This window comes from Rhinoraja longicauda, chromosome 36, assembly GCF_053455715.1.
Source record: "Rhinoraja longicauda isolate Sanriku21f chromosome 36, sRhiLon1.1, whole genome shotgun sequence".
NCBI classification, from domain to species: Eukaryota; Metazoa; Chordata; class Chondrichthyes; order Rajiformes; family Arhynchobatidae; genus Rhinoraja; species Rhinoraja longicauda.
The window spans coordinates 14,909,697-14,981,785 of NC_135988.1; the positions used below are offsets into that span (position 1 = coordinate 14,909,697).

General features: G+C 42.6%; 3 protein-coding genes across 6 annotated transcripts in view; 1 reads left to right on the top strand and 2 right to left on the bottom strand.

The window, feature by feature from the left end:
- Positions 1-2,449: 2,449 nt before the first annotated feature.
- On the bottom strand, positions 2,450-22,537 carry LOC144610291 (heterogeneous nuclear ribonucleoprotein H-like). 3 transcript variants are annotated; one of them, XM_078428883.1, is made up of 12 exons: positions 22,494-22,537; positions 19,364-19,476; positions 18,060-18,215; positions 15,477-15,620; positions 12,462-12,600; positions 9,578-9,765; positions 9,225-9,323; positions 8,334-8,455; positions 7,788-7,923; positions 6,148-6,249; positions 4,136-4,243; positions 2,450-3,664 (listed from the first exon to the last, which is right to left on the bottom strand). In XM_078428883.1, exons 2-12 carry the CDS (start codon positions 19,440-19,442, stop codon positions 3,573-3,575), a joined length of 1,365 nt encoding a protein of 454 aa, XP_078285009.1. In that variant the 5' UTR covers positions 19,443-19,476; positions 22,494-22,537; the 3' UTR covers positions 2,450-3,572. The 3 variants fall into 3 exon arrangements, with proteins under 3 accessions (XP_078285009.1, XP_078285010.1, XP_078285011.1); XM_078428884.1 differs by lacking the exon at positions 22,494-22,537 and adding an exon at positions 21,883-21,903; XM_078428885.1 differs by lacking the exon at positions 4,136-4,243 and having other exon boundaries at positions 22,494-22,530.
- A 1,126-nt stretch (positions 22,538-23,663) lies between these two features.
- Positions 23,664-49,690, top strand: LOC144610292 (MOB kinase activator 1A). The gene is made up of 6 exons (XM_078428887.1): positions 23,664-23,852; positions 37,571-37,737; positions 38,664-38,757; positions 40,589-40,722; positions 43,248-43,411; positions 44,985-49,690. Exons 1-6 carry the CDS (start codon positions 23,839-23,841, stop codon positions 45,060-45,062), a joined length of 651 nt encoding a protein of 216 aa, XP_078285013.1. The 5' UTR covers positions 23,664-23,838; the 3' UTR covers positions 45,063-49,690.
- A 4,413-nt stretch (positions 49,691-54,103) lies between these two features.
- LOC144610462 (methylcytosine dioxygenase tet3-B-like) overlaps positions 54,104-72,089 on the bottom strand; it is a 182,543-nt gene continuing 164,557 nt past the window's right edge. For both annotated transcript variants that reach the window (XM_078429189.1, XM_078429190.1), the window contains exons 10-11: positions 70,175-70,508; positions 54,104-63,542 (exon numbers count right to left, since the gene is read on the bottom strand). In XM_078429189.1, the coding sequence (XP_078285315.1) occupies positions 61,699-63,542; positions 70,175-70,508 (2,178 nt within the window). In that variant the 3' untranslated portion in view covers positions 54,104-61,698. The remainder of the gene's footprint in view (positions 63,543-70,174; positions 70,509-72,089) is intronic.

Sequence of the window (72,089 nt, forward strand, 5' to 3'; positions counted from 1 at the left end):
GGGGTAATGATTGAGAATGATCAGCCATGATCACATTGAATGGCGGTGCTGGCTGGAAGGGCCGAATGGCCTACTCCTGCACCTATTGTCTATAACCTTCAGTTGACCTTGGTTGGTAGGTCCTTCCCCTTTGGAACCTTCCTTTGTTGATAGATTCTGTAAGATCCCCTTAAATATCTGCCACTGCGATTATAATGCGGGAAATGGGTCGATACACCAATCCCTTGCCTTAATTTACCTAGCTCTGCTTTCATGTCATCAGAGATGCCTTTGCCATGGACCATTCTTCACTCCCTCAAACCAAATGAAATTTAATCACATCACTATCACAACCGGTTTCTAAATTAATCTTATCTTGTTCCTTTTTATCAGGCTCAGTGGAACCTACTTCCTCCTTGGCTCCAGAATGTGCTATTGTTAGTAACTGTCCCGCAACTTCGGATCAAGGCTACTTTGCCATAAATGGATTAAAATCCCCATTGTTTATCACACCTTTTTGACAATTACCCATTATGTCTACCTCTGAGATTAGTTTGCAGTTCTAAATTGGATCAGAACTGGAAGGGGGGGAAAGGCAGGAATGTGTAACATGATAGGGAAGTAAAGTATGAGGGTGGGGAGGAAGAGGTGAAGAGGATAAAAGTACTTTATTTTTAACATAGTGAAAACGACTGGTGGACGCTACATCGCACTTCGGATGTGATTAGCAATAAGACGAATGTAAAAATACAAGATGCTTAAAATTCTCCATAGGTCATGCAACATCTGTGGAGAAAAACATTCTTATAATTGGATTGCATAATCCTGTTTTTTCCCCAGTGCTATGCAATCTGAAATTGAATTAGCTTTGAGTATATTATATTTCAAATATTTCCAGGTTGAATCAGCAATCAAGATAATTGCCTGAGCATTTTCTTCTGATTGTCAACGAGCATCATATCACATCAAGTTAGCATGCACAGAACACTATGTGTTTAGGAAGGCAAATGAAATGCTGGCCTCAATTGCAAAGGCAAATTGTTTATTTAATTAATTTTCACATATACTGAGTGAGGTACAGTGAAAAGCTTTTGTTGCGTGATTGCTAACCAGAAAGGCAATAGATGATTGCAATCGGGCCATCCACAATGTGCAGACACATGATAAAGGGAATAAAGTGATAAATGCTGCTGTTGGAGTCGAGGTTTCAAAGAGTGGAGTAATTGTGATGCGTGATTGCCGATCCACTTCTGTGACGAGCACACAAACAGGTGCATGGCTTGGGCGCCATCTTGGATCTAGAAAATAGAGAGAAGTCTTGCTACAACTGGACCTGTTTCGGGGAGAACACAAAATGCATATAGTGGGGTGATAATGTAAATACCCAATACTGATTATCGGCAAGTGTAACGTGCAAGGGGGAAATTCCCGAAATGTGTATAACTGAGCGTCACACTCAGCCAAAAAAATGCAATGCTGGATCAAATTGTGGGGAATAAATTGAGGAGCACAGTGCTGTGGATGAGATTGCAGAGCAAGGTCACAGTTTTAGAAGAGTTACAGTAAATAGAAATTAATGCAAAACCAGTGAACTTAAATTAATGCAAAACCAGTTAACCAGTGAACTTAATCTGTGTCATTTGGATTGAAATCAACACAAGGTGGTAAAGCATTTATTGAATGATGGCAGTCTTCAAATACATTATGGCCCACAGGTGTAGATGCATCCTGACTAAGTGGAACTGGAGAGCTATCTAACACCAAGGTTCAAGGTTTGTGGATAGAGCCCTCCCCATCTTCTCTCACAACATGCATTTCTCTCTTTCCCAGTTCTAACAAAGAGCTGAAATGTTGATCCTTTTCACAGGTGCTGCCTGACTTGTTGAGTTTTCACAGCATTTTATTACAGATTTTCAGCAGTTTTTTAAATTTACACATTTGGCAAGAGGTGCCCTGGTCAAATTACCCTCCTTATCACTTAGAATACCTCAGTATAGGGGATGTAAAAATACACTTTAAAGGGGAAATCAGGAGGGCTAAAGAGGGACATGAGATAGCTTTGGCAGAAAAGGTAAAGGTATGCAGCCAGTCCCCCCCCCCCCCCCCCCCCAAGGTAGAGTCTAAAACTAGAGAGCATAGATTTAAAATGAGGGGCAAGATTTAAGAGGGACCCCAAGGGTGACTTTTTGCAGAGGATAGTGCATTATATGGAATGAGTTGACAGAGGTGGGTACAATTACACCACTTAAAAGACAATTGGACAGGTACAAACAAGGTCACCGCACCAAGCAATGCAGACAGCATTCCCAGGAGTATGCCAGTTCCTTAAAACTTCAGGTTTCACCATGCAAAGGGCAGAAGATTCACTGCGCAAGCTTAAGTTTTCTTTGCAAAGAAACTTAACTGGTTCATTTGAGCAGCTTTCCCCATTCACACCATGAACAAATCTCAGCAGCACATTGGTTCTGAAATTACACTTTATTATATTTACCATTAGAAATGTACAGTAAATCATCTTTCACAAATGTTTGACAAAACGTGCATGTTTCAGAAGCTGCACATTGAAGTATCAAAGTCAATCGATCCTACTGGTCAAAGAATGGTAACTCAAGAAGCACCTGTAAAAAGATACAAAGATACTTCTCATTTTTAAAACTACATGCTAACAATCAAAAAAATTAAGAATCAAGGTTAAAATACCATGTGAACCAGATAGAAAAAAATTAACATAGCAACTGCTGGGAAAAACATGTTTTGTTGAACTCCAATGCCGAAGAATCCGCTGAAGTAAGTGGACAGGTGACAGCCACCCACTATAACACTTATTTGAAAGTGCATTCCAGGAAGTCGAAACTGGGCGAAATGCTTTAATGGAAGCCAAAATGAAAATGCTGGGAGCTGCTTTATCTGAACCTGACTGAATGTCAGAACCGAATGGGGAGAGGGTAATGAGGAAAATATGTGAACAGGATGACAAAAAAAAAAAAACATGCAACAAACTAGAACGTGGAACAATACTGGGCTGAAGAGAAAACACGGTAAAAAAATTGCTTTCAAAAGAGAACACAGAAGATGTTTTACCTAATGCCCATTACTGCAAGTGTGCTAACAACACGGAGCAAATTTACAGACATTTCAGTTCTGGTAATAGTATTGACAAAAATACCACCAATGGTATCAAGACAACTTACAAATCACACAACTTGCTCATTTGAGCTTTAAATGATCCAATTTAGATTTAAAACAATAAAACACGAGTTCAAAAGAAAACTTTGCACTAGATGTTTACTTTGATTTGCCACATTCACTCGAGTCAAAATTTATCAAAAAACAAATTCTCCCCCCAAGGCATCAGGCGAAATCCCTGAAGCTTCAAACAAATTAAGTCACCCAATAATGGGCAACATTTCCAGACTTTTACACCAAAACATGTAAAAAAATAAAAAGAATTGCAAAGTAGCTCTATTAGTAAAAATATTACTGCTTTTGATCTTGGAAGAAAATAGCAGTGTTGCTGCATTGGTCATCCGTTATGAAACTGTGGCAGATTAGGTTCTTGAAGCTTTAGACTCAAGGACCGATTGCGAAACAGGTTACATTCTCCATCCAGTCATGTTAGCGTCCAAGTTACCCATTCCCATGTTCTGATTTGGATTACTGGAATATCCTGATATACCACCATAGCCTGTAATTTAAAAATAAAACTTATCCCAAAATATCCATTTGCCGAGTTACAATTTTTCAACGTGCAACGTTTGAAGCTCAAGATGCAGAAATCCTCCACGACAATACAAGGTATGCAACCGTTGAAATGTGCATGGAAATACAACTGCAGCTGCTGGTGTACATTGAAGATAAACAAAATACCGGCGCTACTCAGCAGGACAGGCAGCATCCCTGGAGAAAAGGCAGAGGCGACTATTCAGTCAGAACCCACCCAAAACCCCCCGAATTGTCACTCATTCCTTCTCTCCAGAAACGCGACCTATCACAGAATTACTCCAGCACTCTGTCTATCTTTACTGTTCATGAAATGATCTGCAATCAACTGGTTCACCCATCCACCCACCCCCGCCCATTTCAACAAGAACGTTACGATAACCACTAGTAACCAACAACTCCCCAAAGCTGTCCTCAAGAGAAGATCTTCACTTACCGTATCCACGGGTGGTTCCAGTATTTCCATAGCCTGCATAACTATTTCCCATGTTGCCATAGCTATTTCCCATACCCTGACCATTATGCCCATAGCCTGCTTGATTACCTGTCAAAAATAATTGAAACAGATGTTTCATTAATTTCACCCTATCTTTAATAAAGAGCCATTCAACTGCTCTGAAACACATGCCACATACTTGACAACTTGCATGCCACTTAAGAGCCGCAATGTGTTTAGTAAAGTTATCTTCCCCTTGTGGGTAAAAAAAATGTATAATGATAGGAATTTGCTTTCTGCACTAAAGCTATCTGCAATTCAATCACTTGTCCTTTCAGTGCAACATAGTTCACCCCTACAATTTAACACGAATTAAGAATGTCTCTTAATGCCACTGCAGCCATGAAATGTCAACATCGACAGGACAATAACACAGACACAAAGTAAAATGGATAACCTGCTATCCAACTAGCTCACGAGAGTAGTTTCCTACAGTCCCTTTAAACTCACTGGATTACTTTACTCGGGTAAAATCTGCAAGGTGTAGGGTATTAGGAGTAACATCCAACAGACTGGTAAATCTGCCAGCCAGACCAGCACCAAGGATGCTGAATTATTGGAGTTTTACTAGATGCATGTATTCTTAAAGCAAACATAACTCTAGAATAACATCAATTGCTCAGATAAAATAGGGTTTCCTTCTAAATTGTGGAACAATAGCACACAGGAGCAATCCCTTCAGCCCACAATGGTCTTGCGGAACGTTATTCAAAGTTAAACCAATCTCCTCTGCCTGCATGTGATCCATGTCCTTCCATTCCCTGCATATACATGCGCCCATCAAAAAGTATCTTAAATGCCACTTCCGTATTTTCCTCCATCACCAGCGCATTCCAGACACCTGTCATTTAATAAAACTTGCCCTGCACAACTCCTTTAAACAGTGCCCCTTCACTGTAAAAGTACACCCGTTTATCTTCTTGGAAAAGGGTTCTGATCGAGTACCCTACCCAAGCCTATCAATTTTATACAATCAATGAGGCCTCCCCTGAACTCCAACATCTCAGATGTCCAACCTCCCCTTATATCCAATAATCCTCCAATACAGGGAGCATTCTGGTAAACCTTTTCCGCATCCTCTCCAAAGCCTCCACACCCTTCCCTCAATGGGGCAACCAGAACTGTACACAAAATGCCAAATGGGAGCTAGCCAAAATCCAACAAAGCTGCAACATTTCTTCCTGGCTTCTCTTCTATGTCCCAACCAATGAAGGCAAGCATATGCCTTCTTTACCACTTGGTGTTGCCATTTTAATGGAGCTACAGACTTGGAACCCAAGAATAGTCTTGCCATTAACTGAATACGTCTCCCTTAAAATCAACCTCCTAAAATGTCACAACACACATTTGCTCAGATTCTGTCACTTTTCCACCCATTTCTGTAGCTGATCTATGACCTGCTGCATACTTTCACAGCCTGCATCTCCAATTTGTCTACTAACCAACCTATCTACATTTACATCCAAGTAATATCTCTACATTACTAACCAAGGTACAGCACAAATTCCTGCAGGCCATCACTGGTCACAGATCTCCAGCCAGAATTACACCTACCCACATTAATTAGAAAAAGGGAATTAATTTGAACACAGAAACCAAGGAAGCTTGAGGGCATAACTATTTCAATTAAAAGTCATTTCAATTATCTCCACTTTAGCTCTGTCATGTAAAATGGATTTAGAACCAGGACATCTTCAGTTTGTGCCTAATTCCAATGCTTATTAGTTTTTAATGTTTTATATTCCCATGCTTTACAAGCTTGAAGGTGCAATAAGCATTACCAGTTTACTATCAGTAAACAGAAATGTCGGCTACCTGTTTTGCAGGAAGCCGAGATGTGGGGGGAAAACGGCTAAACAAACAGAACATTCTTTCATCCCTACACCCATTACATTCACAAGCATCATTTACCAATTGTCAATTGACAAGTTCAAACAAGAATTGACAATTACCTGTAGCGTAATGATCCAAGCCCATAGCACTCATTCGATGAGCTCCATAAGCACTTGCCATATTGACTGTAGAATCCAGGAAGAGCTCAATATACCGATGTTCTAAAAAGACAAAAAATTATGAATACTTTGTAATTGCAAAACAGCAGTCTTAGAATAAGCAATGTGGTCAAAATTAATTAGTCCACTCTTGAATAATGACAACTGAAGATGCACCAGAGAATTAGGAAAGTTGGTGGTACACAAAATGCTGGAGTAACTCAGCGGGACAGGCAGCATCTCTGGAGAAAAGGAATGGGTGATGTTTCGGGTCGAGACCCTTCTTCAGACTGATGTCAGGGGAGTGAGCGGGACTGAGATAGAATGTAGTCAGAGACAGTAAGACTAGTGGGAGGAGAATTGGGAAGGGGGAGGGGATGGAGAGAGAGGGAAAGCACGGGCTAATTGAAGTTAGAGAAGTCAATGTTCACACCGCTGGGGTGTAAGCTACCCAAGCAAAATATGAAGTGCTGTTCCTCCAATTTGCACTGGGTCTCACTCTGACAATGGAGGTGGTCCAGGACAGAAAGGTTAGATTGGGAATGGGAGGGGGAGTTAAAGTGCTGAGCAACCTGAAGATCAGGTAGGCTATGGTGGACTGAGTGGAGGTGTTCAGCGAAACGATCGCTGAACCTGTGCTTGGTCTCGCCAAGGAGTTGGCACCTGGAACAGCGAATACAGTAGATAAGGTTGGAGGAGGTGCAAGTGAACCTCTGCCTCACCTGAAACGACTGTCCGGGTCCTTGGATGGAGTCGAGGGGGGAGGTAAAGGGACAGGAGCTGCATCTCCTGAGGTTGCTGGGGAAAGTTCCTAGGGAGGGGTAGTTTGGGCGGGAAGAGACGAGTTGACCAGGGAGTTGTGGAGGGAACGGTCTCTGCGGAAAGCAGAAAGGGGTGGAGATGGGAAGATGTGGCCAGTAGTGGGGTCCCGTTGGAGGTGGCAAAAATGTTGGAGGATTATATGCTGCATGCGACGGCTGATGGGGTTCAAGGTGAGGACAAGGGGGACTCTGTCCTTTTTACAAATGGTGGGAGGGGGAAGCAAGAGCGGAGCTGCGGGATATCGAGGAGACCCTAGTGAGAGCCGCATCTATAATGGAAGGAGGGGAACCCCGTTCCCCAAAGAATGAGGACGTCGCCGATGATGCGGTATGGAAAACCTCATCCTGGGCGCAGATGCGGCATAGACGGAGGAATTGGTATTGGAATTAGAAAAGTTGGAGCAGGGCAAAATAAAGGCCAAAGTTAAATTCATAACTACACATGACAACATGAGAACCCAACTGAGGAATGCAACCGTCAGCCAGCTTTCATTAATAAACCTTGAGCTATAACGGTTAGAGACTAACTAATGACCTCTGCTTCGCAAGGTTGTATGCGCAAATTGACACCCATCAGCTTTAAGCAGTACACTTATAATATAATAGTGTTAACATTTGCAAAACTGCACAAATCTTGATTGGCAAGGGTATTATGGGGAGAAGGTAGGAGAATGGGGTTGCGAGGGAAACATAGATCAGCCATGATTGAACGGTGGAGCATACTTGATGGGCCGAATGGTCTAATCCTGCTCCAACAACTTATGAATTTAAATCACTCACGCATATGTGCTCTGTCTTTAGACATGGCAGCAACAGCATCTTCATGAGTGGCAAACTCAACATCAGCTTCTCCAGTCAAACGCCCATCAGAGCCATATTCAAAGTTGATCTTAACGGGAATGAGTGGTGAAAAAAACTGCAGAGAAAAAAGTTGAGCAGTAATAAATAGCAAGAACAAATTATTTTTCCACCCATTTTTACCACCTGTGCCAACTCAATATGACCAGGAAAATATTCTTAAGCCAGAGTGAAATGCAGCAACACACAGGCTCAACTGCAGAGCTGAGCAGAGTTAATAAATTAGTGTCAATGCCAGTGCAGTTTTTTACTGCGAACCCTTGATACTGCAGTAGATTCATCCAATATTTAGCTTGAGGTGTTTTATGGTGAAATCCCAGTCCAGCAAGTGTTTTAATGCTCTCCTCTATCTTAAGTTACTAATATGAAATAAACAATCATATCATTAAATGTAATGGAAAATGCCACCAAGATTTTCCCAAACAGTTCACATTTTAGGTTGAATACGATTTCCCATATTGCACTTACATCAGCAACGTCACCTTCCGAAGCTCTAAAGGGCAGTCCTCTCATGTGTACATAATGACCTGTACCATTCTGGAAAACTGGACTGGCATCTCCCGCTCCACCATAACCACGGTTACTCATCCCTGTAAACAAACAGCATTCAAAGCATCAGAAACCAAATTCAGGCTGGAAAGCCACTAGGTCTAGAACAAAAAGATTAAACACTTAAAAATACAAACCAAACTATTTATCTAGTTATATCTGAGCAGGTCTCCTTCAGAGAGAAGTACTTCCCCAAAGCTGCACAGCCAATCCTTCAACTGCATTGAACATGCAACTCCAAGATCAAATTCTTAAAGCCACTTGGTGTAGTCGAGTAACTTATTCAATGGCACAGCTTTTCTTTACCCCCCCCCCCCTCCTCCAAGTTAAAAAACAAAAGAAGCTTCACTGTGCGGCAGATCAGAAATGCTGTATGCGCAGCTCAGAGATGTGGCTTCACACTATCAGCAATCCATTTTCAATCTTAACCTCCAGTGCTATGCAGAGTTATTATGTTGTCGCAGTGACCACATCCCAAGGATGTGCCAGCAGGTAGTTTAATTGGAGTGATCAATTACAGAGAATGCTATAGAATTTGTATAAATCGATTCCTTGTCATTGTGGATTGAAATGTAGAAACAAAGAATGGCAGATGCTGGTTAGTACACAAAAGGACAAAGTGCTGGAATAACTCAGGATCTCGACCCAAAACGTCACCTATTCATATTCTCCAGAGATGCTGCCTGACCTGCTGAGTTACTCCAGCACTTTGCATCCTCAAGTGGGTTGAAAGATCTGCTCCCGCTCTATATAACAATATCTTATCCACAACACGCAGAACAAAAACTTAAGCCAACACGAGATTCATACCTCTTTCCATCATTCCAACTGCTCTCATATTGTGTCCATATCCATCACGTCCATATCCATAAGCATCATTGTAACCGTAATCCTCATAGTTGCCGTAGCCTAGAGGAGAAATAAACTTTACAGTCTGTACGAAACACAAGCTGTGCCCTCCCTTGTTTAAAGTATCAATGGACAGTTATGCCTGGATAAGACCAAGTAGACAGTATCATGCCATTACCTAACCATTTGGTACAAATCCAAGATGGATAAGCACAGGGGAAAATAGGCAGAGTAAAAAAAATCATGCCGATCAACACAATTTCACTTAAACAGTCGTTTGAAGTTACGGACATGACAAAAGTGTTCAATCTTACCACCGCCATAAGCAGAGCTTCGGCGTGAACGGTCATACATGTCCCCTCGCATAGGGCCTGGACCACCATAGCCACTTCTTCCACCCATCGGTCTGTCATAGGGTCCTGGACGTTGTGCCATTAACCTTCGCGGAGGATCGTGATAAGTTCGAATCTCCCCTCGACTGCTTCTGAAGATTTCAATATACCTGAACAGCCACAATTAACACATTTACTTTATGGTCATGACTATATTAAAAATCAGTTAAAAATGTTAATCACACAATTGTAGATTCCTCTGGTGAAAAGAATCAGAAAACTCCTTTTTTGTTTATACCAACAACAGCCAAGTAGACTTTCAAGGGGTATTAATCCCTACAAAACAAGGGCACATTAGTACTAAATAGTTAACACCTTATCCATGCTCAAGGATAAGTGGACAGCCTCTGTCACTATTACAGAATCTGGCTGGAATATCAAAGCTAACAACATGGCTATTAACGATGGAGCACACGACCCCGTCAATGACACCTCGGTGGCATTTAGTTAAGTGGCAGAAAATTAGCGGAGGTTTGTATTAGTTGAGTGAAACATGAAACAGCTTTTTCAAATGTTCTCATATTTTACACACCAAAATAAGTACAAGCGTCAACCATAAAATCAGATCTTCTCTGACAAGGCCACTGGGAATCGTAGTAACAAGTGTGTTAATTAACAGCTAAATTCAAAACTCAGTTAACTTTTCACCAGAGCAATCAATCTACTTGGACTTGGCATAATTAATATTTAAATAAACTATATCCATGAAGATAGCCACAATATCTGTTAACAATATATCTATAAATTAGAATAAATGTCTGACTTGTTAGAACACATTGGAATGGAGGGATTGAACTAAACGGGAAAAATTATAGGCTCATTTGAAGACATGTGTGCTCGTTCAAGGCCAAATTGGAAAAGCACTCAAGATGAAGTAAGAATATGCAAGAGGAGGTCATACCACACTCACTCACAAAGGGTCTCGACTCGAAAGGTCACCAATTCCTTCTTTCCAAAGACGCTGCCTGTTTCGCTGAGATACTCCAGCACATTATGTCTAACTTCAGGATTATGATTGTTCTAATGATTGGCCTCAACTCTACTTTCCTGCCCAACCTCAACAATACTGTGGTCCAGTAGCACTCAGCATCCACGAGTCACTGGGGCAGCACTTTCCAAGATTCAGAATCCCTGAAAATAAATCTGTCATTTTTAATGACCGTTCCTTTCCAAGACACTTCCACCAAACCGTATAAATTCTTCCACCCACGGAATTAACCTGATGGACAAACTTTCTGTGAGGGGACCAAACATAAAAACGACTGTCCCTTATTCTTCTGAAACATAGCAGAGGCCCAGTATACTAAATCTCTCGCTTCATCCTAGGAAGGAAATGAACATTCTTCCCACTGCCTGCAAGGCAATTATATCCTTAAGAACACAAAAGCCCTGCAGCAGCACATCCCATAATTTGTACTATATCCCCATGAAATATTGTCCTTCCACTGCTGAAGGGGCCTCATTGAAACGTACAAAATAATGAAAAGCTTGGATAGAGTGGATGTGAAAAGGATGCTTCCACTATTGGGAGAGTCTAGGACTAGAAGCCTCAGAATTAAAGGATGTTCTTTAAGGAAGGAGATGAGGAGAAATGTCTTTAGTCAGACGGTGGTGAATCTGTTTTACGGCAGAGACAGATAAGATTCTTATGAGTTGGGAAGAAATGCAGATGCTGGTTTAAATTGAAGGTAGACACAAAATGCCGGAGTAACTCAGCGGGACAGGCAGCATCTCTGGAGAAGGAATGGGTCTGTCCGAAGAAGGGCCTCGACTCAAAACGTCACCCATTCCTTCTCTCCAGAGATGCTGCCTGTCCCACTGAGTTACTCCAGCATTTTGTGTCCACCTTAGATAAGATTCTTGATTAGTACGGGTGTCAGAGGTTGTGGGGCAAAGGCAGGAGAAAGGGGTTAGGAGGGAGAGATAGATCAACCATGAATGAATGGCGGAGTAGACTTGATGGGCCGAATGGCCTAATTCTGCTCCTATCACTAATGATCTTATGATCTAAACATATGGGACATAATACTTGTTGACGCCAACACAAACCTGGACTTTTCAACACAAATGTTACAAGATTCCAAATTGTGCAATTCCAAGTCAGACATTTTGCTTTTAAAAAAGCATAGAGCAAGGTTGTGAAACACAACATAAGTAAATGCTACAGATTTCATCAATTTGGCACTATACCGACGCTTCCAAGTGCAAATCCAAATACTGAGTTCAATCAAGTATGAAATGTTTTATTCTCCAGTTGAATTAAATACAAATCAGCAAGCTGACTAGTCATCACCTTTCCATTAGGTTAGATGACGACTGAAGCCTGCAGTGCTGTGCGCTGCACGCACTAAGCCGAGAAAATTGTTTACAACAAAGGCTTGGTGGTTTGTTACAAATATGTAACTTAATTTTGCATATAAAATTTAGTTTCTCCAAATGTAGCAAAGTATTAAAAAATTGAATCAAATTTAAACAATTGCAATTTTAGCATTCTCATCTGATAATCCTAAACTGTGGAGCCCTCTGGAAGATCAAAATTCTGCAAATTTATTATTGAAATTTAAATTGTGCAAGTGCAGTTTTCCAAATGTCCAACAGATTACATTTGTCATTAACCTTCAACTCTATACCGAGGGGTCTACAGTAGAGGACATCTTTTACACAATTTAGAAAAATCAGTTGAGTCCCCACTGTTTTCCAAAGGCATGTGGGTGGTTCGACTATTTTCTCTTCAAGAATGAATTAATTCTGCAACCTGAACAAGTGGGCTTAAAGACATATGAGCCACCCTTCCGTCCAGCCCCACCTGTGCCCTATTCTTTCCTTGTGTTTCCCCAGTGCTTTTTCAGCTATCTCCTTTGATGCAAACTGCACGAAGGCTTCCCCCGTGCTTCTCCCCTGGTAGTCCACCGGCAATGTTATCCCATTTGGCACGATTTCCAACCCTTCAACCCAAGGACAAATACCCCACAAGGGGAACAATATTAAAAGTTGAAACATTCCTACTCTTATACACATACTACAGCATATCAAATGTTGAGTACTGATATCAGAATTGACTAATGAGGCAATAGGCAGTACAATGCTAATTAAATAAAGCAAAGATTCAAAACAGAAATAAACACAATTTAAAAATTTTAAAGTCTGAACAGAACGTGGATGTTTAACCTGCTCGAATAGTTATTGAACAAAGGAAAGCCATATTGGCAGCATTCCAACTGATTCCTAGCATTACACCTAGAATAAAAACAACTGACTAATCAAAAAGTAAAATTTATGAAAGGATGATTAATTTGTCCTTGAAAAAATATTTCACCGGACGTGGCAATCTCTGCCATGCCAGTATTTGTGTCTAGATGCTATCAAAATGGTAGTATCTGGCCACAGAGTCTACTCTGTGCTATTCGATAGATTTAGATCAACAATGAATACAAAAGAGTTGCATTTCCAAGTCAAGTAGGTGCGTGACTTGGAGTGAAGCCTCTTACTTGCTCCTGCTCCATTGTTGCTCTCAGGGTGAACAAAGCAAATCATAATTCAATTGGATTATGACAAATTAAATTACACTTCGGTTTTTTAAAACCCGCAAACCCAAGGGGATAAAACTACAACTAATAACCCAAACTAATGTATCTGATCAAGAAAAAGGTCAACAATATCCAACTGGAATTGACTATGGAAACAAATCATTTACACAGTACCAAACTGAGTGAATAAATTGTTTAAATCTTGCAATGATAAAAAAAGATGGAAAAGACCTCTAGAGTTATGTCAGAAACCCAATCCAGATCCATTTGCTTTACATAATTAGCATTATACAAACAGTGCATTCACCAAGGAAACTCTGTGTCAATACACAAATTTAGCATGGTCTTAAAAAAAATAAGTGCTCACTTACATTACAAGCTCCAAGTTACTGACTGTGAAGAAAGTTAGCTAGGACTAGCTAAACAATCACTTAACTAATCTAGTGCCTCAACCATACTTCATCTAATTGATCTTCCTAATTCTTTGGATTTAAATTACAGCAACAAGTTCAACAAAACTGCTTAATCTCTTGAAATAATCACAAAGCAGACCAATGGCGCAACTTGCAAAAGCAGTTAGCTGTCAAATCACTCAGCCCCAGAGAGCTAATTTCTTACTGCACTAAACCACCTCACAACACCAGGATCCCTATATTTACCACCCAGTTACCTCAATTAGACTTAATATTAAGGCAAGGATTTCAACCTCACCCCATAGTTGAAAATCTTTATCGAAAGGTTTAACACCTGATAACGTAGCCATATGAGCAAGGAACCACCAAGGTGACACTTTACTCAAAACAGTTGGTACTTTCAGATGGGCAGAGGGAGGAAACGACACAAGGTCAAAAAGCACGGTTGGACCCTCCGGGCAAATTTGCACACGTAGTCCACTAATCGTCTACAGTCTGAGGCATTCTACTTTTGCAATTACTGCAGACTTTTGGCCCTATCACAAATTCTTCACAGACAGTAACTGAGTATTCAGCAGAAAAATAAAATCTTTACATTCTTTTGAAAAGGTCAACATGGATACAAATAGCCCAATTTAAGGGAGAACCACTACATTCTTATCCCTCTATGTGTTGCCACCTTTGGCGCAGGCTTGGAGCGTTGACAGGAACAGTCAACACTGTAGCCAACGGCTAGAGGTGCACCATCCCAGGCTACCCTTCCTGTTAAGAGTAAATGCCCCAACATTTGAGAGATCCCCCACATTGGCAAAGTTGGGTGTGGAAACACTCAGGACAGCAGACACATATCTGCATCTACCACTCTGCAGTGCAACATCAGATTCCAAATTTTTAGCACATCTCAACCAAGTGACCCAAATCTTAGCTGACCCAGACATGAAGGAATAGTTTAGAATAACAGCACCAAATAGGTTTTACTTGCATTTTAGTATCAAAATTATCAATTCTACAATACAAATATTTATTAAACTACAAAATGGACGAAAACTATTCAAAATCACAAACTGTATCCGCAAACAAAACATGCATGGAACACCAGGCTATTATTTATGAACTTACAAGGCGATGCTTCTGAAAAATTCCTATGCCAGAGCAACTTTTTCTAAAGTATTCCTTCAAATATTAAAACAACATTTACAGCCGCTGGCTCACAAAATTGGACTCAAGGATTGATATTTATGAAGTTTTAAATCGAGGCATGGAAAAGTAAAAATAGAAGTTGTGATAGTGGCCCTAGGAGTCTTTATAAAAAAGTAATGCACTCAATAAAACTAGTTTAAATGTTAGCATTTCACCAACAAATATAATTTTCACTTTGAAAATCAAGTCGCTATGATATAGAAATGTGCCTTCAAAACTTGGTCCAATCCCATTCGCTAGACTAAAGCTCACTTGTGGCCTTTCTACAATGTACCTCAAATACTCAAAACAGCCATTAGTTTTCTGACGTCTGCACATTTGCTGTAATTACATTAAACATTGTCATAAAAAATGCCTTCATTGCAGATAACTGCTGAATTGTAGAACTTATTTTTGAAAGTTGTTACTTTTGGATTAAAAACCCTTGTGCCCAATGCTATGTGCCGAGTTTAAAAAACAGTGATTCAACTATCCCGTACCCAGTTGTTAACAAAATACTCTAGATCAGCCTTGGACAGGAACAACCAAAACAAAGAATATACAAAATTACTAATAAATATATACAATCTTTTCCCACAAATCAATTAATTTTAACATTACTATGACATCAACACCTCGCCAGTTAATATGTCCAAGTATTTGGTTTTCCATTACTGGAGAAAATAAACAAGCAATGAATACCTGTGAAAAATTGCAAAATCTCCTCCTTGCTGCATCCAAAAGGTAAGCCTCTAAGGCGTACTGTTCCATCGCTTGTTGATTCTGTTTGACTTGGGTTAACGTGTTTTAGTACCCAGTCCATTTCAGTGGCTTTCGTTTCAAACACTGTAAATACAAGTTGAAACACTCACAAAAATCTTAATCTACAATAATTTCTGCAAAATATCAATGAGGAAAGCATTTGGACCAAAGATCCAACATCCCGTTTGCATTACACTAATCTGCTAGATTATTTCAGAGTGCAAAGACATTTGCCCCATAAAATACAAAACTGAAGATTCAAAGATGCATGGAACAAACAGCCTCATTAGCCGAGTCCACTGTGACTTTTGATCACCGTTCACATTAACTTTGTTATCCTACTTTTGTATCTAGTTCCTACACACAGGAAGTATAGATATCATCATATCATATCATATATATACAGCCGGAAACAGGCCTTTTCGGCCCTCCAAGTCCGTGCCGCCCAGTGATCCCCGCACATTAACACTATCCTACACCCACTAGGGACAATTTTTTTTACATTTACCCAGCCAATTAACCTACATACCTGTACGTCTTTGGATATTCCCTGGATATTTCACGTTTTTTTCTGTATAACTGCCACTATATAATATAACTATATAATATATATATAATAACCATATAATATAACTATAACTGTACAATAGGCTTTCGGCTTAATTCCATATTCAAGATTTTATTCCAGATACAAGCGTCAGTTTTTCTCAAAATTGAACAGCTCAAGATCAAAATCTGCTCAAAACAAAATCACATCCTCTGCAGTTGGTAAGCCAAACAAATTCAAGGGAAGTAAGAAATGAACAATCTGTTAAATGAGAACAACAATTTAATTACAAACTCCCACCCAGCTAATCCCATTCAAAACACTCAGACTTCTTAGCTTTTATTTATTAAAATGAGTGATTTAAATGCCTAACTATTTAAATGATTCAAACCTTGCAATATTATTAACTGCAATAGAGAGTAAGTGGTCACTAAAATTAATCTTCACTGGCTTAAGAAACCCAATTCAATCACAAAATATGAAATGCATAATTACTCTCTGCACAAGACACATCCATCAAATTCTGTACTATGGGTTAAATTTAAGTGGATTCACAGATCATTTCAGTACAAACAAAACATTATGTCCAATCCTGAAACACTAATAAGTCACACAGAAGTTTCATTATTTTCCTGATCAGCCAAACGTGTCAGATTTCTAACAGATCCATCTTAAAGTACACGTTATCTTCCCATTGTAATTACATTCAATTATCTATCCTAAATGGATTCATTGTCAATATTGTCATCTTCTTGTGCAGCCAGCATCTTAACCACAAATATCACCTAGGCACCAAACAATAACAACAAAAACAACATCCAGGCATAAAAAGAGTATAGAAGATCAGAAATCAAGTCAGACAGGGTTTAAACAACATTGTAAAGGAACTATGCAGGGAAAACTGCAGGATCTTGACAGTTCTTACACAAGGGTATTTCCCCTCCCAATCTCCACTTAAAATGCCAGGAAAATTCCAAGTGAAGGAAGCTAGAACTTTAGAATGAGTTACTCTGCAAAAACTCAACAATGGAAAGGTTAGAAATGGGGGGTAGGCCACAACGATAATTGAAAATAAGGTTTCAAACTCAAAAATAATTTTAGCCAAGCAGAAACCATGGTAGGTCAGCACGAAAAGAAGCAATTGATGAATGAGAAACTCCACTTGGTGGCGCCGCACTGGCTGCCAAGCCAACAGCCTGGCCCGTCCTATTCTTTGTTGTTTTTAGTATGTGTTAAATATGTTTTAGTGCTCTTTAGCTTTGTTTTATGTGGGGGTGGGGAAAACTCGTAAAAATCTCTTTCCTCAGATTTTCCCCCGTATCGTATCTCCGTCCTTACTGCGGCCTAACATCGAGGAGCTGGTGGCCTCTTGCGGGGGATTGACATTGGGAGCTCCAACCGCGGGAGCCTGCGAACTTAACATCGTGCAGCTGGCGGTCCCTTTCAGGGGATCAACCTTGGAGCTCCAGTCAGGGGAGCCTCGACCACCCCGACGTGGGGGGCTTCGATCGCCGGCCGCGGGAGCTTCGATCGTCCCAACTGCGGATGATTCGACTGCCTCGTCCGTGGGAGAATGAAGAGTGACGAAGATTAGACTTTATTGCCTTCCATCACAGCGAGGAATCAGTTGTGATGGATGTTTATGGTGACTTTTATGTAGTGGTGTGTCTTGTTACTTTTTTTAATATGACTGTATGGGAAATCGAGTTTCACTGTACATTAATTGGTACACGTGACAATAAAATACCCGTTGAACCTTTGGATATAGTGCTCGTTAATGAGCTTTGAAGTTTAGAGCAGAATTTGTGGAGGACAACCGAAAGATCACTGGAATAATCAACAACACCCCCCAAAACTACTTACACACGTCAAAAGCAGAACGATTAAACTTCACTCATTACTTAACGAAGCACGAGGAATTCAGTAAATAAAGACCCGAGCTTGGGCCTTGTCCCTCTAATTTAAAACAAGCTTACCTTCAATGTATCTATGTCCCATGCTTTCACGATCTTTTGTAAGGGCACATTTTACATCTTCCTCAGTTTCTAGCTGAACAAAGGCTTCCCCACTTGGGCGTCCTTCTCTCAAATAAGTGAAGTGTATACCACAAGTTCCGTTTACTATCTTGCAATCTGAAAATACATGAATTACTAGCATATTTTCTGATAAGCAGGGAAACCAAAAAAAAGCTATGTTCTGAATGAAAAGACATATTAAAAGTGTTGACCATCATAGAAATTGAAAGGCAATATAAATGGTGGCAACTGTCATTTAGCTCCATCTTTCATGCTGACCTTAATGTCAAATCATCCAACGGAGGGGAGTAGGTGAAATAGTGGGCGCATTAGGACATATAAAATTGATTAATTTATTAATCTACCAATTAACATTGTTACTCAATGGCAAAATTCTTACAATTAAAACAGTGCCAAGTATTCCTTCCCTGCTTCTTTGGTCATAATCAGATGCCAGGCCAACATTTCCATGCTCTCAACGATAGTTTCAAAGTGAGTAGAGAACTAAGAATGCTACAGTAAGATCAAACTCAGATCTATCTTAAATATGTTGGCTGGTTACTTGGTTATTGTAAATCACCTCGTGTTAATAAATGGTAATGCTATCAATGGTTGATGGCCTTCTGATAAAATAGGCAATTAGGGTACATGGAAATAAGAGGGAGCACGCAAGTGTTGGAAATATCCTGTTGGGGCAGCTTCTGCGTGTTTGATGGCCTTCTTTCCGTGTGAAAATGAGCCCCACCCGCCCCATACCTCAACATTACTGATCAAATGTATTTTGAAGGATGAGAGGGGATCTTATAAAGACATTAAATTATAAATGGACTGGACAAGCCAGATGCAGGAAAAAAAATCCCAATGTTGGGGGAGTCCAGAACCAGGGGCCACAGTCTTAGAATAAAGGGGAGGCCATTTAAAACTGAGGTGAGAAGGAACTTTTTCACTCAGAGTTGTGAATTCATGGAATTCTCTGCCAGAGGGCAGTGGAGGCCAAATCACTGGATGAATTTAAGAGAGTTAGATAGAGCTCTGGGGGCTAGTGGAATCAAGGGATATGGGGAGAGGTTGGGCACAGGTTACTGATTGTGGATGATCAGCCATGATCACGATGAATGGCGGTGCTGGCTCAAAGGGCTGAATGGCCTCCTCCTGCACCTATTTTCTATGTTTCTAAAATCCATTCAGCCCAGAGTTCAAATTTTAGGGCAACCCACTGCACTTGAAACGCAAAGTTCCAAACCATTCACATAAATTCACCAAACCTGAGAAAAACCGCAACACTTCATCGGCAGTGCAGGACCATGGAAGTCCACGAATTCTGACAATAAAATCTTCCTCCATTTGAATGCCTGATTATGGATGTACAAGAAAATGTCTGAAAAAAAAAAAAATTTGAAATGATAAGTCTGCCATAACAATCCTTTTTGAAAAATTAAAAGCAAATAATATCAGCAGTGTTCAAAAGACCTCATGTTTTACTATGCATTCTGATTGGTACATGGCTGCCAAGTTAAAACCTTTAGGTTAGTTTTACATTTCATTGGATGGTGCTGCACAAACTTGTGGAGTCTTTAAAGTGCTCAGCTAGTTGCTGAGCACTTCAGACTTTACCAACTAGTGCACACGAGTGAAGACATTTTACTGCAATTAAATAAAGTCCAAATAAGACCATACCAGGATTATACACACAAAGACGGCAGAGGATATAGTTAAAGGAGGGGAAGAGCAACCAGGAGCTTCCATTGATGTTAATGGAGGCTTGATGCTCATGGAGAAGAGGATAAATAAATTGGCCATATATATTCACTAAGGAGAATGATTCATGCTGCATGGAAACAACTTGCCCACACCAACCGACATGCCCCATCTACACTAGATCTACCTGCCACATTTAGCCCATATCCTTGTAAAGCTATCCTATTCCATGTACCTGTCCAAATTTTTCTTAAACATTATAATAGTACCTGCCTCGATTACTCCTCCAGCAGCTGCTTCCATACACTTACCCCCCTATGGGTAAAGAAGTTGCCCTCGGGTTCCGAGTAAATCTCTCTAACCTCACCTTAAACCTATATCCTCTAGTTGTCGATTCCTCGACTCTGGGTAAAAGACTGCAAATTTAACCTATCTATTCCTCTTGTGATCTTATATAGTCTGTACAGTATTAGATCACCCCTTCATCCCTGTGTTCCAAGGAATAAGAGTCCTATCTTGTTGAACCTCTCCCCATAGCTCAGGCCCTCGAGTCCTGGCAACATCCTTGCAAATCTCTGCACCTTATTCCAAGCTTAACAACATCTTTCTGACCAAAACTGAACACAATAAATGTGGCCTCACCACTGTCTTGTTAGATGTAAACTAATTGAAATGTGGAAAACTCAAGATTTTCATTGTATCTGGAAGTCGTGGGTAGTTTCAAAATAAGAACATTAAAAATCCATCATTAAGTGGGTACTGAGAAGTCCTCGATAGTCCAAATCTGTTCCTGTCTTGTGATCTTATGAGTTTTCAAGCAGCTCTCATCAAAGCCTCACAATCCGGGCACACTAGACCCACAACTGTCACTGGCATCATTGGAAAAAGTGAATGTCAAGTGTGTGCATGTGGGAAAGAAAAATACTAGGGCCACCAGCTCCCATCATAGCCCCATGAGGAACATTTGAACCACAATATCACTGGCATAATTGGAAAGAGTAGATGCCAATTGTGTGTGCATGGAGGGGCTAGGGACTGCAGCTTTCATTAATGCCTCACCAGGCAGGCACAGAGACCCTCAGACTATCTTTGACCAGACTTTACTGGCTTTATCTTACACTAAGCATTATTCACGTTTTCATGTATCTGTAAACTGCGAATGGTTCGATTGTCATCATTCAATTTTTTTTACTGACGACAGGTTAGCATGCAACAAATGTTTTTCACTGTACCTCAGTATGTGACAATAAACTAATCTCAACTAAACAGTAGGAGATGGGGAGAGAAAGTGTTGGGGTCAGCAGCTCACATCAAAGCCTCACAAGATGACACACTAGACCAACAAATATATCTGGCATAATTGGAAAGAGTGGATGCCATGTGTGTGTGTGATCCTCAGATTATCTTTGAGCTGTACATTGTGAATGGCTCTGTGGTAATAAAACGCCCACTCCCCTGACATCAGTCTGAAGAAGGGTCTCAACCCAAAACGTCACCCATTCCTTCTCTCCAAAGATGCTGCCCGCCCCACTGAGTTACTGTGTCTACATATTATTTTTTTGCTGACAGTACAGAAAGCAATAAAAGCAATTCGCTGTACCTCGTGTACACAAGACAATAATAAAAAAAACGATAGGGGTGGACAGAAGAAAGTGTTAGGGTCAGCAGCTCCCATCAAAGCCTCTCGAGGCAGGCAGGCACACAAGACCCACAAATATCTCTGGCATCATTCGAAAGAATGCATGTCTAGTGTGTGCGAGTGTGTATGTACATATATATATATGGATATGGAAGAAACAGTTAGGATCAGCGGCTCCCAACAAAGCTTCATGAGGCGGGGGCACACACGCTGCCACCTTGTGTTAACTCCACACCTCCAATGTGCTTCCTTACAAACACACCCACCATCCCGGGCGAGCACTGGACTGGGGGGATGGGGAAGAAAGACGGAAGGCGCAGGTATTTCCCTTCAAACGAGCGGGGATAATCGATATACTAAAACTCTCGTTTGTTATCTTGTTTTGTGACTGAACTATAGCCAAAACGGTACACGACAGCGCGACAATTTTAGGCCCACCTTACTCACCATTGTCACTTTAGTGATAATCCAAGTGGTTTTATTGAAATCGGGGTTATATTTTTTAAGTAATTCACATTTTAAAGTTTAAAAGGAGGGGAGGAGGAGGAAAGGGGGGAGTGGGGGGTTGAGGAGAGAGGGGAGGGAGGACAGGGGTGCTACACCAATGCAGGTGAGGTTTGGGCCCAACGGGTCCATTTGGTCTAGTAGCTCCTTAAAACCCCATTAGGAGCCGTCGAGCACGGGAGGAAAGCAAGGGGGGGGGGGGGAATAATCGGTCAACCCCCCCACCACCACCACACTCAAACCCGCTGGAGCCGTCGAGCGAAGGAGAGTTTGGGAGCCTCCATCGTCCATTACACACAGACACAACACACACAAACAAACACAACCGCTCGCCCCCAGCCCAGCGCGCAGCAAAATGGCGGCCGCGCCTCACAACGCCAGGCGTCCTCGTGTCGGCCCCGGCCCATCCCCGCCACCCTCACCATCCCACCCACCTCCAGATATACATTTTTTTTTAAACTACAGACGACTACAGAACACACAGGATGGTTTGGGGCCGGGAATATCGGGAGGGAAGCAGCCAAACGGTGGCATGGTCGGGCGCGACATCTTACCTTCAGCTCGCCGCCCGCCGACTGCTCCGCCCGGCGCGCTGACGTCACACGCCGGGTACAATCCCCCATTGTGCCGTCACCACAAAACCGTTTGATCGAAACGTTCAAACATTTCATTTTTATTGTGTTTCGATTCTCCAGAACCTCTAATTTAATGGTTACAAACACACCGACCACCGTTTCTGTATAAAAAATATCACTGTTCTCTCAAACATTTCCACAAAGCCCGTCTCTCTCCACCCCGCTGATAGGTTGAAGCGTTCGAGATCCCAATTGGTCCACTAACATGCCAACCAAAACGTTTTAATAAAGACACAAGCTCTCCGTTTTTTTTTTTTGTTTCGTCGCCTCACGGTTAGAGAGTTTAAAAAAAAGAAATTATCGTACTGGGATTCGTTTGGAAGATTTTAAAACATTTTTTAAAAATAGGTTGTGGGTTATTTCCTCGGGGCCACCAGTTTCCGCCCCCAGCCCTCTTCCCATTGGTGCAAATGGAGCCCCGGCCGTGAATAGCGGCCTCCGATTGGCGGGGGTGGGTGTCGATCAACGGCGTGATTTGCATGGTCGTTATTTCCTCGAGGCCGCCAGTCCCCGCGCCCCCTCATCCTTTTCCCATTGGTGGAAATGGAGCCCCGGCCGTGAATGGCGGTCTCCGATTGGCGGGAGTGGGTGTCGATCAGCTGCGTGATTTGCAATGTCGTTATTTCCTCCTCGAGGCTGCCAGTTCCCGCCCCCCGCCCTCTTCCCATTGGTGAAAATAGAGCCCCGGCCGTGAATGCCGGCCTCCGATTGGTGAGCGTGAGTGTCAATCAGCGGGCTGATTTGCATGGTCGTTATTTTCTTTTCGAGGCCGTCAGTCCCCGCCCCCCGTCACCCTCACCCTCTTTCCATTGGTGGAAATGGAGCCCAGGCCGTGAATAGCGGCCTCCGATTGGCGAAGAGCGGGTGTCGATCAGTGAGCTGATTTGCATGGTCGTTATTTACTCGAGGCCGCCAGTTCCCGCCCCCTCACCCTCTTTCTATTGGTAGAAACTGGAGCCCAGGCCGTGAACGGCGGTCTCCGATTAGCGAGGAGCGGGTGTCGATCAGAGTGCTGGATTTGCATAGTCGCGGTTTTTCGAGGCGGGTGTCGCGAGGTTTTGGCGAAGAGTTGGTCAAGTTGTGTGACGGGAGAGGCTTGTTAGTCGTCGCTGCCGCCGCCGTCGCCGCATGAAGGCAACTCCCGAGGCCTCCCTAAAAAGTGGATCGGATTGTAATGTCTACGCTACTTATATAAACCCTTTAAAAAAAATAATAAACCCCCTGACTTTTCTGCCGATTTCGTGTGGAACAAAGCTAGCAGAAAATGAGCTTCCTATTGTAAGTGTGTGTGTCTCCTCCATTCTTCCTGTTTCACTGCTGAACTGTGTGCTGACTCTGGGCCTGCTCCTTCTCTCCACCTCACCTCCCTGCCTTGTTATTTATTTTATTTTTCGTTGCTGTCATTACTGAGGCTGCACCTTCTCCTACCTAGAGCCAATTTACCTGTGGAAATCTTCTGTTGGATTGGTACATTTGTGTTGATTGAAAACACTGTTTTATCAGCAAAAACAAACCCCCACACAATTTGACAGGCTTCCCTATTTTTATTTTAAAATCTTGAGTTATATCTATATCTTTGATCCCAATTTCTTTCATGGAGCAAGTGTTGGGTTTTTTTTAAATCTTGAAAATGGCCATCTCGTTTCTATTTAAACATGTGTCTTGCCACTAGTGCTGGAGTTAGACTAATGTTTTTTTTTCATGCATTAATTAAATACAATGAAAATATATCAATGAGAAAGAACTAACTCAAAGCTTTCATTTGAGCCATAGTGTTATGGTTTATTTTAACCACCACCTTCATTTGTGAAACCCACTACCAGAACGTGGGTTATAATCGTCCTTATACTCAATTTTTTTGGGGGAAGATGGGAGCTCTACTCGTGAAGCATCGTGTTTGATTACTCCATGTGGATTCTTTGGTTGTTGTCTGTATTTTTGGTCATATGTTTGCAAAAGTCTTTCCCCACCCTCACCCACCCCCAGCAATAATATGTTTGCCAGCTGCAACTACCCATTTGTGTTTCATGTTGAATTAATAGACTTCAAAATAATTTACCTCTCTCCTTCATTTTCTCTCTGCCTCCACCAGGAAGGAAAACTGTAGGTTTCAATTATCTTCCTTCATTATTTTCTGCTGTGTTTACTTCCTGACGTTTACAAATCTTGACTACTTTACAATGACCTTTGCCTGTTATCCATTTTCCTTCATTATGGTGTTTGCAATTGTTAAAAATAACAACACTAAGCTTTTGATGGTATGGAATGATGGATTACTCGATGTATTATTTAGAATTTTATATCATAGCAAGTGTACTTGTGTGTTGCAGTAACAATTTTGAGATCATATTGAGTCTGAATCTTGGAATCAGTTTATTTGAAACATTATAAGAATGCCATGGTTTTGGTTAATACATATTACTTTTACAAGAAAATTATAATTTGTGATGTTTGTCTCGAAAGACATACTCTGAATTACCACCTTGATTTCCAGTTCACTGTTTGCCATGGCGACTGCTTGCCAATAGGAATTGCTTAAATAAATAGTGGCAAGACACCTGTTTTAATGGAAATGAGATGGCCATTTTCGAGATATTGTGCCTCTAAAGGCTTGCTTGTGTGGTTTTGTGGTTTGTGGCAGGCTGCTCTAACTTAGTTCAGATGAAGTCTCTAAATTCACCTGTAGTTTGCTTTTTTGTGATAGATGTTTGTCTGACTTTGTGTGCATGCTGCAACTACAGTTTTGAATGGAGATTCCCTCCTCGTGACAGCCATCATTCACCTTTGCAGCAGTTGAAATATTAATTTTTAATTATTCTACTGTTGAAACTTTGGATGGCATTTCGTCTGGGGCTGCACCTTGGCCCACAATCAGTCCGATTTAGATGAGCTGATCAACTTCTAAATTAAAAAATATATAATACATTTATTTATTTGTCATATGTAGGTTGACACAGGGTCAACGGTACAATGAAATGTATTTGACAAGACAACGGGTCACCTCAGCAGTGATTTAGAATGGAGACGAGGAAAAGCTTTTTCAGTCAGAGAGTTGTAAATCTGTGGTATTCACTGCCACAGAAGGCAGTGGAGGCCAAGTCTGAATCCATTCAAGAGAGAACTAGATAGAGCTCTTTATGGGGAGAAGGCAGGAACGGGGTACCGATTGAGAATGATCAGCCATGATCACATTGAATGGTGGTGCTGGCTCAAAGGGCCGAATGGCCTACTCCTGCACCTATTGTCTATTGTCTATAATATTCCAAGGATAAATAAGATTTGAAAAATGACATTAGTAAGGTAAAAAGACAATATTAAAATAATGCACATATATAATGTGAAATGTGTTTGAGTTCAGAAGCCTGATGGTAGAAACTGTTCTTAAGTCTGGTGGTACATGCAGCCATACTCCTGTATCGTCTGCCTGACGGTAACAAGGAGAACAGCCTGCGTGCTGGGTGGCTGTGGTCCTTGATGATGCTGCGTGCCTTCCGCAGGCACCGCCGGTAGAAAATGTCCTGAATGGCCGGGAGACAGTTGCCAGTGATGTGCTGTGCCGTCTTCACCACTCTCTGTAGTGATTTGTGGCTGTGGGCAGAACAGTTCCCGTACCAGACTGTAATGCAGCCTGTCAGCAGGCTCTCGATGGTGCATCTGTAGAAGTTTGTGAGGATGCTGGTGTTCATGCCAAACTTCCTCAGTCTTCTCAGGAAAAAGAGCCGCTGGATCTGTTTGTACAGGATAGTACCCGTGACCTTGCCACATTCTCTGCTCATTTATCAGATCACTTTCCCTCTTTATGACCTATCCTGGCTGCCAATATATATTTTCTGGAATGAAAGGGAAGCCGGTGCAGTAAATTACTTCAGTGGATGTCATTGGTAAAGCAACCAGTACCTAGATTCACCTGACCAACTTGTGTTGCTCGTCTTCTTCCATGTGAAGATTTTGCAAACTGATTATGAAACGTTTGTTTTCTCACTGGAGATGTATTGATGTTCAGTATTTAGTTGGAAGGAACTGTAGATGCTGGTTACACATAGAAGACAGACACAAGATGCTAGAGTAACTCAGCAGGACAGGCAGCATCTCTGGTCTGAAGAACGGTCTCGACCCGAAACGTCACCCTTTCCTTCTCGCCAGAGATGTTGCCTGTCCTGCTGAGTTATGTTCAGTATCTAGTACTTGACTTTCAGCATTGGAATAGAGGTTAAATATTTTTATTCATTTATAACATCTAGGTGTCACAGGCAAGGCCAGCCTTCATTGCCATTGACAAGGTGGTGGCGTTGAATTGTAGAATCACTGCAGTCCTTCTGGTAAAGTACTCCCATAGTGACATTGGCTGGAGAGTCAGGGATTTAGACTTGGTGATAATGAGAAAATGTAAGGTGGTGTTTGGCTTGGCAGTAATTAAGTTCAATTTAGAGATACAGCATGGAAACGAGCCCTTTGGTCCACCGAGTCCACGCTGACCAGGGATCGCCCTTGCACTAGTTCAATTCTACACACCAGGAACAATTTACAGAAGGCTATTAACCTACAAACCTGCACGTCTCTGAATGTGAGAGGAAACCGGAGCACCGAGGAAAACCCACGGGGTGACAGGGAGAACGTACAAATTCTGTACAGACAGCACCTGTAGTCAGGATCTAACCCGGGTCTCTGACTCTGTGAGGCGACAACTCAACCACTGTGCCACCCTGCCATCGGTGTTCCCAAGCACCTGCCGCCCTTGTCCTTGGTGCTGGATTTTGTGGACTTGGGAGGAAGCATAATTGAGCTCTTGCAGCTCTTGGTGTAGTGTCGTTCGCTGGTTGCAGAGGATAAATGTTTGGGTTAGTGCATGAGGTGTAAGGCCAAGCAAACTACTTTGCCTTGGATTGTGTTGACCTTTGTGGGTGTAATTGGAGTTGAATTTCATCCAGGCCAGTGGAGAGTATTCCATCAGTTTCCTTAACTGCTCTTTGCAGATTTTGAAGACACTTTGGGGAATTGAAAGTTGAGTCACTTCCTGCAGGGTTGATGACGCAGCAGTTGTGGCTGATAGTTGTTAGATTTGCGAGTGCTGTTTGGCACTTCTTTAGGCTGCTGAACTAGATAATAGGCCAGGGTTTTAGAGGCATATATAGAAGATTGGTTGACAGGCAGAAGGCAAAGAGTGGGTCTGAGGAGGCCTTTTCTGGTCGCCGTACGGTGGCTGCTGGCGTTCAGCAGAAGTCTTGTGTTGGGTCTGCTATTTTTTGCATTGTATGTTAATGATCTGGATAATGGAATTGTGTCGAAAGGAACTGTGGATGCTGGTTTACACCGAAGATCGACACAATGCTGGAGTAACTCAGTGGGACTGGCACATCTCTGGATAGAAGGAAAAGGTGACCTTTCGGGTCGAGACCCTTCTTCACACTCGGTCTGAAGAAGGGTCTTGACCCCGAAATGTCACCCATTCCTATCCCGAGATGCTACCTGTCCCGCTGAGTTACTCCAGCATTTTGGGTCTATCTTCTGGATAATGGAATTGACCTACAAACCTGCTTTGTGGTCAAGTTAATGGGTGCACAAAGATAGATGGAGGGGCAGGTCGTGTAGAGGAAACGGGGACTGCAGAAGGACTTGGACAGGTTGGGAGAGTGGGCAATGTAGTAGCAAATGGAAAACAGCATAGCAAAGTGTGCTGTCATGCACTTTGTTAAAAGGGATGAAGGCATACATCACTTTCTAAATGGGGAGAGGATTCAGAAATCGGAGATGCAAAGGGACTTGGGTGTGCAGGTGCAGGAGCAGAATTTCCAAAATACTGATTTGCCTGTTGAGTTGGTGGTAGGGAAAGCAAATGCAATGTTAGCATTCATTTCACGAGGACTAGAATATAAAAGCAAGGATGCATAGCCTCAGAATAATAGGACGAGGGGCGATTTCTTTCTCCAGAGGGTGGTGAATGTATGAAATTCATTGCCACAGGTGGATGTGGAGGCCAAGTCATTGGATATTTTTAAAGCAGACATTCTTGATTAGTATGGGTGTCAATGATTACAGGGAGAGAGCAGGAAAATGGTTTGAGCAGAATAATAGATCAGCCACCATCGAATGGCAAAGTAAACTCGAGAGGCTGAATGGCCCAATTCTGCTCCTATGTTTTGTGAGCTTATGAGTTTTTGTGCCTCTCGTTAGTCCAAACTTTAAAGATATTTGAGTCTTGTACGGCAAAGGCCATTTGGACAGCTTTTCCGGGGAGTGGGAAATGAATTGCACACTGTGCAATCAGCAGCAAATGTCTCCACTATTTTTAGAGAGGTTCTCGTTGATGCTTGGGTGAAGAGTTTCTCAGGGGAACTCGAGAGATTTGCTGAGGCCGAGACCCTCCAATAACCACAACCATCTATGGACAAAGCTCTTCTGTAACCTATGAGAGATTCCCTCTTGTCTGTTTTTTAGCACGGCTCTTTGATGTCACTGTTGTTTCAATGTTTCCTCAATGTCTAATAATTCTAATATGTTTGCTTTGAAAGTAATATTTTAATTTGTACTTCTCTATAACTTGGCCCAAGTATTTTAAGCTGCAGATTAAATATCAAGACTTTTTTTGTTTTCTTATGATGAGCATAATTTATTTATCATGTTCATTTATCATATCAAGAAGCTATTCTTCACGCCAGCTTCAGTAGTGACTAATATTCTGTTTTACTTTGGATTGGAATGAGATTTGTTTTTTCTACATATCTCAATATAAAGTGCGTGCCTTTTATCAGCAGAGGCTGTTGGGTAATAGCGACAGGAACCTGATGTAGTTTCTTTTTCTCTTGAACATAAAGTTCTGAAAGGCCCATTCCACTGCTGCCTGCCTGAACTTGTATACATGCCGAACAACTTTGTCATCTCTGTTCACTTCGTACTCAGTGTGCGAGTCCAACCTAATCCTGTTCTTGTATAGTCTGTCTGTGGATTTCTACCTATAGTTTCTGCTGTTTCCTGTTGTCACCCATGTGACTCAAGTTTTTTAAAAAAAAGTATGTTTTGGCCCCATGGGTTTTCTGTGAAGTTTCTATTCCACCCTTCTGGTTGTAGAAACAAGGAATTGCAGAAACTAGTTTACCAAGGAAAGATACAAAACTCAACAGATCACGCAACATCTTTAGACAACATGGATATGTGACTTTTGAGTTGGGGATCGTCTGTAGTACGGTCTCCACCCAAAACATCACCTAGGCATGTTCTCTGGAGATGCTGCCCAACCCACTGAGTTACTCCAGCATTTTGTGCTTTCTTTCCTTCATGCACACATATCCTATTCCCAGGTCCACTTCTCTTTTATCCCTCCCGGACCCCTTGCACCTACATAACCCCCCTCTGGTTTTACATCCAATTCCTCGTCTCTCCTTTTAGCTTCTTTGTCACTTATTCCACACACCTTATGCTTGCCAGGTTTTGGCCTAACCCCATCTCGCCTTTCCAGCTTTCTTCTGCCCCCCCCCCCCCCCCCCTTACATTCAGTCTGGACAAGGCCTGAAATATCACCTGTCCGTTCCCTCCACAGATGCTGCCTGACCCACGGAGTTCCTCCAACACTGTTTTCGTCCTTTCCTTCCTCTCCCACTGCGCTCTGCGGCTTTTTCATTTGTAGCACAATGCTTCACACATGCCTTTTCTCATTGCTTTGCTTCTTTCATTATTGGAGGGTGATTATTTCTCTTCTATCTGATCCACAGTTCCATCAAAGCCTTCTCTGCCTGGCAACATTCTGTGCGCACACACAGGTTGCACAATCTATCCTTTTACCACTTCCCTTTCTAGAGTCCTAGGCCCCAAGTAAAACAGTGATTCAACTGCACTACTTCCATGTTCTATGCTATACTGCTGATTAAAGTGCTTGACATTTTGTGATTGAAACACTAGTCAGTTTGCTAGTATGACTGCAAAGTCTGATTCTTGCACCCTTCAATTCTCCATCATGTGCCCATTAAACACTTAGTCCAACAGTTCTCTAGTTGCACCTCCTTGTAAATCTATCCTTTGTATTCCTTGTCCCAATTGTATTTGCTTCCATTTTGAATGTTATCCCTCAAAAGACCTTCCTCTTTTCATTTCTCTGTTGTCTTTGTACCTAACGTTTTCTTCATTAAAAAGGCCTAAACTGACTACTGATTGTCCAGCATTTAGTTCCCAATTTAACAGAATCCTGAAGTGTTTAGTTCAGATACAGTGTGGAAACGGGCCCTTCAACCCTCCGAAGGTCCTGTTTCCACGCTAACCAATGATAACCTGTTCATATACTCGTTCTATCCTACACATTACGGACAATTTGCAGAAGCCAATTAACCTACAAACCTGCACTTAATTCTGTAAATTTCATCTCTTTACTCTCACCAATTACAATGCCCCAACTGATACTTCAGCTTCCATTAGATAATTCATTGTTCATTTGTGTTCTGCTTATTGTTCACCTTGCATATTGGAAATTTTCAAGGGTGCAAGGGCAAAATGACAGAGGCACTGCTGTGGGAAATCTGCTTGTTCTCTCTGCTCCACTGGCTAAATTGAGGCGCTGTGCATCCTCCCCTAGCCTTTGGTTATTTCTTCATTGCATTTACCATGCAGAAGCCTTTCTGCACGCCTGCCTCTTCCAGGCCTTTGAAATATGTGGCCCAATATAATCTGAATTTCTGACTGACGACAGTTCTGGAATTTCAGTACGCACCATCCACTTTTGATTTGTGTTGTGGAATGCTGCTGCTTATATCGATGAGTCGCGTAATGGTTACTTGAACTGTCCTCTGCTTTTTTAAAGTGCTCCATTTTTTAAAATCAAGATTCGTTTTTCATAGCTGCTGTCCTCATCTTGGCGCGCACGACAATAATAAACTAATGAGTGTGTAAGCATTGCAGTGTTGCTGTTTAGTGAGCAGTCCTGAACTGCGATCTACCTCATTAGGACTATCGGACTATCTTTCATCAGACTTTACTGGACTTTGGGTTGCACTAAATGTTATTCACACTATTCCCTTTATCATGTATTTGTACATTGTGAATGGCTCGATTGTAATCATGCATTGTCTTTCTGTTGACTGGTTAGCCTGCATCAAAAGCTTTTCACTGTACCTCTGTGCACATGACAATAAACTCAACTCTACCTCCAGCATGCTTAAATATGAGTTGTGGCTTGCATCAAAGCAAATCTTCAGCAAAGTTTCTTCAAGTCTTGTCTGGTAGTTTTACGAGTTTACATTGTGTTAAAACTTGACCTTCAACAAGCCAGCTGTGAAATTACTGCACCAAGTGAACTGATGAAACTGGGGGGGGGAATGGATTATCACACCCCTATTTCTGGAATGATATTCAAGTTATAGCTTGTACAGTTTCTGCCACATGGTGTGCATGTCAATGTTGGTTGTCTTATCTTTAATTTATGGACACTTTGGCTAGCAATTCTTGCTATAATTAAAGTTGGGGTGAAAAGTGCTGCAGCAATTATTGCTGTTGCTTCTCCATTGCATTTGCTGGAGTTCGATCCAGATCTCTGGACAGTATGGAGTCTGCATGCCCTCTCTGTGATCGTGTGGGTTCCCTCCACCACAACCACTAGTCCTTATCCACAGATGTGCTGGGAGGTTAAGTTGTTACTGTAAAATAGTCATCAGTGTGCGTAATGGTGAAGGGCAGTTTGTGATTGTATGAGAGAATAATTTGCAAGACTACGGAGAAGAGGTAGAATGGGACTGATGGCATTGCTCTGCTGGGAACTGGTATGGATCTAATGGGCTGAATGGTCTTCAGTGACATAAGAAATATTGCAAATGCAGTGTGAGGAAATATTAAAGAGTTGTTGTTAAATTCTTTCTGTATTAGTTTATAAACTTCCTTTTAGAGTACTCGACTGAAAACCCAAAATAAAGTTGAACAGGCAGATTGTTCCAGGATAAAAGTTGACTGTAAGATTGTAGGCTAGTGTTCTCCGGTGCAGATAGAAGAGCACCAATGATCCAGCAGTGGTGTGCCATCGACTGCTTTGATGGTAGCAAACTTCTGTTGCAGTGCATCCAAATGTATTGATCACCCGTTGCAAAGCAGCCTTCCCGTTCTGACTTCATACACTTCACCTCCAATTTCCATCCTGCCCTTAAATATACATGGACTATCTCCGACATCTCCCTCCCGTTTCTGGACCTCACCATCTCCATCACAGGAGACAGACTAGTGACGGACATTTACTATAAACCCACTGACTCGCACAGCTATCTGGACTACACTTCTTCCCACCCGGTCTCCTGCAAAAAGTCTATCCCCTACTCCCAATTCCTCTGTCTATGCCGCATCTACGCACGGGATGAGGTGTTTCACACTAGGGCTTCAGAGATAATAATAATAATAAGCATTTATTTTATATAGCGCCTTACCAGTAGCTCAAAGCGCTTTACATAAACAATCATAACAAAAACAAACAGACAAACTATCCTAACGGAGAAGCGGCGAATAAACAACGCCAGCGTCCTCTCACGTCAGGGTCCTCGTTCTTCAGGAAACGGGGCTTCCCCTCCTCCATTATAGATGAGGCTCTCACTAGGGTCTCTTCTACATCCCGCAGCTCCGCTCTTGCTCCCCCTCCCCCCACTCGCAACAAGGACAGAATCCCCCTCGTTCTCACTTTCCACCCCACCAGCCAGCGGATCCAACATATCATCTACCAACATTTCCGTCACCTACAACGGGGCCCCACCACTGGCCATATCTTCCCATCCCCTCCCCTCTCTGTGTTCCACAGAGACCGTTCCCTCCGTAACTCCCTGGTCCACTCGTCCCTTCCTACCCAAACCACCCCAACCCCGGGCACTTTCCCCTGCAACCGCACGAGATGCAACACCTGTCCCTTAACCTCCCCCCTCAACTCCATCCAAGGACCCAAACAGTCTTTCCAGGTGAGACAAAGGTTCACCTGCACCTCCTCCAACCTCATCTATTGCATCCGCTGCTCTAGATGTCATCTTATTTACATCGGCAAAACCAAGCGCAGGCTCGGCGATCGCTTCGCTGAACACTTGTGCTCGGTCCGCATTGACCAAACTGATCTTCCGGTGGCTGAGCACTTCAACTCCCCCTCCCATTCCCAGTCTGACCTTTCTGTCATGGGCCTCCTCCAGTGCCATAGTGAGGCCCACCGGAAATTGGAGGAATAGCACCTCATATTTCGCCTGGGCAGTTTGCAGCCCAGTGGTATGAACATCGACGTCTCCAACTTTAGATAGTTCCTCTGTCCTTCCCTTCCCCTCCTCCTTCCCAGATCTCCCTCTATCTTCCTGTCTCCACCTATATCCTTCCTTTGTCCCGCCCCCCTGACATCCATCAGTCTGTGGAAGGGTCTCGACCCGAAACGTCACCCATTCCTTCTTTCCTGAGGTGCTGCCTGACCTGAATTACTCCAGTATTTTGTGAAATAAATATCTTCGATTTGTACCAGCATCTGCAGTTATTTTCTTATACTTCCCATTCTGTTGATGTGTTTGAAGGGAAAATATGGCAAGACCAATTCATGGGTGTCAGGATTGGGGAAAGGGAGCAGAGTTTAGAGATTATGACCTGGGAGAGTAGTGGTTTCTGAAGATCATGTGTAGTGTGAGATTGTGTGTCAGGAGATTGGGACCATGTGGTTTCCAACAGACTATTTGTGAAGTTGTTGCACAAGAGTCACATGTCCCAAAATAGAAAACAATTCTTACTTGCAGCAATATGCCAGATATATGAACATAGTACTCGGTAGACACCATAATAAACAACTAAGTTTAAGATAAATACAAAGTGCTGGAGTAACTCAGTGTCTGGTGAAAAAGTGTGGGTGATGTTTCTGGCCTTCACCCTTCTTCATATGGTTACCCATTATTTTTCTCCAGAGATGCTGCCTGACAGGCGGAGTTACTCCAGCACTTTGTGCTTATCTTCAGTATATACCAGCGTCTGCAGTTCCTTTCTACACAACTAAATGTTCAATGTGACAAGACAAGCAAACAGTATAGTGTAAAGACAAAAAACAATGCTCAAGTCCCTCGTGCGATCAAGGCAGTTTGGAGTTTGTAGTGTTCAACAGCCTGATGGTTGTTGGGAAGAAGCTGCTCCTGAACGTGGATGTTAGTTTTGCTATACCTTCTACTCGGTGGCTGGAGTGAAGTGAGAGTGTGGCCAGGGTGATGTGGGTCTCTGATGATGCTGGCTGTAATGTTGAGGCAGTGACTCCTATGGATCCCTTTGATGGTGGGGAGGGCAGGACCCATGATGGACTGGGCATCAATGTTAACGAGGCTGGTGCATAAATTAAAAGCCCACGGTATCAGAGGTAATGTGTTGGGATGGATTAAAATGGGCCAGCTCGTAGAAAATAAGACAAGCCTGCTCGCTCGCTTATTGACCTAGATAACGGGCTGGCACGGTGGCGCAGCGATAGAGTTGCTGCCTTACAGCGAATGCAGCGCCGGAGACTTGGGTTCGATCCTGACTACGGGTGCTGACTGTACGGAGTTTGTACGTTCTCCCCGTGACCTGCGTGGGTTTTCTCCGAGATCTTCGGTTTCCTCCCACGCTCCAAAGACGTACAGATATGTAGGTTAATTGGCTGGGCAAATGTAAAAAAAAAAAAAAAAAATTAAAATTGTCCCTAGTGTGTGTAGGATAGTGTTAATGTGCGGGGTCGCTGGGCGGCGCAGACCCGGTGGGCCGAAGGGCCTGTTTCCGCGCTGTATCTCTATGATTTGCCAATGATGTGAAAATAGGCATTTGACAAGGTTCCACATGGAAGGTTGATTAAGAAGGTTAAATCGTTGGGTATTAATAGTGAGGTTGCAAGATGGATTCAACAATGGCTGAATGGGAGATACCAGAGGGTAATGGTTGACAATTGTATGTCAGGTTGGAGGCCAGTGTCTAGTGGAGTGCCCCAGGGATCTGTGTTGGGTCCACTGTTGTTTGTCATTTACATTAATGATTGGGATGATGGTGTGGCAAATTGGATTAGTAAATATGCAGATGATACTAAGATAGGTGGTGTAGTTAGTAATGAATTAGAGTTTCAAAGTCTACAGAGAGACTTGGGCCTTTTGGAAGGGTGGGCTGAAAGATGGCAGATGGAGTTTAATGCTGATAAGTGTGAGGTGCTGCATTTTGGTAGGACAAATCAAAATAGGACGTACAGGGTAAATGGTAGGGAATTGAGGAATGCAGTGGAACAGAGGGATCTGGGAATAACTGTGCATTGTTCCCTGAAGGTGGAATCTCATGTGGATAGGGTGGTGAAGAAGGCATTTGGTATGCTTGCCTTTATAAATCAGAGCATCGAGTATAGAAGTTGGGATGTAATGTTAAAATTGTAAAGGGCATTGGTGAGGCCGAATCTGGAGTATGGTGTGCAGTTCTGGTCGCCAAATTATAGGAAAGATGTCGACAAAATGGAGAGGGTACAGAGGAGATTTACTAGAATGTTGCCTGGATTTCAGCACTTAAGCTACAGAGAGAGGTTGAACAGGTTGGGTCTTTATTCTTTGGAGCGTAGAAGGTTGAGGGGGGACTTGATAGAGGTTTTTTAAATTTTGAGAGGGACGGACAGAGTTGACGTGGGTAGGCTTTTCCCTTTGAGAGTGGGGAAGATTCCAACAAGGGGACATAGCTTCAGAATTGAGGGACAAAAGTTTAGGGGTAACATGAGGAGTAACTTCTTTACTCAGAGGGTGGTGGCTGTATGGAATGGGCTTCCGGTGGAAGTGGTGGAGGCTGGCTCGATTTTATTATTTAAGAGTAAATTGGATAGGTATATGGATAAGAGGGGATTAGAGGGTTATGGTCTGAGTGCAGGTAGATGAGACTAGGTCAGGGAGAGTGGTCGGCGTGGACTGGTAGGGCCGAACGGGCCTGTTTCCGTGCTGTAGTTGTTATATGGTTAGGTAGAAGGGAGATTCCACAATGGGGTATATATAGATTTGAGTGAGTAGGCAAAAAACTGGCAAATAGAGTTTAATGTGGTGAAGTGCCAGGTCATGCACCTTGGTAAGAGGAATGAAAAGTGGATTACTAGGGAGAAACTGCAAATACATTAAATGTGGAGAAATCTAGGTGTTCCAATGCATGAATCACTAAAAGCTAGCAGGCAGGTCCAACGAGTGGTTAGAAAGGGGTTAGAGTTTACAAGTAGGGAGGTTTTGTTGTAATTACACAGGATGTTGTTTGTGGACTCACCTGGAACGCAGTGTACACTTTTGCCCCCCTTCATAAATTTACCAGGATAATTCTTAGGATGAGAGGTCCGTCCTCAGTTGTGAGCGAGTCTTGATCAAGAGTCCATTTAACTACAAGATATGGCGACAGTCATTTAAACTTCTGGGAGGTGGAAATTTCTTCCTGCAAAATGACATTTTAAATGACCTTTTTCCCCTCTGGTGTGGAGATTGAGATGGAGCTCACTGGAGTAATACGGTCAATATGGAATAGGAGTAGAATTAGGCCATTCGGCCCATCAAGTCTACTCTGCCATTCAATCATGGCTGATCTATCACTACCTCCTAACCCCATTCTCCTGCCTTCTCACCATAATCATGGGGCCCAGGCATCACCCAGCTCAGTGGGGCAATGATATTCCAATAAATTAACACGCTCAGGTTCAAAATGCTGGACTGGGACCTCGTCTGGGGCAGTCGTCTGTCAGATGCAGCTGTTGCTGCAATATCCATGCTATGAAAATGTTCAGTGTTCGCAGCCCTTTAGAGCAATGTGGCCTAATTTCCTGTTAACGTCATTCACGTGTGACTGAGACTGAAAGGCTTGTGTGTGAATGGGGGTGCTTGGTTGAATTTCTGGAGCTGCTGACTTCACCCTGAAAATAGTTGTGATTACATCAGACTCCAGTGTGATTTTTGGCTCTTTCCAAGTCTTTCCTCTTTCCTTTCCCCTGTTTCCCATTAGGCAACTTTCATACATGTACAATTACAGTGCTGAAATATAAATAACTTGCTTTAATTGCATTCCAGTGGGAATCGGAATCATAGAACTTTCAAACCAAAAAAGAACATTCCAGAAGGTTCTCACCAATACGAGTTACTAAAGCATGCCGAAGCAACCTTGGGCAGTGGTAATCTCCGTCAGGCTGTTATGTTACCAGAAGGCGAGGATCTTAATGAATGGATTGCCGTCAATAGTAAGTCTGGCCAATTTGCACCTGGTTTTCTCTCTCTATTTCCGTGTAGTTGTGCCACTGCTGATTATCTTTTCAGCTGCCAGGGTGCAAAGTTCTGGAATACTCTGCCCCTTCCATCACATTCCTTAACCCTCCCTGATTGAACAAGTGTTCCTGTGGAAACAAGGAAAAAGCTAAAGACGGGTCCTGGTCCAAACCGTCACCTATCCATGTTCCGCAAAGGTGCTGCTTGGCCTGCTGAGGTACACCAGCACTTTGTGACCACGTTTTCCTGCTGTCCTAAGACGGCTTTGTGGCAAATGTTGTGGTAAAGATGCTATTTAAATTGATCATGTTTTCATTGTCATGGAGCACGGAAAATGACCCATCTGATCCATACTGGCCATATATTGTAATCCCATTTATCAACAGCACCTGGTCCATTGTCTTTTATCCTAGCCTTATTGATGGCTTTGGGTTTTTTACTGTCACGTTATATGCTTGTGCAATTTGTATTTCGACATTGTCTTGATACCTAGTGGAATTGTGGTTATACCAATCTGGATTTCCTTTTTAATCGTTGCCTTTGTGAAATGTAACATTGACAATCATTTGTCACTTTGATCATGTATCAAAGGAGCTGCAGAAATGTGTTTAATGTCCTTTCATCTGTTTGCCTGTCCCTTTTCCCCGACCCTCAGCTTTCACCATCCCATCAAAGAAAATATTAAACATTTTGGAAGAATGAAAGTGAAATGTCTGGGAATACAACTGTTAGTGTGTCAAGCATGAGATTATTTCTAGTGTTTAGACATTTTGGTTAAAGTTCAACAATAACTTAATTGTCCCTATAACTGTTTTTCAATGTGGGCAGTCACTTGAGGACTTGTTTACTGAATGAATGGCATGAAGATGACAGTAGAAATGTGGGTGTTATTTCTTTTCAGCTGTCGACTTCTTCAACCAAATCAACATGTTATATGGAACAATAACGGAGTTTTGTACAGAACAAAGCTGTCCTGTTATGTCAGCAGGACCAAGGTGAGAAAGATGTGCTCTGTCTGCATTGTCGGCTAAGACTTGTGTGACGCTTCTAAATAGCAAGGTTGACAATGACTTTATGGTGTAGGTGTGGTCGCGAGTCAGTGTAATATAAATTCACCAGATTGGTGACTGGTAGGAGGGAGGGATTGTCCTGCAATGAAAGTTAGAGTAGGATTGTTCTAAACTCAAGGGAACACAAACCATTGGGCAATTTCATAGAGGCTCCCTTTTGTACCGACAGTATTTTTAGATTTTGACAGTGTGTTTTCTGTAGCTGGATGGTTGTTAACTAGGCCGTTCTGCCCTCTAGATAAAAGGTGGCCATTTCAGACAAAAGCAATCTTTATTTGTCGGATGCAAATCAGATTTTATAACAATGGCTCGAGAGGGCGTTGAGGTAAGTGGGTGGGATTCCTTGAGAAAAGAGTAGCGGAGTTTTGGGTCGGCAGGTATAATGCAGAAGATAGGAGACTAACGGTGAGGTGGAGATAGCAACAGAATAAGGTGCTGTGTTTGAGGCAGTAAGGTATATGGTTTATGATACGATGGGACGGCTGAAAACTGGTTTGGAGGAACTTGAATGTAGAACAGCAGGAAAAATTTAGGAGGCACGATGCAGCATTTAGGGTAGACAGTGTTTCGGAATGGAGGTCGCAATGCAATGATGACAGCAGACTTGAACGCAGGAAGAGCAATATACCTAAAGAAACAAAAGGAAACTGTCTTGGGCTCAGTAATTATGGGTGAGCCAGTAAGAAAACAGGAAGTTGGCTTCATAGACTTTACTTTTAGATTTAAGAGATACCGTGTAGAAACAGCCCAGTCGGCCCAATGTGTCCATGTCGACCAGCGTTCACCCCGAACGCTAACTATCTTAGGCACCAGGGACAACCTTTTACTGTTTTTCCTGAGCCAATTAACCTACAAACCAGTGCGTCTGGGAATCAAAAACAATCTGATCAATCTTATTCCTCCACGTATACAACCCATTCCCTCTTTGGAGTGTGGGAGGGAACTGGAGAAATCCAACGCAGTCACAGGGAGCATGTACAAACTCCTTTCAGACAGCACCCTTGGTCCGGATTGAACCTGGGTCTCTGGCGCTAGAATATAGCAACTTTGCCACTGTGACATTGTACGGTTCGAGGAAGCAAGGTGGGGGACGAGGCCATTTTGAAGGCGTGGTAACAAGGAAGGTTATGGCCACGTGTGTGAGCTTAAAGAAGGAAGCAACGAGCAACAGGATGGATGGATTCTAACAGGAGAATGGAAGTGCTTGCATTTTCCTTTTGAAGGGAGCATGGTTGGCACAATGTGTGGGTAAGAAGTTTGAATCTGGGGTTTCTTGCTTCCTGATAAAATTGTTGAGTGATCGAAGCAAAAGTGGTACAGTGGTGTAATCTGTAGTCCTACTGCATCATGGTTTTGGTCATCCGAGTTAGGTCCTTGACCTCTGAGTGGATTACACCAGCGAATGGCTGGGTTACCAAAGTCATGCTGGGCGGTAGGGGTAGGTAGGTTAATTGGTTACATTAACCTTTCCCCCAATAGATTGGATGGTAGAAGAATTGGTGTGACATTGATGGTGTACAAGAGGGAATAGGTTACATAAGTGGGGGAATAAGATTGATCGGTTTGTTTTGACTCCCAGAATGGAATTGATGGACTTCCATCCATGTTTTAAGAAAATATGACAAAAATAATAAATGGACTTGCAGTACCGTCTAACTAATAATCTCAAATGTAGCATCCTAGAAGTTAGTAAAATAGATATTGTAAATTCAATATTCATGCATTGTTTTCTTTCTTGCCATCTCTTACCACCAAGGTACGAATACCACTGGGCTGATGGCACAAACATTAAGAAGCCGATCAAATGTTCTGCTCCAAAGTACATTGATTACCTTATGACATGGGTACAGGACCAGCTCGACGATGAGACTCTCTTTCCTTCCAAGATTGGTAAGCCATTTTCTTTCAACTGTTTTGGAAATGAAAGCTCTTCATTGAAAATGAAATTGCAATCTAGTAGAGAGAGAACGAATGTACCAAGGAGGTGAGGAGGGATTTCTTTAGCCAGAGGATGGTGAATCTGTGGAACTCAATGCTGCAGACAGCTGTGGAGGCCAAGTCAGTGGGTATTTTTGAAGCGGAAATTGTCTGGCTCTTGATTAGTAAGCGTGTCAAAGGTTAGGGGGAGAAGGCAGGAGAATGGGGTTGAGAGGGAAAGATATATTGGCCATGATTGAATGGTTCAGTAGACTGGGGCGAAAGGCTTAATTCTGCTCCAATGACTTGTGTTAATTATGACTAATCCATGAACATGGATGTTAAATGCTGTAAATGCTTAACTGGGCCATGCAGTCTGTGGTGAGGAACAGTCAATGGATTGTATTGCTGAACTAAAAAGAGTTAGTGCTAAAATAAATATTAAGCTGTGTGAAAAGTGGAGGGAAGGACAGAGTAAAGGAAAGAGAAGGAAGACTGGAGGTGGTGAAAGAATGGTGTGAATAACGAAATGTGGAGGGGGGGGGGGGTTAATGGGAGAAGTAGAGTAACTATTTGGAATTGCCAAAAAGAGGATTGGGGGGGGGGGGGGTGGGGGGGGGGGAGGAGAGAGAACATTAATTCTCTCTCCCACTTTGAAACCCCTGCCTTGGGTTCCAACAGAGCTGAACATGGGCTGCAGGAACCTTGTGATTAGTTACATTGCATCCTTCCTGACCTGATAGAATTGGACCATTTTAATTAAACTGGCATTGACATACTCCGGTTTCCAGCATTACATTTTTTTTCTTTTTAAAGTGTTTTTCTTTTTAAAGTGATTTAACCCCTCGGTGTCACTGTAGAATGGTGGGAATGAGAGATTAAATAATTTTTAATCAGCAACAGAAGTGAACTGCAGATCCTTGGTGTGCGTGCTCACAAGCCTTGTTCGTGGATCCTGAGCCAGTGAAGGTCAGGTGCAGGGTCACGTTTATTTGATATAGATTTTTTTTAGATTTAGAGATACAGCGCGGAAACAGGCCCTTCGGCCCACCGGGTCCTCGCCGCCCAGCGATCCCCACACATTAACACTATCCTACACCCTAGGGACAATCTTTTTAAAACATTTGCCCAGCCAATTAACCTACATACCTGTACGTCTTTGGAGTGGGAGGAAACCGAAGATCTCGGAGAAAACCCACGCAGGTCACGGGGAGAACGTACAAACTCCGTACAGACGGCGCCCGTAGTCAGGATCGAACCCGAGTCTCCGGCGCTGCATTCGCTGTAAGGCAGCAACTCTACCGCTGCACCACCGTGAATTTGGAGCTTGGAGAAAGAAATATTATCATGATCATTTTGAAGGACTGTTTTGAGTCCTTTTTTTCTCTCAATACTAACTTGGGAGCAGGGCTTTGCCATCTGCCAAGTTTTTATAAACAATAGACAATGGGTGCAGGAGTAGGCCATTCGGCCGTTCGAGCCAGCACCGCCATTCAATGTGATCATGGCTGATCATTCTCAATCAGTACCCTGTTCCTGCCTTCTCCCCATACCCCCTGACTCCGCTATCCTTAAGAGCTCTATCTAACTCTCTCTTGAATGCATTCGGAGAATTGGCCTCCACTGCCTTCTGAGGCAGAGAATTCCACAGATTCACAACTCTCTGACTAAAAAGGGTTTTCCTCATCTCTGTTCTAAATGACCTACCCCTTATTCTTAAACAGTGGCCCCTTGTTCTGGACTTCCCCCAACATTAGGAACATGTTTCCTGCCTTTAACGTGTCCAACCCCTTAATAATCTTATACGTTTTTCTTGGTTACTCTGCGGGTCGGACTTGTTCTGGTCCACCCTGGGCTTCATCTCTGCCAAGCGAGGTCTGACCAAATATAAAGCAAATAATCACGTGCGGAATAGGGTGGCGCAGTGATAGAGCTGCTGCTTTACAACGCCAGGGACCCAGGTTTGATCCTGATTACGAGTGCTGTCTGTGCGGAGTGTGCAAGTTCTACCTGTGACATGGTGGATTCTCCGGGCTCTCCGGTTTCCTCCCACACTCCAAAGGCGTACATGTTTTAGGTTAATTGGCTTTGGTAAAAACTAAATTGTTCCTAGTGTGTAGGATAGTGCTAGTGTACGGGGTGATCGCTCCGGATTCAGCGCAGATTCAGTGGGCCGAAGGTCCTGTTTCCACGCTGTATCTCTAAAGGCTGATAGTTCATCCTTGCGGATTAGTGAGGTGATTACACATCTTGGGACAGGAGCATGAAAAACAAACTAAGAATTATCTCTTCCTCCATCAATGCTGGCTGACCTAAGAATTTTCAGCCTTGACTTTTATTACCTACAAGATTTTACTCTAGACGTTGGCTGTTAAAATTTGGACAAGTTCTGATGACACCTGAAGTAGAATTTTTGCTTTTTAAGATTTTTTGAAATTTTGAATTTGAAAGGTACAAACTCTTAAGTATTTTTGATTCATTGTGTTTATTCATTGCAGGGGTGCCCTTTCCAAAAAACTTCATGTCTGTGGCCAAGACCATTCTGAAGCGGCTGTTCAGGGTCTACGCTCACATCTACCACCAGCATTTTGACTCTGTGATGCAACTCCAGGAAGAGGCTCACCTCAACACTTCCTTCAAGCATTTCATCTTTTTTGTTCAGGTAAGATATTCTCCAGTGCATTGTCGGCTCTTCTTGGCGAGGCGTCTTGCACATGACGAAAGTCGTGCTGTTTTAAATCTGTTCATTTGCCTTCACACAGATGTAATTGTGGCATAATGTCATTATGATTCCCACAGTGGATTTTTGATCAAAGGATAATTAATGCATGGCCAAATTTCATTGCCCTGCACTCTTGGGCATCTGCATTTTTATTTCAGGAAATGCAGGCACTTTTCTTCTGCAAACTTTTCTTCTGCCGGTTTTCCCCATTGTTTTCCTTTATAAATGGAAGTGTAACTGTTTGCAATGCTCCCAAGATACCTCCTGCTGATTAAGTTAACGATGTTCATTAAATTGGTCGGTTTGTTTGTTTCCGGCTACCCTGTACGGTACAGCACGATCGACCGCCATCTTGAAAATGTATGGGAAGTGCTTGAATAATAGCACTTTTAATATACTGGGCCAAAGAAAAGCCATAATTAAATAGTTAAGCCTTAGATCTTTAATCACCATAACAGATTGCTGTCTCTTGGAGTGCATTGTAGTTTTATATTAAATTAACGTGTGCGTCATGTTTTTTCTATTAGATTAGCTTGGAGTTATATGAGCACTTAAAATAGCTTTAATTAGTACCACATCCCTTAAAAGCAAGATTTTCATTTGCAGTGCACAGCAGAACACATCTAGAGATGCTGGAACTTGATTCACTGACTGTACATACATTTATCAATATATAAAGGCACACACTGTACATCAACAACACAAGAATAAGTGTAGACGCAAAGTGCTGGAGTAACTTGGGGTCAGGCAGCATCTCTGGTGAACATGGATAGGTGATGTTTTGGGTCCGGGCCCGTCAGTCACGAAATGTCACCTATCCATGTTCTCCAGAGATGCTGCCTGATCTGCTGAGTTACTCCAGCGCTTTGTCCTTTTCTTGTAAACCGGCATCTGCAGTTCATTCCTTCTATTGGAATAATTGCCTAAGGTGGTCTGATTCTTCCTGCGTGAAACCAGGCCTTTAGCCATGACAGGGAATTTTGTTTTAATAGGCGTATGGAGATTGAGTTGAGATATCAATGACTCCTTTTCTGTACATTTAACCCTTGGGGTAAAAGTGCCGGAGGGTATTAGCTATAAGAGGTCGGGCAGATTTGGATTGTTTTCACTAGAGCAGTGAAGGTTTAGGGGAGACCTGACAGAAGTATACACTATTATGGAAGGCATAGATAGGGTGGACAGTCACAACCTGTTTCTTAGATGTAGTTTTAATGTGAGGGGGTACAATGTGTAGAGGAGATGTGCGGGGGCAATTGTTTTTGCACAGAGTGGTGGGTGCCTGGAATGTGTTGCGAGGGGTGGCAGTGGAGGCATTTTAGATAATGACATTCAAGAGACATTAAATGTCTCTGGGTACATGCAGATGGCAGGATATGGATCACATGCAGGCAGAGATTAGTTTAACTTGGTGTCATGGGACATTTTGGGCCAAAGGCCTGCCCCTCTGCTGTAATGTTCTGTTCTACATTCTACTAGTTCTGTTAATAACTTTGGATTTTCTCCCAAATTTCAGGAATTTAATCTGATTGACAGGAAAGAACTTGCTCCTCTTCAAGATCTAATTGAAAAACTTGGATCAAAGGACAGATGATTTGTCTCCCTGTTTTCCACATCAGCGTGATCTTAGTGCTTTTTTTCTACCTTCAAGATCCCCGTTTCCTGCGCGTACACAGTATGATGTGTGATCATTGTGAGCATGCTCTGTGGGGAAAATCCATTGTCTCTTGTTGTTAAGTAGTTCTTCGATATTTTTGTGAATAACTTCAAAAATGCACGTCCATGAGTTAGTTGGTTCTAGCCATATGTCAGTGTTTTAAGCAATTGCCCTTCAACCAAATTGAAAGGCCCAAGGTGCACAGATATTCCATCTATTTCACAAAAGGACATTGCAGTGTTGATTCACTGTCCTTGGAAGCGAAGAGTACACACACACATACTCTGCATTTACCAAAAGCTGATAGTGAAGCAAATTAAAAATGCTTAGGGGAAAGATATTGCTGCATATAAATTAGATTAATTTGGATTCTTGACTGATGGATTTGTGGTCTGGGTCCCTACTTTCTTCGTATTCCACCTACCTCCCGTTTTGTTTTTCTATTAATTTGAGGGAAGATGGAAAAACCAATGATTCTTGACCTTGAGCTAGAAACAAACTGGAACTTGTGCAGTTTGAATGTATGTTTTAAATGAGTTGATTTGCAGTGTGACTGTACCCCCGCTGCAAACAGGCAAGTTAATTGTAGACTAGTTAATTGTACACAGTCTCTAAATGTACTGTTTGGGTTCAAAAGAAAGTGAGCGATTTTGTACTTCTATGTTGGTGCGCATTCTCCTCTCTCTCGTTATTGTGTGTGTTTTGATTTGGCCGCCTGAGGCGTGTTTGTACATGGACAGTACAGTTGACATGGAAAGCCCTCACTTCCACAACCGCCATTTGGTTGTCTTGCATTTGTCGTCCACGTTGATCAATACATCACTTTCTGCGTGTAATAGGTTTCAAACCAGTGGAGAATCTCTTAACTTTTTTGAACAGTGTCACAACTTAAAACTCTTTAATCCAATACCACACTGCTGGAGGCAACATACCACCAGTTTATTTCCTCACACCTTTCTCCCCCTGCCAACAAAATACCCATTGATTACAGTATTGAACAGTTGATACTGCCTGCAACCTAGTGGTTGTGTGAATCTACCCTTCGCTCTAATTCTTTTTAATTGCTTTGATTTATATATTTGTCAATTTGTGGTTTTCCGATCACTGCTTGGTTTGGCTGTCTTTTATCCGCAGTTTTGGATTATAACACAGAGCATGTACAGTTGTATATTGTGAACACTGTGTTGCCTATACTTCTAATGTTATTAGATGCACTTTGGGGACTGTGCCCAGTTGCCTTAACTAGACTACTTTTTTCAAAACTTGGTCAGTCATGCTTTATTATTGAAAATGTTTTTAGAGTTTTTACACATTGAGGTGATTAAAGGCAACTTTGCAACATGCTGTATCTTTTTACTCGTGGTTGCATTAGAGCAAATAGTTTTGGGGCAAGGGGGGGATTTTTCTTTTAAATATAGCAATAATTAGCTTAAATGGCGTTTTTATTTTAAGTAAGGTTGGTGACTACTGAAAATGTCCAGTTGTCGGATGTAGGGATCTTCATACTTCACGGCAGACTCCTAACTAATTCTATATAACTTTGGAGGAGGAATGGCAGTTTTGGTAATACAGTCAAGTAGAACTCCTTCGTTCAAATGTTGCTGGTTTGCTGTTAGTGTGCATTTAATGTATTCAATTTGGCGCGATGCTGAGCATAGTGAAGGGGGTGGGAAGGTATAGGGGTGAGTTTGAACTTTTTAAGTCTAGTTTTTTTTAATGTTGACAGGTACTCCAAATTTCAAGGTAAGATACCTTTCCAATCTCAACCCATTTATGTGTTCAAGTCAAGAAGCTCCCATGAAAACTGTCATACATCTACTTGCCGGAACACTTCCTTCACATAGGAAGTGGTGGATGTAATCAAGTTCTCTGGATTGTAATTCTTTGCCCAGAGGTCAAATTTGCTTTTGTGTTAGTTTCATAAGGTTAAATCTCCATTCTGCATTGATCTCAAATATAGAGGGCTGTAACGATGGTCTAAAATACAGGCACGGGATTTCAGAGTTGACTCCTGCCAGAACCTAAAACCTAGATTGATGTTGGCAAAGATGTTCTTACCAGTGAAATGACCTAGAAAATCTTTCAAATGGTGACTGACTTCTCAAATGTTCCTGGTACATGTAGAACTGATTTCTGGAAGCAAGCAAATAACGGAGAAAGTTGTAGTGCTGACTTTGGAAACTGGGAACAGAATCAGTTTTTAAAATATTTGATTTCTAATGAGCGTTGGAATCCCTGGAGGAGAGAATATAACATCATATTAGAACTGGCAGGTTTGTTGAGACTACATTTTTCAATGTCCCTTCTGAATTGTTATTTTTTGTCTCCCTTCACTTACCATCAGAGGGAACCTATAAAATGGACGTGAGGAGTTGACTGAATTTTGTGATTCTAGTTTGGAAAATAACTAGGAAATGGGCTTGCTGAAGGTTAGGAGAGGTCTCCTATTTGTTCAAGATGATGTTTGATTCTTCACTTTTAGATGTTGGCAGTCCAAAAAATGATTGCATTTCTGATCCATGACCAAGAATCGTAAAACTGAAACCTGTGAGTTTTGAGGAGATTTCCACCAAATACTTTTAATTCTTCAAATCTGTCTTTCAGATCAGGGAGCAGTGCATTTTTACATATGCTAGTGTAAATTATACTGATTTTTTTTACATTTGAATTTGAAATACCACTTATGTTTTTGATAAAGTATTTGATAATTGTCATGTTGGAATTTTGGTACACTGTAATTTTTAAGGCTTTCTTATGTTTTCTGGGAAGATGGTAATCTTGGTAGAGACATTATGCACATCTTTAACCAGAGTTGCACTTGCAGTATACAAATGAAGGTTTGTTACAAGCTAAAGAAACAGTAAATGTAATTACAGCATGCTCTGCCAATTTATTACCTACTGGTGACTCAGTAGAAGAAAGATCCTTGGTTGTATTTCAGTGGTAACTTCCAACTTTTTTTTCTATTTGAAGGAGAATAAATATTCCACCTGAAGTCGGAGTATACTCGGTCTTCATGTGTTAAATTGGTTTGTGTTAATTTAATTGGAGCTTGCATTTGATAGATTTCAATTTTTAAAGCGAGATATCCAGAATTAATTTTGCTTAATTCTCTGAAATCAATTAACCTAAATGAAGCCGGGAGCTCTCTGTGCAGTGTAATGTTGTCAAATCCGCATCATTATGTATAACTCCTTGATCCTTCTTGCAGGAAATGATTGTGATGTTATTGATGTTAAATAAAATCTACTCTGCATTTAGAAACATTTTGTTTAGTAGTTTGGCACTTAAGAATGCAGAGCCTTAAATTACAACAGATCACACAAAGCACTGGAATAACTCAATGGCTCAGGCAGCAGCATCAGGTAAGGCAGGTTGTGGCTCAAGAAGGATTCCAACCCAAAATGCCACCTATCCAATCCTTCCTTGCAATTTGTGTAGGAAGGAACTGCAGATGCTGGTTCACACTGAAGATGACACAAAGTACTGGAGTAACTCACCGGGCGGGACAAGCAGCCTCTCTGGATAGAAGGAATTGGTGACGCTTTGGGTCTCGACCTGAAACGTCACCCATTCCTTCTATCCAGAGCTGCTGCCTGACCTGCTGAGTTACTCCAGCATTTTGGGTCGACCCTCCTGGTAATTGCTGACTGACCTGTGACGTTACTCCAGCACTTAGTGCGTTTCTCAAGATTCCAGCGTCTGCAGTTCCTTTTATCTCCATTCTGTTTGGCAAAGTGTGCACTTAAATTTTAGCTGCTTGAGGGTGAATAATTTGATTGAAGAGGACATCTACAGTTCGTATGGCTGATGGAGGAAAAAAACATGCCCAGGTTTAAGATTAGTTAACCGACGTGATGCCCCAGAAGAGAGGAAAACATTAATAGGTCTGTCTTGTCACATAATCCCTACTTTAATCAGGTTTGCCATGATCACATTTTGCACAAGTTCCAACACATTGTTTGTGTATCAAGAGATTCCAGCAGCTTTGCCTTGTTCCTGCCTGCTTCAATGTGGGAACAAGCTTGCTCTATATTGCATCAATATTCACTACCCAAAATAATGGGCTGGCAATCAATGTTAAAATAGATGTGGCATACATTCATATACGGAAAGCAATGCTTTGACGTTTCCGGCCCAAATAACTTGCAAATTTTAGGTAAAGTTCAAAACTTTTATTTAAGAAATGATCAAATTTGAGTTGGATTTAAAATGTTGCCATTGTATGAAACTGCAAGATTTGGCAAGTACTGTGGTGTATATATGGAACTACATTGAGGGTTGCACAAATGCTTTCATTTATATTTCAATATGTCACTCTATGTATGCTGAATTTAAAATCTTTTAAACAATCCTTTCAGATTGTGGCAAAGCTCAAAATGCAAACCTCTCAAACTCTGTTGAAAGCCAACATTGTAGCTGGTGTGGGTTTTTTTCCTCCTGTTTTGTCAATCTTTTACTTGCCTCTAGAAATCCTCCATTTATTTTTTGTGCATACATGATGTAACATAAATTACATTTGAATTTTCATTTTAAGATTAATGCAAATAAAATGATTGAAACCATTTGTCCTGTCTTTGTTCTTATGCCATTTTCGTGAGTTCTAGGAGCTGGCCTGGATAGAGTTTTCTCCAACTTTAGATAGTTCCTCTGTCCCTCCCGTCCCCTCCTCCTTCCCAGATCTCCCTCTATCTTCCTGTCTCCACCTATATCCTTCCTTTGTCCCGCCCCCCTGACATCAGTCTGAAGAAGGGTCTCAACCCGAAACGTCACCCATTCCTTCTCTCCCGAGATGCTGCCTGACCTGCTGAGTTACTCCAGCATTTTGTGAATAAAACCCTTTGATTTGTACCGGCATCTGCAGTTATCATCTTATACTGGATGGAGTGGATGTGGAGAAGATGTTTCCACTAGTGGGGGAGTCTAAGACTAGAGGTCATAGCCTCAGAATTAAAGGACGTTCCTTTGGGAAGGAGATGAGGAGGAATTTCTTTAGTCTGACGATGGTGAATCTGTGGAGGCCAAGTCAATGGATATTTTAAAGGCAGAGACAAATAGGTTATTGGTTAGTGTGGGTGTCAGGGATAATGGAGAGAAGGCAGGAGAATGGGGTTGAGAGGGAGAGATAGATCAGCCATGATTGAATGGCAGAGTAAACTTGTTGGGCTGAATTGCCTAATTCTACTATCACTTAAAATGAGGCTATTCAATCATTACTGATCTATCTTTCCCCTTCAACCCCAGTTTTATTTTTATAAAGACCAATGCCTTTAAACTGCAGATAGACACAAAAAGCTGGAGTAACTCCACAGGTCAGACAGCATCTCTGAAGAAAAGGAATACATGACGTTTCAGGTCGAGTCTGAAGATGGGTCTCGACCCTTAACGTCACCTATTCCTTTTCCCCAGAGATGCTGCCTGACCCGCTGAGTTTCCAGCTTTTTGTGTCTATTGTGCTAACATTTCTCCCCTTTATGATTCAGGAAATTACAGCGGCCTCAAAAATCCTGCATGGGGTGGGAGATTTCAAATTTTTGAATTAGATTTTTGTTTTGATACAGGACATGCCCTTGATGTTTTATGGCACAAACATAACTTGTGCATCCTGTAAAACAAATTGCTTGGGGTAAATTAAATAAATTATTATTCACCTCTTCATAAGCAGACTACTTCAAAAGATTTCTCCAGTTATTTGGGAAAAGTAAAATTGTCCCTAATGCATGTAGGTTGGTGTATGGGGTCATTGATCGGCTGAAGGGCCTGTTTTTAGCTGTATCTCTAAAGTCTAAAGTAAAGTCTATTAATTATTTTGTCTTATAATTAATAGACTTTACTTTAGACTTTAGAGATACAGCTTAAAAACAGGCCCTTCAGCCGATCACCAACCTACACGCATTAGGGACAATTTTACAGCTTAATGAAGCCAATTAACCTACAAACCTGTACATATTTGGAGCGTGGGAGGAAACCGGAGCACCCGGAGAAAACCCACCTGGTCCCAGGGAGACTCAGCACCTGTAGTCAGGATCGAACCCGGGCAGCAATTCTACCGCTGCACCACTGTGACACCACAAATCATTCATCCTGAGAAAAATTGTTTGGGTAAATTGATATTTACCTCATTAGAAAAATACTACCTCAAAAGATTTTCCCAGTTTTTTGACAGTACCTACCTGAAATAATTAACAAAACATGACAAATTACATGTCTTAAAGAATCAATGAATAATCACAACAAAACTACACAAATTTTGAAATGTTACACTTTAAATGCAATCAGTAAATCTGTTAGCAACAAGCAATGTCATGTTAAATAATTTTGACCTCACCAGAACCGTGAACGACAATTTTAAGTGTCACAAATGGGAACAGAAGCCAGTGATTTGAGTGCAAAAAATAAATATAAAATTTATTAAAACACCCACAATATTTCAAAATGATCAGGAAGAATCCATTTACAAGGGAGTTCTTGCAAACAACCTCTCTGTGTACAATACAATAAAATCAAAATTAATCCTGGTCTCCGTTTATCAGTGCCTAATGATACAATTATGGACTGCTGAATAAGACCATTGAGGGAAAAAAAGAAAAATTAAAAAATAAATCAACTCAAAATAAAACTTTCAGCAAAATATTTACTGTACTAATAATATCTGTGGTAAAGTACACAATGATCCTATTCCATCCAGATTTTTATGCTACTTTTTATCCATCAAGCTGCAAACTTTATTCCAAGTTGCAGACATCGATGACTTTTTAAACAAAGAGAATTCTTTCAAGTATGGGTTACAAGTTAGCCTCTTGCACCCGAGGAACTTGTTACATAGTATGTATAACAATTGGTTTTTTTACAGTCAAAATGAACACCAGAAACAAATTGGAACAATATTTCCCTATATCGTTTTATTCTTTCATGAGACATCTTTTCTCACCTCCAAGTTTCTTAAATACATTAGAAGATAATTTAAAAAAAGACAATAGGCTTTTAGAACATTATCCACTACAGCTTCGACTTAATTTACAAAGTTTTATCCCGTTTTTTGTTTGTGTGTGTGAACAAACGCAACCAAACAGTTTTAGTTGTCACATTTACAACGTGGATTGAGCTAAACTCAAACTAAAGTAGAGTCCCTGAAAGATGGATGTTAAAATAAGCAGAGATGGTTTCATCGCTGTTAAAAGTATCCCTGATGTCAGAATGGAAAGAAAATTAAATTAGGCCACACTATATTCTGTATTTCTTAGGCCCGCTGTTTAAATTAGTTTGGAACGGAATAGCATTATGATTATTTTTTTTGACACAAAAACCAAATTAAAAAAAATATTTCAATTAAAATCAAATGTGTTTGCACCTTTTAAATGTACATTTTAAATTGAAGCACATCAAAGTGATTTCGTTTAGATCTTGCAAGATTTACAGCCAGTGGTTGTTAGATAAAGCGAAACTGCGGCCGTTGGAGTTTTTAATTATGTACAGCTAACCAGGTAAACTCAACATAACCAACTTGTGGTCTTTTTTTGTTTTAAAGCGTTGTCTTCCATTTAATAGGGATGGATCAATAAATCAAATCAGCATCGTGAAACTTAGGTAGGAACCAAGGCAAGGTATATATAACAGAGATTTGGGTTGCAAGGGTAATTTTTTGAAATGCTTCACTTAAGTTGGACTTGGGCATTTTTGCTGAGAAGACTATCAATTCGTGTGGGTCAAACTCAAGTTTAGGCTTAATTCCAAATCCTTTGTTTTTGTCAGAATAATTTTAATTATAGGTAATTATTGTAAAATAATTACAAGTTCCTGTCCATCAATTAAACTTTGCCCTTATTGTTCCTCGTGAAATGGGGGGCACTTACAATGAGAATTTGTGCTCAGTGGTGATTTTTCACTTTGCCTCAGTCCAAAACACTGGCTGAAGATAATTTTGCCTCTCTGTGTGAAATTATACTTTTACTTGCTGCGAGCATTGGCAATCGTGGCCAGAAGATTTAATGCAAGACTGGGCAAGATGAACAAAATGCATCTAGGCTACAGAAACAAAATGAGAATAAAGTGCAGACTTTTTGGTTGTAGGAACCATAGCACCAAAACTGTGATGAGATCTGAAGCCAATGGGCTCAGAAGCTAAAGTGAACGTTGGTAAATAGGGAACAAATCTCCGCAGAGGGGCTCAGCAAAGTAAGTTTGTGAACCCTGGTGCAGATTCACTCATGAGGGTCAATGGCCAGGTGCCATTGTTCTCTCACTTATTCCCCAGTCTATGTACTCAATGCACAGTCTGAACTCCTGCAGTTGCTTCACCAGTTTCAGCCGACACAAGAGTTGATTGGGAACCATCTCCCAATTCACAATTTTTAATGTCTCATTTTGCTTAAGAAAGACCTAGATGTATTTCACAGACATATGAATTTTGATTCTAATATGTCTTTCAACTCAAGTAACAAATGGAAGACCTTCAAAAACTGTAAATTGAACTAAAATGGGCATTTTGGGCAAATATGGTGTTTACATAAACAATTTCATATTCATTTTTATAACATATTACATTAAAGTTTAGTTTAGCTATATTTTAGTACTGAATTGTTAAAAATGGAATGTGAAATCCCTTACCAATTGCTGTGAACCATCCATTATTGAAAACAATTATCACAGATTATTGATCTTGTTTTTTTCTACCTTGCCAGTAGACATATAAGTTATAAAAGATATATAAGCCCAATCACTAAAAAGGAAAAAAGGAGTAATTTTCTATTTACATTAATATACAAAGTGTACAAAGCAGTTTTCTACTGCAGTCATCCTTGCAATACTCATCCAACAGTCACATAGCTTTGTGTACAACAGAATTGCTCGAAACATGTTCACTGATTGTTGATGCCACAATAATCAGTAGCAGTCTTTGACTACTAGCAAGCCATGGGGAACTTGCAATAATCCCCCACCCACCCACCCCTACCAATAAAAGCAAGTATATACACCAGCACCTTGTTGTAACATCATAGTAGCCCATAACCTCTGAAGCAGCAAGACTTGTTTATGCATTTTCACTGAGAGCGAGAGAGAGAGAGAGAGAGGGGGTGTATGCCTTGTCCATTATGTTCACCTTGTGAGATAGCATGCTTTCTTCACAATGGTACAGACAGCATTCTAAGGAAGGATAATTGCCTTGTGGGCCACTCCAAAAACAGCCAAGGAAGAGCAAGAAGCCAACACATATGTGTTCAAAAGCGAATGTTGCTTGCTTTACAACATTAGCTACACACACAAGGAGGGTTTGATGCTTTTGCAGGAAGTTGCAATGGAGTCAGAGGCAGAAGTGAGTTTAGTTTAGTCTTAGTTTAGTTTAGAGATGCATGCACCCTTCGACCCATGAGTCCACGCCGAACGGCGATCCCCGCACACTACACACCCTAGGGATAACTATACCAAGCCAAGTAACCTGCAAGCCTGTATGTCTTTGGAGTGTGGGAGGAAACGAGCACCTGGAGAAAACCCTCGTGGTCACAGGGAGAACGTATAAACTCCGCACAGACAAGCACCTGTAGTCCGGATTGAACAGCTGTAAGGCAGCAACGCTACCGCTGCGCCACCATGCTTGCCCGTAAGAGGTGAGTGGTGAAGGTGATTTTGTGGAAGCCTGCCCAGAAGAGGTTGTGCTACGCTGCTTGCACCTGACACCACAAATCTCCAGCGTGTGGTCAAAATGTGTTCAGAAAGTTCTTGGAGTCTCACGGGCCTAAGGAGCATGTTTAACTCTACCTGAAGCAGATGCTTAAATGCTTAGAAAATGCACACTATTTGACGCCCTGTGCTTGCAGGTGATCTCATCCATGTTCAACTCTTTCCAGCTCAACAGTGTCATTCAACCACCACTTGGCCCAACCCTAATGGACTCAAACACCATTAAACATTCTCTTATGGTATTTAATACTGCTCCCTCAGAACGTGCGGTGGGGTTCATTGGAAATCCAGATGTCGCAATATTAATTTTTACTTGGGGATTCTTGGACGGCAACGAGCAAAACTGAAGATGCAGCAATCTCTCGAGTGTAGCATTGTGACAACATTTCTGCCCTTCCAAAATGTATTCCTCCGTGTTATCTCATATAACAATGGGAAGCGGAAAAGCCTTCAAAACAAGATGGCGTCCCATCCCTCTCTCAACCACCCGATTTGATCATCCCAAGCAAGAAACTTGCTGTAACGGTGTCTAAATATTGTAAATGCTCTGGTCGAACGTTGGGAGTGGCTCCTATGCAGTGATGTTGGAATCTTTTACCCGTGAATTTTAAAATTTAGTTTCCATGGGAATACCACAGACTTAATATTCTACATTTTCTGAATCTACCTATCAAAAAGTATACACGTATGCCCACGATCTTTGTCCTTTTGAAGGAAATCGATCTTGCCAAAAACGAGTTATAACATTTAGTCGCCAAAATGAAGGAGCCATGCCTATAGCATAGGTATTTTAAAATTCTCTCCTTAAGTTTGGATTCTATGAAAGCCATGCTTATTTGCCTTGTATTATAAGATTTCCCTAATGCTACAGATTCCTAAAGGAATGTCGGGAGGGGGGAAAAAAAACACAGACATCCCGAATTTCAGGACAAGGAAGTCATCAAACAGAATCCAAATTTCTGTACAACCAAAACACAAGCATTTATTTAAAAACAGGGGGCAGGATCACCTGACTGGACAAATTGAAATAGCACCTCAAATAAAAACAAAAGAAAATATAAAAGCAATTTGGAAGAAGTTTAAAACATACTTCATATTTACAAATACTGATATACAAAATAAAGCCACAAGGATAAAGCATAAATTTACGGCAACAATTTCAGCACAAGCATTGCCAGCATGTTGCTGCAAAATGGGTAACAAAAGCTAACATTTTTATGTTCATTGAAGAGACCAGAAGGGTCCTGTGAATTTGAGCTGCCTTGAGTCAAGTAACCAGAGCAGGTTGCACCAAAAGATATATATTTAAAATACTTCCCCCGCCCCCCCCCTTAGCTGTCACGTTTGAAGACAAGAAACCGCAAGGATCAACTAAATGTTAATATTTAAGTTGTGTGCATGTAACTGTGTGCATGCAGTTTACATACACTCTGCAGATACCTCGACAAAAGTTGTGCAATAAAACTTGCTAAGAAACTAAACACAGATGGTGTAATTTAGTTATCTCAGAGACAGGGTAATGGAAGCGTCCAAGAGATGTATTCCTCTTTCCAATGAGAAATTATGCTGCGATATTGAAAAGAAAACATGCCTACTTCTGAACCCAATTTTCTAGTCTCTGTGTGAACGTTACGTTGAACTTCGCAGTTTTGATGGCAATATGGCTACTGCGCCACATTGAAGAATATTGTAGCACCCTTTCAGCAGGTCACATGGAACATAATTGTAATTCTAGGAATAATCTTTCCACTGAACCATGCTGGGCTGGGCTAAACCCAGGCATCAGGTTTTGTGCTTGCTGCGTGTCTGAATGCAACCAGCTCGCTTGGGTTGTCTATTCAAGGTCTTTCCAGACTTGGTCGAGGTACGTGATTCCACGAGTGCCAATATTAGTGCCACACTATCTGATCAATGCATGAGAAGCTCGTGAACTTTCAACACTGACACCAGCTATCTACCACCATCAAAAGCTTGCTTGCCCAATTTGCAAATCTGAAGTTTTGGAATCCCTTCACCTAATATTTCGACCAATTATAAATATGAATCCAAATTATTCTTGTAATTTTTGCTCTTCAATAAAATAGGGGTTTAGAGAGGTGGTCTAAACTTTCTTTGAGAAAGCTTAACTGTGAAATTATATCTTAAACTTCAGAGAGGAAAAAGAATATTGTATCATATTTGCCACCACAATATAATGTGTGGATGTTGCAATGATGAATCTCAGTGCGCTAATGCACAAGATTTTTTGAAGGATTTTTAAAAAACAAATCTACATTATTGATTATGTAGGTTATTTAACCTTGGTTAGTTTGGTCCTGTTTATAAAATTTGGTATATACACCGATCGGGCAAAATATTATGACCACTGACAGGCGAAGTGAATAACATTGACTATCTTGTTACAATGGCACTGTCAAGGGACGGGATATATTAGGCAGCAAGTGAACAGATGTTGATGTGTTGGATGCAGGAGAAATGGGCAGGAGTAAAGACCTGAGCGACTTTGACAAGGGTCAAGTTGTTATGGCCAGATGACTGGGTCAGAGCATCTCTGAAACGGCAAGGCTTGTGGGGTGCTCCCGGTCAGCAGTGGTGAGTACCTACCGACAGTGGTCCGAGGAGGGACAAACCACAAACAGGGTGTTGGGTGCCCAAGGCTAATCGATGCACGAGGGCAACGAAGGCTATCCCGTCTGGTCCGAACCGACAGAAGGTCGACTGCGGCACAAGTCACAGAAATGTTTTTAAATGGTGGTCACGGGAGGAAGGTGTCACAATACACAGTGCATCGCACCCTGCTGCGTATGGGGCTGCACACGGAGGACCAACAGCAAATTAGGTAGGTGGTCATAATGATTTGGCTGATCGGTGTATTTTAAGATTCTCAAAACTGCGCTTGACGCCATTTTGACTCGCGGTTTATCACTGGACAGTAGTTAAAAGCTGTGCACAAGCAGATTATGTTTTTTAGTATCTACTTTAATGGTTTTAGTATCAATGCCATTCACTGAAGGAAAATAGAGAGCTTTTTTTGCTCATTAAGTTTTAACTTACACAGCACACTTGATTTTAACGAGCAGCCCTCAGTTTTGACTGGACTCGAGCAACCCACTGACGTCGTATTTGCATAGAACCGAAATCAGTGGCATTTTATATTTAGACTGGGGGAATTTGTCAAAGACAAGTCGGTTTGGAATTTGAAAAGACAAGTCAAGATTTGGAAGCACTCTGCTGCTCTAAATGTAACCAGCAAATACAAGGAACAATATGGTCCTCTGCAGCCACGGCAAGTTATGAGCCAGTGATAACAGCTATCCTGCATGTACTTCAAGTTATGTCAGGCTATTACAGTGAATACAAACTGCTGGTAGTTCACATTTTAGTCATTTATTTTAGCACCCATTGGTGTTGTTTGCATGCACAGAGACAATTCCTGAGTTTTATTTCCAGGAATTAAAATCGCCTGCCGCTCACGTAGGCTATTACACCTGCAGTAAGTTTAGTAACAAGGGAAATGTCAGCTGGTAAACGTAATCCTTTACGGATCTGCCTGAGTCTGTGTTAGGGATGGAGAGAAGAATCCGTCTTAATATTAAAATAGTGCTGTAAAGTTGCAGGGCAGAAAGCAATACCAATTCAGTTAACCCTTTGAGGGCACAATTTCCTTTTGCCTACCACGACAGCCTTTCTTAAAATGTATGTCGAAACTAATATAATGAGTTGTATATTCAACCACAATCAATCCTGGGACTTCCAATCCCAGGATAATGTGTTTGAACTTTAGCTACTGATTGAAATTTCCTGTCAAGGTCGTGAAACAAAAACACTGTGAAGGAGAGGTGGCTTTAACATGCACGACAGAGTTGTGCCTGGAGGGTGGATTGTCAGATAAATAAACAAATTCTGCTCTGCCAAAACACTCCTCATCCAAGTCACATAGTCAAATGAAACATAGACAATGTGCGTTGCGTGCGTGCAGCAGAAATAAAAACAAAGAGGCTAGTATTTTGGTGATGGGATCAGCAGCTAATGTTAAATGAGTATTTCATCTCCAGTAGCTGAGAGTGTGATCTTCCAATGCTCTATATCATGAGCGCGTAACTCTAATTGATCTTGTGTCACTGTTATTACCTGAAAACATTTAGAGACTTTCTTCAATCGTGATTTTGTAAATTCTGACATAATCTTCCAATGATTTACGCATTCAGGAGTAAAATACAGAGGGACTGCAACCTCGTAAGAAAACACACTCGATTCTTGAGTAAAGTTGAGATCTGAGGTAGTTTTCCTCCAGCTTAATAATGGCATCCATGACGACAGCTTTAACTGAAGTAGAAACTGTGATCTGTCTGTTTCTACTGTAAATGCATGTTCAGATTGTCAGATTGGGGAACAGAAGTCTCCAAAGGACATCGCTAATCGGTCTTTTGCTTGCACTGCGAGCTTTATTCTGGGGAAGATGGTAAAGCGCGAGTTTTAGTGATTTTATTGATTTGTTTTGGATGTAAAATACTCAATAAAGGCACGTAAATTCATTAGACTAAGACCAACCAAATTTAGAATATTTACAATTCCTTTCCTGGAGCTCAGAGGACATAACACATCGAGAGATACAGCACGGAACCAGGCCCTTCGGCCCACTGAGTCTGTGCCGACCCATCGACCACCTATATATGCCTTTGCCCACTATCTTTTCTTCCAAGACGGGTTTATTGTTACAATGTTTTGCATTGACCATTTTCTTTTTTTTAATGGTCCTACTGCCCGGGAAACATTGCACCAGATGTGTGGGTTTACTGTCTCTAACATGAAACAAAAATGTAAAATGCCATTTTTAAACCATTACAGTGACTTCCTCGACCGCAATTGAGCTCAGTGGAAGAAATTTGGTCAAGATTTTGAAACCGATCGTACAAAAAAAACAAAAAACGATTTTCATGCAAGTAATTCAATACTCCATGTCAGAAACTCAGAAGATTAAACAAAACATGCATTTTTAAAACGTGGGACTGGGGAAACATCTACCTGTAATCAATTTTGTGTCTGGATCGTAATGTTTATTTCTGCAGATGCAATTTTAGAAATGCAGCGCGTTGGGTTAATGCCAACCAGTGTTACTCTGTTGTAAAAGGCTATAAAACTCTGATTTATACACCAAATGTTACAGCTCGTGCATGCTCCAATGTGGCAAAATGACTGGTATTCCAAGCCAAAGCCTCGTGAATGTTTGGTGTCCGATCAAAAACAAATATTGTAATGATTCCCAAAAGTAATCTTCAAGTTATTCTGGGGCTTTATCAGTGTAAGTACATGATTAGAATCCAACACTAACAGAATGATTATTTATAAATATTCTCTAAACATGATTTTGGGGGGGGGGGGGAGGTTAAAGAACATGATGCTGGAACTTTGAGAAATATTTTTGCTAAAAATTCTGCAGCTATTTACAGTAGTTCTCCCAATAATTATCTGTTAAATAACCTACTTCAAGTTGTCATTTTAAAATCAAGGTGAAAGTGCTTTAAAATGTCTTCTTTTCATATATTTACAGTTTAAAATTGGATATAGAATGCAGGGAAAAAATACACCGCCTGCTGATCTTTTCATAGTAATGTGTAAAAATGAAGAATAGAACAAAAAATAAAAACAACAAGTCAAAACCATCAATGGGATGCCAGGACTCTGAAGGGGGGTTTCGGAGAGTGGATCCAATGATGTGGTAACAATAGTAAATACAGGCCTAATTCCTAGACTGCAGACGTGTCGCCATTACAGTAAAACCCATGATCAGTTCTTAACTCAGAAACACCTGAACCTCACGAAATATCAGATTGCACGACATTCAACAGGAAGAAAAATGCACCCGACAATGGTTTTTAGGTGTGGTATAAAATTGCAAAAAATCCGTTTTCTCTCTCATATTAAAATAAGAGTCGGCCGAAAGCAGTCCGTAAAATTCACCCGCACGACACCCCCGGGGAAGAAAGACTGCCCTCACAGGGGGGGGGGGGGATTCACACTGTAATCGTTGGTCAAAAAACGCTTCGTGGAACACGAGAAGATGATTAGGTCACGAGACGACTTCGGCTTTTATCGAGTTAAGCTGGTCAAAAGATTACAGCAGAAACACTGCGGATTTTCCTTTTTTTTGTTTTCTTTCCAATGAGATGGGAAGAGGAAGGCAAGGAATTGGAGGAGCACCATGATGTCGATCACCATTATAATCTACCTCTGAACGGCACAATGGGAATTATTATTATTTTTTTACATTTAAGTGCATGTGCTTGACATTTCGACCAGAAACGTCAGGCGAATAAGGTTTTAAGCACCAACAGACAGACCAGCGGTATTGGTTTTACAAATCGAAATCACCGGGCTAAGAATTGTGTGGTTGATTTTTACTGTCGTGACTAAAAATGAACTCTGCTGTAAACTTTTTTTTTTTTTTTAAAGCACCAGTTTCTTTACCTTTTTAGATTTCTTTTAGATGACATCCTATTCATGGAATTCAACAGACTGAGATGTTGATATCTGTCAGAATTAACTTGGCCCCTGAAGAATTAGCTGCTTCTCTAACAAATGATTTTTTTTTTTCTGAACAACAAATACAACAAAAGGTGTACAATAAATACTATTCTTCTAGTTTGACATAGAAAGTTTTCTCTTACCCTTCACATAATGACGGGCAGCTATAAGTTCAAAAACATGTAGATATATAAATTAGATTACTAAAACCAGGAAAAAAAATTTCAACTGTAAAATTCTTTGCTCAGAGTGCAGCTTTCGAGATGATTTGCACTTGAGTGGAATTCTCCTTCGACAGTATATTTAACAGAGGAAAGCACCGCGTCTGGCAACACAAAGAGCTGCCGTAGTGAGGTAAGTTGGACATGTCTCAGATCCAGCGATTGTAGGGCCCTGTTACCTGGGTACAGGCGTATGAAGACACAGTGATAACAGTGTTTGTGGTAATGGTCAAAGCCTGGCGCGTGGGAAAAAAGTCTTTCTTGCCCAGTTCAACGTCTGTGGTCGGCGTGCTGCCCCACTTGCGCTTTTTCCCCAGGAGCTTGGAGTTCACCAGGGGTAGGCCCAGCCTCGCCGCCTCCTCCTGCCTCTGCTTCGCCCTCTCCGCCAGGATTTTCACCTTGGCCTCCCACAGTGCCAGGCCGTGGTTGGGCTCGTTCAAGTTCTTATGCTGGTAGAACACGAGGGATATCCGCGTGGGGTGGCACCGGTTGGGCTTCTTCAGCGGGGTGGTGGCGTGGAGCTCCCTCCGGGCGCACTCGATCAAAATGGATCCGTGGGCCGGTGCCACGGCAACACCCCCGATGTTGCCGTCCAGGAAGTTGTGCTCGCTGTCGGACCACACCTCCTCTTCCTCCTCCTTGATGTTCTCGGGCGGCAGGTCGTCCATGTTTTCGTTCATGCCGTAGCGTTCCCACAGCTGCTCCTGCATGGCCGAACCATGCAACACAGGACTGCCATCGTTGACTTTGTAAAGGTCCCACTGCTTCCCCTCCATGGTCTCGCCCGGGAACACCGCCCCGTTTTCGCTCCACACGTCCTCCCGCACGTTCATGTTGGGCATCGAAGACTTGGAGCTGTTCCTTTTGTACAAATCCCACGTCTTGTCTTGCAGGCTGGAGGCCGAGATCACCGACAGGTTGTTCTGTATTTTCACCGGCTCCCATAGCTTGTCCTTCAGGTTAACATTAGATGCCATGGAAGGGGCTTCACCTGCCTTGAATGAGTCCCACAGTGTCCCCTGGTGGTTCCCGCCCTTTATCGGTGGCGTGCTCCTACTATCAGTGTGTAAATACCACGGCTTCTCCTGTAGGTTCGACACAGGTAACCCGTTTGCGTTCCTGCTGGACGTTATTGAGTTCCATCTTTCCTGAACGTTCGTGTTGGCCAACTTGCTGTTATCGGTGGAATTGAAGAGGCCCCACGGTTTCTCGTGCCCAGAGGTCCCAGTTGACATCAAGCTACCATTTGGCTTGAACATCTCCCAGGACTTGCCCTGGTGACCTAGGCCGGGCGATGGCATCTGAACAGCGGGGAAGGTATTGTTCACTGGGTGGACCTCCCTGGAGGCTCCGTGACAGGATTGGGAGTAAGGAACGGGGTCTTCGGGCTCCTGCTTGATAAACCGATTGATGCTGTTGGCGTTTTGCGATGCCCGTTTGACTTCCTCGGGCACGTGACACGCCTGCTGGGGCTGCGAGGGCGTGGCGGACAGCGAGCTCTGGGAAACCAAACCGCCGCCCCCTGGAAACAGCGGCTGGTGGCTCTGCTTTGGCGTCATGTCGGCGCCTTGCTCCGAACAGTCGATCCTGTTGCTCCTGAGGGCCAGGTTGAAGTTGGCGCACAGCTCCTGGACGTCCGGCTTCTTCTCAAAGCTGTTTCCTGAGAAGCTCCCCGGCATGGCGTCGCCGCTCCCGTAGTTAAGGAACGATGGGGGGAAGAGCTGGTTGCCCGGGTAACCATAATATCCATAGGAAAACGAATACCGCGGGTGGTAGTTGTTAATGGAAGGCAGGGATGGCCTTGCATAGTAGGAATGGAAAGGATAGGCGTTGCCCAGGTTGTAGGCGTTGGAAGGTCTACAATTTCCAAGCACCGTGTAGCTCTCCACGACAGAATTCCCGCTGTGTTTGTAGGAGCCGAAGTGATCCTGCGGTTCGAGTTTGATTGAAGGCGTGAGGTGATGTTGGGGGGTCGCACTGGCCAACGTCACATCTGTGGAAACAAGACCAGTTACACCAGAATGATAGTCTGCAGAAGGGTCCCCCCGAAACGTCACCCATCCCTTTTCCCCCAGAGATGCTGCCCGCCCCGCTGAGTTAGAAACATAGAAACATAGAAAATAGGTGCAGGAGTAGGCCATTCGGCCCTTCGAGCCTGCACCGCCATTCAATATGATCATGGCTGATCATTCAACTCAGTATCCCGTACCTGCCATCTCTTCATACCCCCTGATCCCTTTAGCCACAAGGGCCACATCTAACTCCCTCTTAAATATAGCCAATGAACTGGCCTCAACTACCTTCTGTGGCAGAGAATTCCACAGATTCACCACTCTCTGTGTGAAGAAATGTTTTCTCATCTCGGTCCTAAAAGACTTCCCCCTTATCCTTAAGCTGTGACCCCTGGTTCTGGACTTCCCCAACATTGGGAACAATCTTCCCGCATCTAGCCTCTCCAACCCCTTAAGAATTTTAAATGTTTCAATAAGATCCCCCCTCAGTCTTCTAAATTCCAGCGAGTATAAGCCTAGTCTATCCAGTCTTTCTTCATATGAAAGTCCTGCCATCCCAGGGATCAATCTGGTTATTTCATAAGTGATAGCAGCAGGATTAGCCCATTCGGCCCATCAAGTCTACCCCACCATGCTATCATGTCTGACCATCACACCCCAAGTGTGTGAAGGAGAGATATCGGAGGTCCTTCCTTCCCGCTGCTGTGAGACCGCACAACCAGCACTGCTCCCAGCAGACCTGTCAACAAACCAGTTAACTAAAAAAAAACACAGTAAATGATGACAATCATCCTTATCTTTATTTTTATTTATAATGAATGTCTCTCGCTATCCACTTTGCTGCTGTACCACTGCAAATTGCCCCGGTGTGGGACAGGTAAAGGAATATATTATTATCTATCTCTCCCTCCGAACCCCATTCTCCTGCCTTCTCCCCATAACCCCTGACACCCGTACTAATCAAGAACCTATCTATCTCTGCCTTAAAAATATCCTGTTTCCTCGCTGTTTCTCTAAACTAAACTATTTTTTTTAAAAATACAGTAGATAGTCAAAGCTTAGCACACTGTCAAAAATCAGGTGTATTCACATCATCTCTGGCAGGACTGGCATGAAAATCACTTCTGTATTCTTCGTTCTATGGTCTAGGTCCTTGTTCTTTAGTACCCCAGGATGGAAAAATCAAATTCTAGGGGGGCATAGCTTAAAGGGAGGGGGAGTAAAGTTTAAAGGAACTGTGCTGGGGGCGTTTCATTAGACAGAGGGTGGGCATGTCTAAAAGAGGGTGTGCATTCCAATTGTCCTGGCAACAATTTACAGAAGCCAATTATCCTACAAACCTGCACGTCTTTGGAACAGGGATAGAAACCGGAGCACCCGGAGAAAGTCCACGCGGTCACGGGGATCACGTGCAATTTCTACACAGAAACGACCCGTAGTCAGGATCGAACCCGGGCCTCTGGTACTGCAAGGCAGCAACTCTACTGCTGTGTCACTGTCCCCACAGACTACAAGATCTACAAGAAACAGCAGTTGGGCCATTCATGGATAACTTGTGGGTGGGGGCAAGGCAATATTTTTAAACACACAAGTCATTGAGTTATACAACATGAATCAGGCCCTTCTGCCCAACTAGTGCATACTAACCAATTTGTCATATTGGGCTTGTCCCCTTTACATGCATTTGGCCCATATGCCTCCAAACCTTAATCCTATATTTGTATAAATGTCCTTTGAGAGTCATTATGGTAATTGTTTCTATGTCTTTCTCTGGCAGCTTGTTCCAGATACAGACTGCCCTCTGAGTGAAAAAAAAGGTTGTCCATGCCTCAGTAGGCCATTACTCCAGAGAACTAATGTGTGGGAAGGAACTGCAGATGCTGGTTTAAACCGAAGATAGACACAAAAAGCTGGAGTAACTCAGCGGGTTAGACAGTTCTCTGGATGCTTTCAAGAGAGAGCTAGATAGAGCTGTTAAAGATAGCGGAGTCAGGGGGTATGGGGAGAAGGCAGGAACGGGGTACTGATTGTGAATGATCAGCCATGATCACATTGAATGGTGGTGCTGGCTCGAATGGCCTACTCCTGCACCTATTGTCAATTGTCTATTGTCTATTGACAGCATCTCTGGAGAAAAGGAATAGGTGAAGTTTCGGGTCGAGACCCTTCTTCAGACTGATGAAGTGTCTCGACCCGAAACGTCATCGATTCCTTTCCTCCAGAGACGCTGTCTGACCCGCTGAGTTACTCCAGCTTTTTGTGTGAGCCCAGTGAACTAGGAGGACACTAGCATCTGGTACATGTGTAGGAAAGAACATTGGATCATCAACAAGCTGTTTAGACTTCCTGTGGTCTCACTATTTTTAACATCAAACGATTTTTGAATGAAGTTTGGCAAGACTTTGACATTTAATTATAAATAAAGCGTTTCTGCTTCACGAATATGGTGTTGTTTTATAATTAGACCTCGTTTAAATAACTTAACCATCTCCAAACCAAACCTGTGATTTTGTAAATTTAAACAAGTCTACCCTATTAAACTAACCAGAGATGCAAATTTTCGGCTCTTCTGCCGTGAGTCTATTTTTGAAATCTTAACCGGAATGAGAATTGTGTGTGGTTGCAAAGCTGATGTTTCTCAACTGTTCAAGATACCACTGGCAGTGATGCAGCTGGTGGAGCTCTGTGCAGTTTGTTATCTGCGTGGAGTTTGCGCGTTCTCCCCGTGACCACGTGGGTTTGCTCTGGGTACTCCGGTTTCCTCCCACATCTCCAAGACATCTCCAGTTTGCAGGTCAATTGGATTCTCGTGTGCAGGGAGTGAATGAGTGTGGGAGGCAGAAAAGAAAGCTCTACAGCGGGTAGTCCATAGAGCTCAGAGGGCCATCGGAACACAGCTACCAGACTTGGAGGGCCATCTACAACACACGATGCCTCAGAAAAGCCACCAGCATCCACAAAGACTCTTCACACCCCTGCAACAGTCTGTTCGAACTCCTTCCATCGGGCAGACAATACAAGGCCTTCTACGCCCGCACCTCCAGACTCAGGAACAGCTTCATCCCCAGGGCCATAGCTGCTATGAACCGGTCCTGCTGAGCCGGATGGCCACAACGCATAGATCAACTTGCACTTTACGCTGTCTAAAAAACTGTTACAATTGTTTCGTTTCGTTGGGTTGCTGTTAATTACTTAAATTATTGCATCGTATGGGAGGCGCATTCCCAATCTCGTTGTACCCCTGGGTACAATGACAATAAAGATATATTGTATTGTATTGTATTGTATAATAAGAAACTAGGCGATCGATAGTCGGTGTGGGCTCGATGGCCCAAAGGACTGATCCCGTTCTCTATCTGACAATCTATTAAAATAAACTGCCTTTTTAATCACTGAAAACAGATGAAACCAGTAAAATTAATTGCAATAAGGTGTCGGTGACCAGAAATCACCAGTATCATCTTTTGAACAAGGGGCCGCAGTTTAAGAATAAGGGGTGGGCCATTTAGAACTGAGATGAGGAAACACTTTTTCAGTCAGAGAGTTGTGAATCTGTGGAATTCTCTGCCTCAGAAGGCAGTGGAGGCCAATTCTCTGAATGCATTCAAGAGAGAGCTAGATAGAGCTCTTAAGGATAGCGGAGTCAGGGGGTATGGGGAGAAGGCAGGAACGGGGTACTGATTGAGAATGATCAGCCATGATCACGTTGAATGGCGGTGCTGGCTCGAAGGGCCGAATGGCCTCCTCCTGCACCTATTGTCTATTAAGTAAAGTGGAATATCGCGTAAGAGGTGACAAAAGTTCAAAGTACAGAGGGGTCTGAGTGCCTCCACACAGGGAACTAGAATAGACACAAAGTGCCGGAGTAACTCAGTGGCTCTGACAGTATCTCTGGAGGACATGGATCATTTCGTTTAGTTTGGAGATAGAGCATAGAAACAGGCCCTTCGACCCACCGTGTCCGCGCCGATCAGCAATCACCCGTACACCAGTTCCATCCCACACACAAAGGACAATTGACAGAGGCCAGTTAACTTACAAACCTGCACGTCTTTGGAATGTGAAAGGAATATTATAATATTTGCAGAGTACTATGTTTGCATATTCTGTTGTGCTGCTGCAAGTAAGAATTTCATTCTTTAGTTTAGAGATACATCGTGGAAACAGGCACTTCTGCCCACCGAGTCCGCACCGACCAGCGATCCCCGCACACTAACACTATCCTACACACACCAGGGACAATTTACATTCATACCAAGCCAATTAACCTACAATCCTGCATGTCTTTGGAGAGTGGGAGGAAACCGAAGATCTCGGAGAAAACCCACGCAGGTCACGGGGAGAACGTACAAACTCCGGACAGACAGCACCTGTGGTCAGGATCGAACCTGGGTCTCTGGCGCTGTAAGCTCTGTAAGGCAGCAACTCAACCGCTGCGCCACCCTGTTCTGTCTGAGACACATGACAATAAAACTCTCTTGACTCATGAAACTGGAGCACCCGGAGAAAACCCACACGGTCACAGGAAGAACGTACAAACTCCGTACAGACAGCACCTGTAGTCAGGATCCAACCCGGGTGTCAGGCAGCAACTCTACCACTGTGCTGCCTTTACGGGTGGCATTTCGGATCAGGACCCTTCTTCAGACAAGAAAGGTCCCAATCTGAAACGCTGCCTTCCTATTTCCTCCAGTGACGCTGACTGACCCGCTGTGTTGCTCCAGAGCTTTGTGTCTTTTCTTTGTAAACTAGATCTGCAGTTCCTTGCGGCTGATCAGGTTAATATGTGGGTAGTGAGAAAGGCTAATGAAACAGAACAGAATGGAGCACAGGTGTAGAGTAGTCCAGCTACAACTATGAGACCATACCAAGAGTCTTAACCTAGTCCCAACGGACGAAACACCCTTGTTCTATGTCAGTATAAGATAAAAACTTTTATAGAACTCTTCAGCCTACACTAAAATGTAGTATTATTAATTATGTTGTTGCATTACAGAGTCATAGAGCATGGAAACAGGCCCTTTGACCCAACTTGCCCAAACCAACTAACTGGGCCTGTATTCGCTGGAGTTTAGAAGAATGAGAGGGACCTCATTGAAACGTACAGAATAGTGAAAGGCTCGGGTAGAGTGGATGTGGAGTGGATGTTTCCACTAGTGGGAGAGTCTAGGACTAGAGGTCACAGCCTCAGGATTAAAAGACGTTCTTTTACGAAGGAGATGTGGAGGAATTTCTTTAGTCAGAGGGTGGTGAATCTGCATAATTCTTTGCCACAGGAGGCTGTGGAGGCAAAGTCAGTGAATATATTTAAGGCAGAGATAGATAGATTCTAGATTAGATCTATCTCTCCCTCCTGACCCCATTCTCCTGCCTTCTCCCCATAACTTCTGACACCTGCACTAATCAAGAATCTATTTATCTCTGCCTTAAAAATATCCACTGACTTGACCTCCACAACCTTCTGTGGCAATGAATTCCACAGATTCACCACCCTCTGACTAAAGAAGTTTCTCCTCATCTTCTTCCATAAAGAACGTTCTTTAATACTCCAGATAGAAACATAGAAAATAGTTGCAGGAGTAGGCCATTCGGCCCTTCGAGCCTGCACCGCCATTCAATATGACGGAGCTTCTAATTATATCAATAAAACTAGACCAAGTGGACCTGTTGGGCCCAAAGCGCTCCTGCATTGGTGCAGCACCCTCCCCTCCCCCACTCCCTCCTCCCCCTCACTCCTCCCCCTTCCCTCCCTCCTACTCCCCCACTTCCCCACTCCATCGCCCACAACCCCCCTTATCCTGCCCTCCTCCCCCCTCCCTCCACCTCCCTCCCATCATAGGAGATAGATTTAAACTTTAAAATGTGAATAATTAAAAAAATATAACACCGATTTCAATGAAACTTCTTCCATTAGCACCAAAGGGACGACGGTGAGTAAGGTGGGCCTAAAATTGTCGTGCTATCGTGCACCGTTTTGGTCCTAGTGAGACCGCACCTGGAGTACTGTGTGCAGTTTTGGTCTCCAAATTTGAGGAAGGAAATTCTTGTTATTGAGGGCGTGCAGCGTGGGTTTACCAGGTTAATTCCCGGAATGGCGGGACTGTCATATGTTGAAAGACTGGAGCGACTAGACTTGTATACACTGGAATTTAGAAGGATGAGTGGGGATCTTATCGAAACGTATAAGATTATTAAGGGGTTGGACACGTTAGAGGCAGGAAACATGTTCCCAATGTTGGGGGAGTCCAGAACCAGGGGCCACAGTTTAAGAATAAGGGGTAGGCCATTTAGAACAGAGATGAGGAAAAACTTTTTCAGTCAGAGAGTTGTGAATCTGTGGAATTCTCTGCCTCAGAGGGCAGTGGAGGCCAATTCTCTGAATACATTCAAGAGAGAGCTAGATAGAGCTCTTAAGGATAGCGGAGTCAGGGGGTATGAGGAGAAAGTAGGAACGGGGTACTGATTGAGAATGATCAGCCATGATCACATTGAATGGCGGTGCTGGCTCGAAGGGCCGAATGGTCTCCTCCTGCACCTATTGTCTATTGTCTATTGTAGTTCAGGAACAAACAAACAAACAAACGAGAGATTTAGTGTGTAGATAAAGGAATACCTTTGTTCTGCGGAGTGCTGCACTTCAGGTTTCCTGCTTCCTGCTTTAGCTTCCCGGCCAGGAGCTTCTTCTCTTGGTTCCGCTGCTTCTCCGCCGCCCTCTTTGCTTCCAGCTTCTTCTGGCGGGCGGACTTGACGGGCTCGGGCAGCATGCGCACCTCCCTGGGGAAGGCGGTGAGCACCTCGATGGCGCCCGCCTTGATCTTCTCCTTCTGGTTGAGCTCGTTGCCATGCTCGTCGGTCCCGGACATCTTGTAGAGGGGCAGCACGTGAAGCTGCTCGTCCTCGGGCATGGTGCCGATCTGCCGGTTGTCCTCCTTGGTCAGCGTGCAAACCTGCGGGCAAACACGCCGCCCGGTTACGCCCGGCAATCACCACTTTTTTTTCTTTTTTCTCAAACCAAAAAACAATCATTTACAATCGTTTACAATGTCAAACGAGGAACGACTAGACTTGTATCCACTGGAGTTCACAAGGATGAGAGGGGATCTTGTGGAGACGTATGAAATTATAAAAGGACTGGACAAGCTAGATGCGGGAAAAATGTTCCCAATGTTAGGGCCGGTCCAGAACCAGGGGCCACACAGTCTAAGAATAAAGGGGAGGCCATTTAGGACTGAGTTGAGAAGGAACTATTTCACCCAGAGAGTTGTGAATTTGTGAAATTATGCTGCTGGCCTTGCCGAGGCAACGTGAGGTAGAAATGGAGTCAATGGAAGGGGGTTGGTGAGGAAGGAACAGCAGATGCTGGTTTAAACCGAAGATAGACAGGTTCTGTAGTCTGAAGAAGGGTCTTGACCCGAAAGGACGGGTCTAATTCACAGTGCCTTTACCACCTTAGACAGCTGAGGAAATTCAGAGTGTCTCTGAGGATCCTTCATTGCTTCTACTCTGGGGCTGTAGAGAGCATCCTGTCCGGCAACATCACAGTCTGGTTTGGGAACAGCTCTGCCCAGGACAGGAAGGCCCTGCAGAACGCACCATGGGAACTACACTCGCCCCCCTGCAGGACTTATACATCAGGAGGTGCAGATCCAGAGCAAGCAAGATTATGAGGGACCCCTGCCACCCCAGTAACGGACTGTTCCAGAAGCTACGATCAGGCAAATGCCTCCGCTGTCACGCTGTGAAAACGGAGAGGATGAGACGGAGTTTCTTCCCACAGGCCATCAGGACTGTCAACTTTTATAACTCCAGGGACTACATTTTGACTTCTCTGTATTAACTTTTATTTATATGCTGTAACTGTAATTCTTTTTTGTGCACAATCCGCAGGCGTAGGCACTTTCATTTCACTGCACATCGTGTATGTGTACGTGCCAAATAAACTTGACTTGATTTTCTCCACAAAGAGGAATGATGGAGAATGCAGCCATTGCAGTACCGCCAATTGTCAGCATGTGGCAGTGTTGCACTGTGAATGTCCGCTGTGAAATTGGGCAACATCTCTATGTCTCGATTCCATCTTTGAAGGAAGTATAAGATTAGTCCTAATTTGCGTGACGGAACTGCAGATGCTGGATTTACTTTTTTGCACGTCTTTCATTCATTGTTCTTTATCTCTCCACACCACCGTCTGTATCTCTCGTTTCCCTTATCCCTGACCAGTCTGAAGAAGGGGTCTCGACCCCGAAACGTCACCCATTCCTTCTCTCCAGAGATGCTGCCTGTCCCGCTGAGTTATCATATCATATCATATCATATACATACAGCCGGAAACAGGCCTTTTCGGCCCTCCAAGTCCATGCCGCCCAGTGATCCCCGTACATTAACACTATCCTACACCCACTAGGGACAATTTTTACATTTACCCAGCCAATTAACCTACATACCTGTACGTCTTTGGAGTGTGGGAGGAAACCGAAGATCTCGGAGTAAACCCACGCAGGTCACGGGGAGAACGTACAAACTCCTTA

Excerpts from the sequence above, each read along its gene's own strand:
- LOC144610292 (XM_078428887.1), top strand. Across the intron at positions 38,758-40,588 it reads GTTATGTCAGCAGGACCAAG|GTACGAATACCACTGGGCTG; the intron begins GTGAGAAAGATG and ends CTTACCACCAAG. Across the intron at positions 43,412-44,984 it reads ATTTCATCTTTTTTGTTCAG|GAATTTAATCTGATTGACAG; the intron begins GTAAGATATTCT and ends CCCAAATTTCAG.
- LOC144610291 (XM_078428883.1), bottom strand. The coding sequence starts at position 19,442 with ATGGAGGAAGATTTTATTGTCAGAATTCGTGGACTTCCATGGTCCTGC. Across the intron at positions 12,601-15,476 it reads GATTTTGCAATTTTTCACAG|GGTTGGAAATCGTGCCAAAT; the intron begins GTATTCATTGCT and ends CTTGGGTTGAAG. Across the intron at positions 6,250-7,787 it reads TAAAGACAGAGCACATATGC|AACATCGGTATATTGAGCTC; the intron begins GTGAGTGATTTA and ends TTGTCTTTTTAG.